Source organism: Triticum urartu, chromosome 6A (assembly GCF_056163025.1).
Source record: "Triticum urartu cultivar PI428250 chromosome 6A, HENAU_Tu73, whole genome shotgun sequence".
In the NCBI taxonomy this organism is placed as follows: domain Eukaryota; kingdom Viridiplantae; phylum Streptophyta; class Magnoliopsida; order Poales; family Poaceae; genus Triticum; species Triticum urartu.
Window position 1 is genome coordinate 375818301 of NC_141878.1, and position 72089 is coordinate 375890389.

A 72089-nucleotide genomic window follows, 5' to 3' on the forward strand; every position below is an offset into this window, starting at 1 on the left:
ATGTGGAAGAAATAAAAGCTACGGACTGCATAAAAAAGGTCCATATCACAAGTGGCAATATAAAGTGATGTTCTTTTGCATTAAGATTTCGTGCATCCAACCATAAAAGCACATGACAACCTCTGCTTCCCTCCGCGAAGGGCCTATCTTTTATTTTTGTTTTATACTTCATACAAGAGTCATGGTGATCTTCACCTTTCCTTTTTACATTTTATCATTTGGCAAGCACAATGTGTTGGAAAGATCCTGATATATATAGGTAATTGGATGTGAGTTTTCATGAACTATTATTGTTGACATTACCCTTGAGGTAAAAGGTTGGGAGGCAAAACTATAAGCCCCTATCTTTCTCTGTGTCCGACTAAAACTTCATACCAATAAATATTGCGTGAGTGTTAGCAATTGTGAAAGACTAAATGATAGTTGAGTATGTGGACTTGCTGAAAAGCTCTTATATTGACTCTTTCTGATGTTATGATAAATTGCAATTGCTTCAATGACTGAGATTATAGTTTGTTAGTTTTCAATGAAGTTTCTGATTCATACTTGAAATTGTGAATGAATTGTTACTTTAGCATAAGAAAACATATGACAATATATATGTGTTATATATACACACATATATATGTATATATGTTGTTGTTATAAGAATGATCATGATGCCCTCATGTCCGTATTTTATTTTATCGAGACCTCTATCTCTAAACATGTGGACATATTTTTCGATATCGGCTTCCGCTTGAGGACAAGCGAGGTCTAAGCTTGGGGGAGTTGATACGTCCATTTTACCTCATGCTTTTATATCGATATTTATTGCATTATGGGTTGTTATTACACATTATGTCACAATACTTATGCCTATTCTCTCTTATTTTACAAGGTTTACATGAAGAGGGAGAATGCCGGCAGCTGGATTCTGGGTTGGAAAAGAAGCAAATATTAGAGACCTACTATGCACAGCTCCAAAAGTCCTGAAACTCCACGGGGGTCATTTTCAGAATATATAAAAAATATTGGGCGAAGGAAGCACCAGAGGGGGGCCACCCACCATCCATGAGGGTGGGGGCGCGCCCTACCCCCCTGGGCGCGCCCCCCTGCCTCGTGGGCCCCCTGGCATCCCTGTGGTGCCCATATTCTTCTATATGAGGTCTTTCGTCTGGGAAAAAAATCATAAGCAAGCTCACGGGACGAAACTCCGCCGCCATGAGGCGGAACCAATCTAGGGCTCCGGCGGAGCTGTTCTGCCGGGGAAACATCCCTCCGGGAGGGGGAAATCATCACCATCGATCCTCTCATCGGGAAGGGGTCAATCTCCATCAACATCTTCACCAGCACCAACTCATCTCAAACTCTAGTTCATCTCTTGTATCCAATCTTTGTCCCAAAGCCTCAAATTGGTACCTGTGGGTTGCTAGTAGTGTTGATTACTCCTTGCAGTTGACGCTAGTTGGTTTATTTGGTGGAAGATCATATGTTCAGATCCTTTATGCATATTAATACCCCTCTGATTATGAACATGAATATGATTTGTGAGTAGTTACGTTTGTTCCTGAGGAAATGGGAGAAGTCTCTCTATAAGTAGTCATGTGAATTTGGTATTCGTTTGATATTTTGATGAGATGTATGTTGTCTCACCTCTAGTTGTGTCATGTGAACGTCGACTACATGAAACTTCACCATTGTTTGGGCCTAGAGGAAGGCATTGGGAAGTAATAAGTAGATGATGGGTTGCTAGAGTGACAGAAGCTTAAACCCTAGTTTATGAGTTGCTTCGTAAGGGGCTGATTTGGATCCATATGTTTCGTGCTATCGTTAGGTTTACCTTAATACTTCTTTTGTAGTTGCGGATGCTTGCAAGAGGGGTTAATCATAAGTGAGATGCTTGTCCAAGGAAGGGTAGTACCCAAGCAATGGTCCACCCACATATCAAATTATCAAAGTACCGAACGCGAATCATATGAGCATGATGAAAACTAGCTTGACGATAATTCCCATGTGTCCTTGGGAGCGCTTTCGTTTATATAAGAGTTTGTCTAGGCTTGTCCTTTGCTACAAAAAGAATTGGGCCATCTTGCTACACCTTATTTACTTTTGTTACTTGTTACCCGTTATGAATTACCTTATCATAAAACTATCTGTTACTGATAATTTCAGTGCTTGCAGAGAATACCTTACTAAAAACTGCTTATCATTTCCTTCTGCTCCTCGCTGGGTTCGACACTCTTACTTATCGAAAGGACTACTATAGATCCCCTATACTTGTGGGTCATCACTCGCGGCCGCACCCGCCACCATAGTCCGCCTCGCCCGTGCGCACAGCTCCCGCAGCCGCTGACCGTGCCCGGCCACCCTCTACTCGCCCTTCCATCGCTGCCACGCCCCGTGCGTGCCCCACCGTGGCTTGACCGTGCCGGGGCATGCCGGCCCGCGCCGGCGCTCCGTCGCCGCCGCGACCCGCTGTTGCATCCTACTGCTGCAGCCGACGCCGCCCCTTCGTGTCCGCTCCTGCCGCGCCCTATCGATCCCCGGTGTACTCGCCCGCTGCCGTCGCTTTTTGATGGCTGGGAGCCGAGGCCGCCGGCACGCTTTGGTGCCTCTACTCCCCGGTCGCGCCCCTCGGGCACGGGTGCCCACACGTGCCACCCCATTAGCCCGCGCCCACTATGGCCTCTGGCCTAATGCCAAGTGGGCCACAGCCCTGTAAAAAAAGAAAAATGATATTATAAATAAATATTAATTAGTTAATGAGTTTAATTAAGTTAACTTAATTTAATTAACTTGTTAATTACCTATTTACCTAGTCAGTTAATCAGATAGTTAATGACAAGGGGCCCACCCCCTGTTGACCAGTCAAACATTGATTGGTCAATTGGAACCCCCTGGCCCACCTGTCAGCCCCTGGATACACTTTTGTGTACCTTATGGTGGGTGCATCTAGCATTTTAGCTTTTTTCGAATTAAATTAAATTCCAGAATATTGTTAAAACTTTGAAAAATCATAGAAAATTATCCGTAGCTCGGATGAAAATACTTTGTACAGGAAAGTTGCTCGGAATGACGAGAAAAATCCGAATACGTGGTTCGTTCGTCCGCCACACGTCCCTAGCATAGTGAACATCGAACCTTTCCCCTCTGGTTCATCTGTCTGAAAATGCCAAACTTCGAGAAAGCATTCCCGGATGTTTTCCCCCTTCGCCAGTATCGTGTAGCCCTGCGTTAGAACACCCCTAGCGCTTCTTATTGCCTTGTCATGCTTAGTATTGCACTTGTTTGCTCTATATTTATTGTTTCTTCCCCCTCTTCTCTCTGGAAGACCCCGAGACCGCTGTTGATGCCCCTATGATCGACTACATCACCGACGACACTTCTTCCCTTTCAGCGGAGCTTCCAGGCAAGGCCCCCTTTGATCATCCCGATATCGCGCATTTCATGCTCTCATGCTTGCATTAGATTTTGCTACTGTAATTGATTGCTCCTATTCTGATGCATAGCCTACTTTTGTACCTATTGTTGTACCTTGCCCGCTTATCCTAAACTGCTTAGTATAGGTTAGTTAGTGATCCATAAGTGACCCCAGCTTGTCCCTATTGCCCCTGCTTCATCATCAACGACTCGATCAATGTGATCGACGACCAGAGCCCGACACCTCACATCACATCACGCCCCTATTTGTTGCTCGACTCTGCAGAGATACTATCGAGTGCCGAGGGTGATACCTCGTAATGCAATCCTTATGATAACTCTCAATGAGGGTGATTCCTCCTTCACCATTCCCGATACGACTCTGTCGTGCAACACTTCAAGTGTGAACCTCGAGGGTGATTCCTCCTAAGTTCAGCTTGATGATTACATCGAGTGGAATCCATCGAGGGTGATTCCTCGAGGTTTCCCCCTTGATGTTTGGACACACGGTTACCTTGACTTTACTTGAGACCTTTGTGAAAGTTGGGCGGGCCCAGAAAGCACCCGCAAGATAATTACATGGCACGACCAGGCATTATGGGCCCTTGCCGTAAGTCCACGAGACGGGGCGGCGGGGTCACATCGATCGTGAGTCCCTGCTCGTCTCCGCAAGCTACTAATGCACTAATGGTTTGGGTATTTGTTCTGACTTGTCCTTTCGCCTTTTCACACTAACCACCATGCGAGAATAGTTATGGGCCTCGACGACGTAGAATCAGCCTAAGCTTTATCAGACGTCCAGTTCAGCATTGCGTGGGCCGACACCATCCTGTAGTGGTGGAGCCTAGACCCGCTCTGCTCGCAACGACCTGGAGTGCAATGGGAGATGGGTCCAAGACCCCGGAGTGCTTAGGATGTAGACCGGAGGGGACATCTCTGCTGGGCCTAGGTAGGGCTATGACGTGTTGAATTTCTGAAGCTGGGCATTGACTCAGAAAAGTGTGTCCAACCAGAGTAATCAAGCGTGTTGGAAAACGTGGTGCATCCCTGCAGGAAAGATTATCTATTAATAGTCGTGTCCACGGTAATGGACGTTCAGACTTATATCCCGATCTATTACAACTAGAAATGGATACTTGAGATATATGGCCCCGGGATTACTTTCTCGCAGGGAGTCGAGGAAGGATCTCTGGGCATTAATGCTACAACATGCTTGTTAATTATAAATTGCTATTATTTACTCTTCTACTTGCTGCAAGATGCTTGGAGCTGCTTGAAGATGCTAGTCTTCGATAGGCTAGGCCTTTCCCTCTATTCTGGCATTCTGCAGTTTAGTCCATAGACACATACCTTCCTTTGATACCTATGCATACTTAGTATAGATCTGATACTTGCGAGTACTTTGGATGAGTACTCACAGTTGCTTTGCTACCCCTTTTCCCCTCTCTTCCTTCTTTCCGGTTGTTGCAACCAATTGGTAGATCCCTGGAGTTAGATGCCACCGCCAACAGATACTAGTACATGGATGTCGCCGAAGACCAGGAGTAGTTAGGAGGTCCCAAGCAGGAGGCCTTGCCTCTTTGATCGTTGTTGCTTTTGTGTTTGCCTTCTTAAGGCAGTGCCGTTTAACTTATGTCTGTACTTAGATATTGTTGCTTCTGCTGACGCTTGTGTATCGAGCTATGTATTCGAGCCCTCGAGGCCCCTGGCTTGTAATATAAAGCTTGCATTATTTTATTTGTGTCTAGAGTTGTGTTGTGATATCTTCCCGTGAGTCCCTGATCTTGATCGTACGTGTTTGCATGTATGATTAGTGTACGATTGAATCGGGGGCGTCACAATAGCACACAAGGCGTTCCTCCGGTATCCGGGAGTTGCATAATCTCATAGTCGAAGGAATATGTATTTGACATGAAGAAAGCAATAGCAATGAAACTGAACGATCATTATGCTAAGCTAACGGATGAGTCTTGGCCATCACATCACTCTCTTAATGATGTGACCCCTTCATCAAATGACAACTCATGTCCATGGTTAGGAAACCTTAACCATCTTTGATCAACGAGCTAGTCAAGTAGAGGCTCGCTAGGGACATAGTGTTTGTCTACGTATTCACACGTGTATTTAGGTTTCCGATCAATACAATTCTAGCATAAATAATAAACATTTATCATGAATAAGGAAATATAAAATAACAACTTTATTATTGCCTCTAGGGCATATTTCCTTCAATTCCCCCTTCCTCCCCCCCTTCCTTCCCCTTCGATAGATATGGCAGGGGGGCGCGCGACTAGGAAGGAGCCCAAGTAGGATTCGGTCCTACTTGGGGCGCCTCCTCGCCTCTCCCCTCCCCTCCCACCTATATATATGTGTGGGGGCGCCTAGCACATCCCAGACAATTGTTTAGCCGTATGCGGCGCCCCCCTCCACCGTTTACACACCCCGTCATATTTTCGTAGTGCTTACGCGAAGCCCTGCGAGGATCACTTCACCATCCCCGTCGCCATGCCGTCATGCTGACGGAACTCATCTACTACCTCGACGTCTTGCTGGATCAAGAAGGCGAGGGACGTCACCGAGCTGAATGTGTGCAGAACACGGAGGTGACGTGCATTTGGTACTTGATCGGTTGAAGCATGAAGAAGTTTGACTACATCAACCACCTTGAGAAACACTTCCGCTTACGGTCTACGAGGGTACGTAGACACACTCTCTCCCTCGTTGCTATGCGTCTCCATGGATAGATCATTGCGTGTGCGTAGATTGTTTTTGTTTTTCATGCAACGATTCCTAACAGTGGCATCAAGAGCCAGGTCTATGCATATATGATATGCACGGGTAGAACACACAGAGTTGTGGGTAGTGATAGTCATACTGCTTACCACCAACATCTTATTTTGATTCGGCGGTATGTGGGATGAAGCGGTCCAGACCAACCTTACATGTCCACGAACATGAGACCGGTTCCACCGACAGACATACAACTAGTTTTGTATAAAGGTGGCTGGCGGGTGTCTGTTTCTCCTACTTTAGTTGAATCGAATTTGACTGCGGCCGGTCCTTGAAGAAGGTTAAAACAACAAACTTGATGAAACACCGTTGCGGTTATATGCGTAGGTAAGGATGTTTCTTGCTAGAAGCCCGTAGCAGCCACGTAAAACTTGCAACAACAAAGTAGAGGACGTCTAACTTATTTTTGCAGGGTATGTTGTGATGTGATATGGTCAAGACATGATGTGATAAACGTTATTGTATGAGATGATCATGTTTTGTAAGATATCTGGCAACCGACAGGAGCCTTATGGTTGTCTCTTTATTGTATGAAATGCAAACACCATGTAATTGCTTTACATACATAATATTCGCGTGCAATTAATATATTGCCTAAATATTAATGTGCGTTGCACGTACACATTTACTAGTGGTAAATAAATCTTCTGTAAGTTCTCTTAGATAAATAAATCTTTGGTTAGCTTTTTTTAATTGTTTAGATTGCTTACACATGTGTCACGTGATGATTCTCCACGTCCAATTTTTGCTCACCTGACACGGAGGGCCAAAATATTCTCCACTATCGCGTCAGGCCCACCTATCAGCATAAAAGACGTCCTCCAGGCCCACCTATCAGCGTAAAAGACGTCCTCCTGGCCCACCTGGCAGCTGCTAAACACCGAAATTTGAGTACATGCCCACTGTTGTGGCTGTAAGTAGTACTCCCTCTCTAAACTAATAAGAGAGTTTAGATCACTAAAATACTGTTCTAAATGCTCTTGTATTAGTTTATGGAGGGAGTACCAGAGATTGAGGTGGCGGTGTCGCAATCATCCTGCACGCCCCCGTGCCACGCCACGCCACACTGTCACCGCACCAACCCGAGAAAGAAAACAGTGGAGGACACCGGCAGCATCAGCAACACGCTCGCTCTCCACTCCGACAAAACAAATAAATGAAAAGGAAAAAAGAAATAGAAAGAAACGAAATAGTCTGAAAAAGACCGATTCGCTACAGTAAACCGGTCGATGTGATCAATTTTGGAAAGAAAGTTCAAGAATTTTGAAAAAATATTGTGAAAACTAAAAGTAGTTCATGGATTCGAAAAAATCACGGATTTGAAAAGTTCATCAGTTTTATAAAAACTTTATGAATTTTAATAAAAGGAAAGTAAAATGAAAAAGAGAAAGAGAAAGAGAACATAAGTAAAACCAGCCGAACAAAACTAGAAAAAATAAATAAAAATGAATGTAAACCTGTGATCTCCTCAGCTAAACGAAACCACAAAAAAATTGTGGCCTCCTCATTCAGTGGGACACGAACAGAAGAAATAAGAAAACAAGAAAAAGGATGTAAGTATTCCCATCAGGTTAGTTGTTTTGTTGGCTACTATAGCGCACAATTAATGAGGTGGTCACGCATTCAAGTCATGTTCCGACCAATGAGGAGGGGGGTTTGAGTATGGCGTATATGTTCGGATGGACAACGTATTTTTGAAAAGACCACCCTCCCTATATTATGAGGGTTTTGGACTATGGCTTCATTGACGCGATCAACCGAAGCATAAGTGAAAAAAATAATAAAGCAACATAATTCAGAGTTTCAGTGTTGATTTCCTATGAAACCAAAACAAATAGAAAACAAGAACTTGCACTGGATACTAAGTTAAGGCCTCTTTTGGTTCATAGGATAGGATTATCATAGGAATAGGAATCTTGTAGGAAATGAGATGACATGTATCTCAAATCCTATGAGTAGGAATAGGAAACAAGATGTCATTTGGTTGACACCAAAGGAATTTTTCCATTGAATCTAGGCTCTTTTTTATTTTCCTATGAAATGTGGAGGATAGGAACCAATCCTATGTAGGAATAGGAATCCATTCCTATGAACCAAAGGGCTCTAAAGGAAAAAATCCTATAAAAATCCTATCCTCTAGAATTCCTATGAAATTCCTCTAAACCAAAGGAGGCCTAATAGGTTAGTCCAGAAAAATAATATAAAATGGTGTAAATTGGTAATAAATAAATATATAAATGATAATATAGTAGCATGAAACAATAAAAAAAATATGTTTCACACGTATTGTTGGGGAACGCAGTAATTTTTTTTAAAATCCTACGCACACGCAAGATCCATCTAGGTGATGCATAGGAACGAGAGGGGAGAGTGTTGTCCACGTACCCTCGTAGACCGTAAGCGGAAGTGTTATGACAACGCGGTTGATGTAGTCGTACGTCTTCACGATCCGACCAATCCTAGTACCGAAGGTACGACACCTTCGTGATCTGCACACATTCAGCTCGGTGACTTCCCACGAACTCTAGATCCAACTGAGGTCGAGGGAGAGTTTCGTCAGCACGATGGAATGATGACGGTTATGATAAGCTACCGGTGTAGGGCTTCGCCTAAGCACTGCAACGATATGACCGATGTGGAAATCTGTGGAGGGGGACACCGCACACGGCTAAACAATCAACTTGTGTGTTCTAGGGTGCCCCCTGCCCCCGTATATAAAGGAGCAAGGGGAGGGGCCGGCGGCCTCATAGGATGCGCCCCAAGGGGGGAATCCTACTCCTACTAGAAGTAGGTTCCCCCTTTCCTAGTCCAACTAGGAGGGGAAGGAAAGAGGAGGGGAGAAGGAAAGAGGGGGTCGGCCCCCCAAGCCCTAAACTAATTCGGTTTGGGCCTAGGGGGCGCGCCCCACAGCTCCCTTGCTTCCCTCTATTTTCACCAAGGCCCATGAAGGCCCATTGACCCCCTGGGGGTTCCGGTAACTCCCCAATACTCCGGTATTTATCTGGTGACCCCCAGAACCTTTCCGATGTCCGAATATAACCTTCCAATATATCAATCTTTATGTCTCGACCATTTCGAGACTCCTCGTCATGTCCATGCTCTCATCCGGGACTCCAAACAACCTTTGGTACATCAAAACACATAAACTCATAATACCGATTGTCATCGAACATTAAGCGTGCGGGCCCTACAGGTTCGAGAACTATGTAGACATGACCGAGACTCATCTCCGGTCAATAACCAATAGCGGAACCTGGATGCTCATATTGGTTCCTACATATTATACGAAGATCTTTATCGGTCAAACCGCATAACAACATACGTTGCTCCCTTTGTCATCAATATGTTACTTGCCCGAGATTCGATCGTCGGTATCTCAATACATAGTTCAATCTCATTACCAGCAAGTCTCTTTACTCGTTCTGTAATGCATCATACCGCAAGTAACTCATTAGTCACATTGCTTGCAAGGCTTATAGTGATGTGTATTACCGAGAGGGCCCAGAGATACCTCTCCGACAATCGGAGTGACAAATCCTAATCTCGATCTATGCCAACTCAACAAACACCATCGGAGACACCTGTAGAGCATCTTTATAATCACCTAGTTATGTTGTGATGTTTGATAGCACACTAAGTGTTCCTCTGGTATTCGGGAGTTGCATAATCTCATAGTCATAGGAACATGTATAAGTCATGAAGAAAGTAATAGCAACAAACTAAACGATCATCGTGCTAAGCTAACGGATGGGTCATGTCAATCACATCATTCTCTAATGATGTGATCCTGTTAATCAAATGAAAACTCATGTCTATGGCTAGGAAACTTAACCATCTTTGATCAACGAGCTAGTCAAGTAGAGGCATACTAGTGACACTCTGTTTGTCTATGTATTCACACATGTATGAAGTTTCCGATTAATACAATTCTAGCATGAATAATAAACATTTATCATGATATAAGAAAATATAAATAACAACTTTATTATTGCCTCTAGGGCATATTTCCTTCAGTCTCCCACTTGCACTGGAGTCAATAATCTAGTTCACATCGCCATGTGATTTAACACCAATAGTTCACATCACCATGTGATTAGCTCACATCGCCATGTGACTAGTACCCAAAAGGTTTACTAGAGTCAATAATCTAGTTCACATCGCTATGTGATTAACACCCAAAGAGTGATCATGTTTTGCTTGTGAGAGAAGTTTAGTCTACGGGTCTGCAACATTCAGAGCCGTATGTATTTTGCAAATTTCTATGTCTACAATACTCTGCATGGATCTACTCTAGCTAATTGCTCCCACTTTCAATATGTATCTAGATCGAGACTTAGAGTCATCTAGATCGGTGTCAAAAGCTTGCATCAACGTAACTCTTTACGGCGAACTCTTTTATCACCTCCATAACCGAGAAATATTTCCTTAGTCCCCTAAGGATAATTCTGACCATTGTCCAGTGATCTATTCCTAGATCACTATTGTACTCCCTTGCCAAAATCATGCTAAGGTATACAATAGGTCTGGTACACAGCATAGCATACTTTATAGAACCTATGACTGAGGCATAGGGAATGACTTTTCATTCTCTTTCTATTTTCTGCCGTGGTCGAGTTTTGAGTCTTTACTCAACTTCACACCTTGCAACACAGACAAGAACTCCTTCTTTGACTGATCCATTTTGAACTCCTTCAAAATCTTGTCAAGGTATGTACTCATTGAAAAAAACTTATCAAGCGTCTTGATCTATATCTATAGATTTTGATGCTTATTATGTAAGCAGCTTTACCGAGGTCTTTCTTTGAAAAACTCCTTTCAAACACTCCTTTATGCTTTCTAGAAAATTCTACATCATTTCTGATCAACAATATGTCATTCACATATACTTATCAGAAAGGTTGTAGTGCTCCCACTCACCTTCTTGTAAATACATGCTTCACCTCAAGTCTGTATAAAACCATATGCTTTGATCACTTTATCAAAGCATATATTCCAACTCCGAGATGGTTGCACCAGTCCATAGATGGATCGCTGGAGCTTGCACACTTTGTTAGCATCTTTAGGATTAACAAAACCTTCTGGTTGCATCATATACAACTCTTCTTTAATAAATCCATTAAGGAATGTAGTTTTGATATCCATTTGCCATATTTCATGAAATGCGGCAACTACTAACATGATTCGGACAGACTTAAGCATCGCTACGAGTGAGAATATCTCATCGTAGTCAACACCTTGAACTTGTCGAAAACTTTTTGCGATAATTCGAGCTTTGTAGATAGTAATACTACTATCATTGTCTGTCTTCCTCTTGAAGATCCATTTATTCTCTATGGCTTGCGATCATCGGGCAAGTCAACCAAAGTTCACACTTTGTTCTCATACATGGATCCCATCTCAGATTTCATGGCCTCAAGCCATTTTGCGGAATCTGGGCTCATCATTGCTTCCTCATAGTTCGTAGGTTCGTCATGGTCAAGTAACATGACCTCCAGAATAGGATTACTGCACCACTCTGGTGTGGATCTTACTCTGGTTGACCTATGAGGCTCGGTAGTAACCTGATTAGAAGTTTCATGATCATCATCATTAGCTTCCTCACTAGTTGGTGTAGGAATCACTGGAACTGACTTCTGTGATGTACTACTTTCCAACATGGGAGAAGGTACAATTACCTCATCAATTTCTACTTTCCTCCCACTCACTTCTTTCGAGAGAAACTCCTTCTCTATAAAGGATCCACTCTTAGCAACAAAGATCTTGCCTTCGGATCTGTGATAGAAGGTGTACCCAACAGTTTCCTTTGGGTATCCTATGAAGACGCTTCTCCGATTTGGGTTTGAGCTTATCAGGCTGAAACTTTTTCACATAAGCATGGCAACCCCAAATTTTATGAAACGACAGCTTAGGTTTTCTTGCTAAACCACAGTTCATACGGTGTCGTCTCAACGGATTTTTAGACGGTGCCCTATTTAACGTGAATGCGGCTGTCTCTAATGCATAACCCCAAAACGATAGCGATAAATCGGTAAGAGACATCATAGATCGTACCATATCTAATAAACTATGATTACAACGTTTGGACACACCATTACGCTATGGTGTTCCGGGTGGCGTGAGTTGCGAAACTATTCCGCATTGTTTCAAATGAAGACCAAACTCGTAACTCAAATATTCTCCTCCATGATCAGATCGTAGAAACTTTATTTTCTTGTTATGATGATTTTCCACTTTCACTCTGAATTTTTTTGAACTTTTCAAATGTTTCAAACTTATGTTTCATCAAGTAGATATACCCATATCTACTCAAATCATCTGTGAAGGTCAGAAAATAACGATACCCGCCGCGAGCCTCAACACTCATCGGATCGCACACATCAGTATGTATTATTTCCAATAAGTCAGTTGCTCGCTCCATTGTTCTGGCGAACGGAGTCTTAGTCATCTTGCCCACGAGGCATGGCTCGCAAGCATCAAGTGATTCCAAAAGCCCATCAACATGGAGTTTCTTCATGCGATTTACACCAATATGACCTAAACGGCAGTGCCAGCAATATGTTGCACTATCATTATCAACTTTGCATCTTTTGGCATCAATATTATGAATATGTGTATCACTATGATCGAGATTCAGTAAACCATTCACCTTGGGTGTATGACCTTAGAAGGTATTATTCATGTAAACAGAATAACGATTATTCTTTAGATGAATAACTGTATTGCAATAAACATGATCCAATCATATTATGCTCAACGCAAACACCAAATAACATTTATTTTTGGTTCAACACTAATCCCGAAGGTAAAGGGAGTGTGTGATGGTGATCTTATCAACCTTGGAATCACTTCCAACACACAACGTCACCTTGCCCTCAACTAGTCTTTGTTCATTTTGTAACTCATGTTTCGAGTTACTAATCTTAGCAACTGAACCGATATCAAATACCCTGGGGTTACTATGAACACTAGTAAAGTACACATCAATAACATGTATATCAAATATATTTTTGTTTACTTTGCCATCCTTCTTATCCGCCGAGTATTTGGGGTTGTTCCGCTTCTAGTGACCATTCCCTTTGCAGTAGAAGCACTCAGTTTCAGGCCTAGGTCTAGCTTTGGGCTTCTTCACGGGAGTGGCAACTTGCTTGTCATTCTTCTTAAAGTTCCCTTTCTTTCCCATGCCCTTTTACTTGAAACTAGTGCTCTTTTCAACCATCAACATTTGATGCTTTTCTTGATTTCTATCTTCGTCGATTTCAGCATCACGAAGAGCTCGGGAATCATTTTCATCATCCCTTGCATATTATAGTTCATCACGAAGTTCCAGTAACTTGGTGATAGTGACTAGAGAACTCTATCAATCACTATCTTATCTGGAAGATTAACTCCCACTTGATTCAAGCGATTGTAGTACTCAGACATTCTGAGCACATGCTCGCTTGTTGAGCTATTCTCCTCCATCTTGTAGGCAAAGTACTTGTCAGGGGTCTCATACCTCTCGACTCGGGCATGAGCCTGAAATACCAATTTCAGCTCTTGGAACATATTATATGCTCCGTGCCGTTCAAAAAGTTTTTGAATTCCCGGTTCTAAGCTGTAAAGCATGGCGCACTAAACTATCAAGTAGTCATCATATTGAGCTTGCCAAACGTTCATAACGTCTGCATCTGCTCCTGCAATAGGTCCGTCACCTAGCGGTGCATCAAGGACATAATTCTTCTGTGCAACAATGAGGATAATCCTCAGATCACGGAGCTAGTACGCATCATTGCTACCAACATCTTTCAACATAGTTTTCTCTAGGAACATATCATAAATAAAGCGGGGAAGCTATACGCGAGCAATTGATCTACAACATAGATATGCAAAATACTATCAGGTACTAAGTTCATGATAAATTAAAGTTCAATTAATCATATTACTTAAGAACTCCCACTTATATAGACATCCCTCTAGTCATCTAAATGGTTATGTGATCCATATCAACTAAACCATGTCCGATCATCACGTGAGATGGAGTAGTTTTCAATGGTGAACATCACTATGTTGATCATATCTACTATATGATTCACGCTCGACCATTCGGTCTTGGTGTTCCGAGGCCATATCTGCATATGCTAGGCTCGTCAAGTTTAACCCGAGTATTCTGCATGTGCAAAACTGGCTTGCACCCGTTATATGTGAACGTAGAGCTTATCACACCCGATCATCACGTGGTGTCTCAGCATGAAGAACTGTCACAACGGTGCATACTCAGGGAGAACACTTATACCTTGAAATTTTAGTAAGGGGTCATCTCGTAATGCTACCGTCGTACTAAGCAAAATAAGATGCATAACAGATAAACATCACATGCAATCAAAATATGTGACATGATATGGCCATTATCATCTTGTGCCTTTGATCTTCATCTCCAAAGTACCGTCGTGATCTCCATCGTCACCGGCATGACATCATGATCTCCATCATCTTGATCTTTATCAACGTGTCTTCACATGGTCGTCTCGCCAACTATTGCTTTTGCAACTATTGCTATCGCATAGCGATAAAGTAAACCAATTATATGGCGCTTGCATCTTATGCAATAAAGAGACAACCATAAGGCTCCTTCCAGCTGCCGATAACTTTAACAAAACATGATCACCTCATACAAAAAAATATATATTATCATGTCTTGACCATATCACATCACAACATGCCCTGCAAAAACAAGTTAGACGTCATCTACTTTGTTGTTGCAAGTTTTACGTGGCTGCTATGAGCTTAGCAAGAACCGTTCTTACCTACACATCAAATACCACAACGCGATATAGTGATTGCCTTTTGATCTTCATAAAGAACGTTGTTCATTGAATCCGATTCAACTAAAGTTGGAGAAACAGACACCCACTAGCCACCTGTTGGAAATATGCCCTAGAGGCAATAATAAAAGCATTATTATTATATTTCCTTGTTCATGATAATTGTCTTTATTCATGCTATAATTGTGTTATCCGGAAATCGTAATACATGAGTGAATAACAGACACCAACATGTCCCTAGTAAGCCTCTAGTTGACTAGCTCGTTGATCAACAGATAGTCATGGTTTCCTGACTATGGACATTGGATGTCATTGATAACGAGATCACATCATTAGGAGAATGATGTGATGGACAAGACCCAATCCTAAACATAGCACAAGATCGTATAGTTCGTTTGCTAGAGTTTTCCAATGTCAAAGTATCTTTTCCTTAGACCATGAGATCGTGTAACTCCCGGATACCGTAGGAGTGCTTTGGGTATACCAAACGTCACAACGTAACTGGGTGACTATAAAGGTAGACTACGGGTATCTCCGAAAGTGTCTGTTGGGTTGACATGGATCAAGACTGGGATTTGTCACTCCGTATGACGGAGAGGTATCGCTGGGCCCACTCGGTAATGCATCATCATAATGAGCTCAAAGTGACCAAGTTTCTGGTCACGGGATCATGCATTGCGGTACGAGTAAAGTGACTTGCCGGTAACGAGATTGAACAAGGTATTGGGATACCGACGATCGAGTCTCGGGCAAGTAACATATCGATTGACAAAGGGAATTGCATACGGGGTTGATTGAATCCTCGACATCGTGGTTCATCCGATGAGATCATCGTGGAGCATGTGGGAGCCAACATGGGTATCCAGATCCCGCTGTTGGTTATTGACTGGAGAGTCGTCTCGGTCATGTCTGCTTGTCTCCCGAACCCGTAGGGTCTACACACTTAAGGTTCGGTGACGCTAGGGTTGTGAAGATGTGTATATGCAGTAACCCGAATGTTGTTCGGAGTCCCGGATGAGATCCCGGACGTCACGAGGAGTTCCGGAATGGTCCGGAGGTAAAGAATTATATATAGGAAGTGTTGTTTCGGGCATCGGGACAAGTTTCGGGGTTATCGGTATTGTACCGGGACCACCGGAAGGGTCCCGGGGGTCCACCGGGTGGGGCCACCTATCCCGGAGGGCCCCATGGGCTGAAATAGGAGGGAACCCAGCCCATAGTGGGCTGGGGCGCCAGCCCCTATAGGCCCATGCGCCTAGGGTTTCCACCATGGAAGAGTCCATGTGGTGGAAGGCACCCCTAGGTGCCTTGGGGGGGAGGGAAACCTCCCCTTGGCCGCCGCCCCCCTAGTAGATCTCATCTACTAGGGCCGGCGCCCCCCCCCATGGCACCCCTATATATAGTGGGGGGGAGAGGAGGGATTTCACACCAGCCCCTGGCGCCTCCATCTCCCCCCGTTACGTCTCTCCCTCGTAGTCTTGGCGAAGCCCTGCTTCTGTGACGCCCTGCATCCACCACCACGCCGTCGTGCTGCTGGATCTTCATCAACCTCTCCTCCCCCCTTGCTGGATCAAGAAGGAGGAGACGTCTCCCGTCCCGTACGTGTGTTGAACGCGGAGGTGCCGTCCGTTCGGCGCTGGTCATCGGTGATTTGGATCACGTCGAGTACGACTACATCATCACCGTTCTTTTGAACGCTTCCGTGCGCCATCTACAAAGGTATGTAGATGCATCCGATGACTCGTTGCTAGATGAACTCCTAGATGATCTTGGTGAAACGAGTAGGAAAATTTTTGTTTTCTGCAACGTTCCCCAACAGTGGCATCATGAGCTAGGTCTATGCGTAGTTCTTCTTGCGCGAGTAGAACACAATTAGTTGTGGGCGTAGATTTGTCAACTTTCTTGCCGTTACTAGTCTTTTCTTGCTTCAGCGGTATTGTGGGATGAAGCAGCCCGGACCAACCTTACACGTACGCTTACGTGAGACCGGTTCCACCGACTAACATGCACTAGTTGCATAAGGTGGCTGGCGGGTGTCTGTCTCTCCCACTTTAGTTGGAGCGGATTCGATGAACAGGGTCCTTATGAAGGGTAAATAGAAGTTGACAAATCACGTTGTGGCTTTAACGTAGGTAAGAAGACGTTCTTGCTAGAACCCTAATTCAGCCACGTAAAACTTGCAACAACAATTAGAGGACGTCTAACTTGTTTTTGCAGCAAGTGGGTTGTGATATGATATGGCCAAAGTTGTGGTGAATGATGAATGATCTATATGTGATGTATGAGATGTTCATGCTATTGTAATAGAAATCACGACTTGCATGTCGATGAGTATGACAACCGGCAGGAGCCATAGGAGTTGTCTTTATTCTTTTATATGACCTGCGTGTCATCGAGAATCGCCATGTAAATTACTTTACTTTATTGCTAAACGCGTTAGCCATAGTAGTAGAAGTAATAGTTGGCGAGCAACTTCACGGAGACATGATGATGGAGATCATGATGATGGAGATCATGGTGTCAAGCCGGTGACAAGATGATCATGGAGCCCCAAGATGGAGATCAAAGGAGCTATGTGATATTGTCCATATCATGTCACATTTATTATTTGATTGCATGAGATGTTTATCATGTTTTGCATCTTGTTTACTTAGAATGACGGTAGTAAATAAGATGATCCCTCATAATAATTTCAAGAAGTGTTCCCCCTAACTGTGCGCCGTTGCGACAGTTCACTGTTTCAAAACACCACGTGATGATCGGGTGTTTTATTCAGACGTTCACATACAACGGGTGTAAGACAGATTTACACATGCAAACACTTAGGTTGACTTGACGAGCCTAGCATGTACAGACATGGCCTCGGAACACAGGAGACCGAAAGGTCGAGCATGAGTCATATAGAAGATACGATCAACATGAAGATGTTCACCGACGTTGACTAGTCCGTCTCACGTGATGATCGGACACGGTCTAGTTAACTCGGATCATGTAATACTTAGAAGACTAGAGGGATGTCTAATCTAAGTGGGAGTTCATTAATAATTTGATTAGATGAACTTAATTATCATGAACTTAGTCTAAAATCTTTGCAATATGTCTTGTAGATCAAATGGCCAACGTAGTCCTCAACTTCAACGCGTTCCTAGAGAAAACCAAGCTGAAAGACGATGGCAGCAACTATACGGACTGGGTCCGGAACCTGAGGATCATCCTCATAGCTGCCAAGAAAGATTATGTCCTACAAGCACCGCTAGGTGAAGCTCCCGTCCCACAGAACCAAGACGTTATGAACGCTTGGCTGACACGTGTTGACGACTACTCCCTCGTTCAGTGCGGCATGCTTTACAGCTTAGAGCCGGGGCTCCAAAAACGTTTTGAGAGACATGGAGCATACGAGATGTTCGAAGAGCTGAAAATGGTTTTTCAAGCTCATGCCCGGATCAAGAGATATGAAGTCTCCGATAAGTTCTTCAGCTGTAAAATGGAGGAAAATAGTTCTGTCAGTGAGCACATACTCACTATGTCTGGGTTACATAACCGCTTGTCTCAGCTGGGAGTTAATCTCCCGGATGATGCGGTCATTGACAGAATCCTCCAGTCGCTTCCACCAAGCTACAAGAGCTTTGTGATGAACTTCAACATGTAGGGGATGCAAAAGACCATTCCTGAGTTGTTCTCTATGCTGAAATCAGCGGAGGTAGAAGTCAAGAAGGAACATCAAGTGTTGATGGTCAATAAAACCACTAAGTTCAAGAAAGGCAAGGGTAAAAAGAACTTCAAGAAGGACGGCAAGGAGGTTGCCGCGCCTGGCAAGCAAGCTGCCGGGAAGAAGCCAAAGAATGGACCCAAGCCCGAGACTGAGTGCTTTTATTGCAAGGGAAGCGGTCACTGGAAGCGAAACTGCCCTAAGTACTTAGCGGATAAGAAGGCCGGCAAAACAAAAGGTATATGTGATATACATGTAATTGATGTGTACTTTACTAGTGCCCGTAGTAGCTCCTGGGTATTTGATACCGGTGCAGTTGCTCACATTTGTAACTCAAAGCAGGGGCTGCGGAATAAGCGGAAACTGGCAAAGGACGAGGTGACGATGCGCGTCGGGAATGGTTCCAAGGTCAATGTGATCGCCGTCGGCACGCTGCCTCTGCATCTCCCTTCGGGATTAGTTTTAAACCTTAATAATTGTTATTTAGTGCCAGCTTTGAGCATGAACATTGTATCGGGATCTCGTTTAATTCGAGATGGCTACTCTTTTAAATCTGAGAATAATGGTTGTTCCATTTTTATGAGAGATATGTTTTATGGTCATGCTCCTATGGTGAATGGTTTATTCTTTATGAATCTCGAACGTGATGCTACACATGTTCATAATGTGAGTACCAAAAGAAGTAAGGTTGATAATGATAGTCCCACATACTTGTGGCACTGCCGCCTTGGTCACATAGGTGTCAAACGCATGAAGAAGCTCCATGCAGATGGACTTTTAGAGTCTCTTGATTATGAATCATTTGACACATGCGAACCATGCCTTATGGGTAAAATGACCAAGACTCCATTCTCAGGAACAATGGAGTGAGCAACCGACTTATTGGAAATCATACATACTGATGTGTGCGGTCCAATGAGTGTTGAGGCTCGCGGTGGCTATCGTTATGTTCTCACCCTCACTGATGATTTAAGTAGGTATGGGTATATCTACTTAATGAAACACAAGTCTGAAACCTTTGAAAAGTTCAAGGAATTTCAGAGTGAGGTTGAAAATCAACGTGACAGGAAAATCAAGTTTCTACGATCAGATCGTGGAGGAGAATACTTGAGTCACGAATTTGGCACGCACTTAAGAAAATGTGGAATAGTTTCACAACTCACGCCGCCTGGAACACCTCAACGTAACGGTGTGTCCGAACGTCGTAATCGCGCTCTATTGGATATGGTGCGGTCTATGATGTCTCTTACTGATTTACCGCTATCTTTTTGGGGCTATGCTTTAGAGACTGCCGCATTCACTTTAAATAGGGCTCCGTCAAAATCCGTTGAGACGACACCGTATGAATTATGGTTTGGGAAGAAACCTAAGCTGTCGTTTCTAAAAGTTTGGGGATGCGATGCTTATGTCAAGAAACTACAACCTGAGAAGCTCGAACCCAAGTCAGAGAAATGCGTCTTCATAGGATACCCAAAAGAAACTATAGGGTATACCTTCTACCTCAGATCCGAAGGCAAGATCTTTGTTGCCAAGAATGGGTCCTTTCTAGAGAAAGAGTTTCTCTCGAAAGAAGTAAGTGGGAGGAAAGTAGAGCTTGATGAAGTATTACCTCTTGAACCGGTAAATGGCACAACTCAAGAAAATGTTCCTGAGGTGCCTGCACCGACTAGAGAGGAAGTTAATGATAATGATCGAGATACTTCTAATCAAGCTCCTACTGAAATTCGAAGGTCCACGAGGACACGTTCCGCACCAGAGTGGTACGGCAACCCTGTCTTGGAAATCATGTTGTTAGACAACGGTGAACCTTCGAACTATGAAGAAGCGATGGCGGGCCCGGATTCCGAAAAATGGCTGGAAGCCATGAAATCCGAGATAGGATCCATGTATGAAAACGAAGTATGGACTTTGACTGACTTGCCCGTTGAATGGCGAGCCATAGAAAATAAATGGATCTTTAAGAAGAAGACAGACGCAGATGGTAATGTGACCATCTATAAAGCTCGACTTGTCGCTAAGGGTTATCGACAAGTTCAAGGGGTTGACTACGATGAGACTTTCTCACCGGTAGCGAAGCTGAAGTCCGTCCGAATCATGTTAGCAATTGCCGCATTCTACGATTATGAGATATGGCAAATGGACGTCAAAACGGCATTCCTTAATGGTTTCCTTAAGGAAGAATTGTATATGATGCAGCCGGAAGGTTTTGTCGATCCTAAGAATGCTGACAAGGTGTGCAAGCTCCAACGCTCGATTTATGGGCTGGTGCAAGCATCTCGGAGTTGGAACATTCTCTTTGATGAGATGATCAAAGTGTTTGGGTTCACGCAGACTTATGGAGAAGCCTGCGTTTACAAGAAAGTGAGTGGGAGCTCTGTAGCATTTCTCATACTATATGTAGATGACATACTTTTGATGGGAAATGATATAGAACTCTTGGACAGCATCAAGGCCTACTTGAATAAAAGTTTTTCAATGAAGGACCTTGGAGAAGCTGCTTATATATTAGGCATCAAAATCTATAGAGATAGATCAAGACGCCTCATAGGTCTTTCACAAAGCACATACCTTGATAAGATATTGAAGAAGTTCAATATGGATCAGTCTAAGAAGGGGTTCTTGCCTGTGTTGCAAGGTATGAAATTGAGCTCAGCTCAATGTCCGACCACGGCAGAAGAAATAGAAGAGATGAGTGTCATCCCCTATGCCTCAGCCATAGGTTCTATTATGTATGCCATGCTGTGTACCAGACCTAATGTAAACCTTGCCGTAAGTTTGGTAGGAAGGTACCAAAGTAATCCCGGCAAGGAACACTGGACAGCGGTCAAGAATATCCTGAAGTACCTGAAAAGGACTAAGGAAATGTTTCTCGTTTATGGAGGTAACGAAGAGCTCGTCGTAAAGGGTTACGTCGACGCTAGCTTCGACACAGATCTGGATGACTCTAAGTCACAAACCGGATACGTGTATATTTTGAATGGTGGGGCAGTGAGCTGGTGCAGTTGTAAGCAAAGCGTCGTGGCGGGATCTACATGTGAAGCGGAATACATGGCAGCCTCGGAGGCAGCACATGAAGCAATATGGGTGAAGGAGTTCATCACCGACCTAGGAGTCATACCCAATGCGTCGGGGCCGATCAAGCTCTTCTGTGACAACACTGGAGCTATTGCTCTTGCCAAGGAGCCCAGGTTTCACAAGAAGACAAGGCACATCAAGCGTCGCTTCAACTCCATTCGTGAAAATGTTCAAGATGGAGACATAGAAATTTGTAAAGTGCACACGGACCTGAATGTAGCAGATCCGTTGGCTAAACCTCTCCCTAGAGCAAAACATGATCAACACCAGAATTCCATGGGTGTTCGATTCATCACAATGTAACTAGATTATTGACTCTAGTGCAAGTGGGAGACTGTTGGAAATATGCCCTAGAGGCAATAATAAAAGCATTATTATTATATTTCCTTGTTCATGATAATTGTCTTTATTCATGCTATAATTGTGTTATCCGGAAATCGTAATACATGAGTGAATAACAGACACCAACATGTCCCTAGTAAGCCTCTAGTTGACTAGCTCGTTGATCAACAGATAGTCATGGTTTCCTGACTATGGACATTGGATGTCATTGATAACGAGATCACATCATTAGGAGAATGATGTGATGGACAAGACCCAATCCTAAACATAGCACAAGATCGTATAGTTCGTTTGCTAGAGTTTTCCAATGTCAAAGTATCTTTTCCTTAGACCATGAGATCGTGTAACTCCCGGATACCGTAGGAGTGCTTTGGGTATACCAAACGTCACAACGTAACTGGGTGACTATAAAGGTAGACTACGGGTATCTCCGAAAGTGTCTGTTGGGTTGACATGGATCAAGACTGGGATTTGTCACTCCGTATGACGGAGAGGTATCGCTGGGCCCACTCGGTAATGCATCATCATAATGAGCTCAAAGTGACCAAGTTTCTGGTCACGGGATCATGCATTGCGGTACGAGTAAAGTGACTTGCCGGTAACGAGATTGAACAAGGTATTGGGATACCGACGATCGAGTCTCGGGCAAGTAACATATCGATTGACAAAGGGAATTGCATACGGGGTTGATTGAATCCTCGACATCGTGGTTCATCCGATGAGATCATCGTGGAGCATGTGGGAGCCAACATGGGTATCCAGATCCCGCTGTTGGTTATTGACTGGAGAGTCGTCTCGGTCATGTCTGCTTGTCTCCCGAACCCGTAGGGTCTACACACTTAAGGTTCGGTGACGCTAGGGTTGTGAAGATGTGTATATGCAGTAACCCGAATGTTGTTCGGAGTCCCGGATGAGATCCCGGACGTCACGAGGAGTTCCGGAATGGTCCGGAGGTAAAGAATTATATATAGGAAGTGCTGTTTCGGGCATCGGGACAAGTTTCGGGGTTACCGGTATTGTACCGGGACCACCGGAAGGGTCCCAGGGGTCCACCGGGTGGGGCCACCTATCCCGGAGGGCCCCATGGGCTGAAATAGGAGGGAACCCAGCCCATAGTGGGCTGGGGCGCCAGCCCCTATAGGCCCATGCGCCTAGGGTTTCCACCATGGAAGAGTCCATGTGGTGGAAGGCACCCCTAGGTGCCTTGGGGGGGAGGGAAACCTCCCCTTGGCCGCCGCCCCCCCTAGTAGATCTCATCTACTAGGGCCAGCGCCCCCCCATGGCACCCCTATATATAGTGGGGGGGAGAGGAGGGATTTCACACCAGCCCCTGGCGCCTCCATCTCCCCCCGTTACGTCTCTCCCTCGTAGTCTTGGCGAAGCCCTGCTTCTGTGACGCCCTGCATCCACCACCACGCCGTCGTGCTGCTGGATCTTCATCAACCTCTCCTCCCCCCCTTGCTGGATCAAGAAGGAGGAGACGTCTCCCGTCCCGTACGTGTGTTGAACGCGGAGGTGCCGTCCGTTCGGCGCTGTTCATCGGTGATTTGGATTACGTCGAGTACGACTACATCATCACCGTTCTTTTGAACGCTTCCGTGCGCCATCTACAAAGGTATGTAGATGCATCCGATGACTCGTTGCTAGATGAACTCCTAGATGATCTTGGTGAAACGAGTAGGAAAATTTTTGTTTTCTGCAACGTTCCCCAACACCACCTGTGTGCGAAGCAGGTCGGTAGAGCTAGTCTCGCGTAAGCGTACGCGTAATGTCAGTCTGAGTCGCTTCATCCAACAATACCACTGAATCAAGAATCAACTAGTGATAGCAAGCAATATGTATATACCCACGCCCACAACTCCTTTGTGTTCTACTCGTGGATATAACATCTACGCATAGACCTGGCTCGGATGCCACTGTTGGGGAACGCAGTAATTTCAAAAAAAATCCTACGCACACGCAAGATCCATCTAGGTGATGCATAGCAACGAGAGGGAAGAGTGTTGTCCACGTACCCTCGTAGACCGTAAGCGGAAGCGTTATGACAACGTGGTTGATGTAGTTGTACGTCTTCACGATCCAACCGATCCTAGTACCGAAGGTACGACACCTTCGTGATCTGCACACATTCAGCTCGGTGACTTCCCACGAACTCTAGATCCAACTGAGGTCAAGGGAGAGTTTCGTCAGCACGACAGCATGGTGACGGTGATGATGAAGCTACCGGCGCAGGGCTTCGCCTAAGCACTGCAACGATATGACAGAGGTGGAAATCTGTGGAGGGGGCACCGCACATGGCTAAACAATCAACTTGTGTGTTCTAGGGTGCCCCCTGCCCCCGTATATAAAGGAGCAAGGGGAGGGCCCGACGGCCTCATAGGGTGCGCCCCAAGGGGGGAATCCTACTCCTACTAGGAGTAGGTTCCCCCTTCCCTAGTCCAACTAGGAGGGGAAGGAAAGAGGAGGAGGGGAGAAGGAAAGAGGGGGTCGGCCCCCCAAGCCCTAAACCAATTCGGTTTGGGCCTAGGGGGCGCACCCCACAGCTCCCTTGCTGCCCTCTACTTCCACTAAGGCCCATGAAGGCCCATTGACCCCCCCCCTAGGGGGGGTCTGGTAACTCCCCGGTACTCCGGTATTTTCCGGTGACCCCCGAACCTTTCCGGTGTCCGAATATAACCTTCCAATATATCAATCTTTATGTCTCGACCATTTCTAGACTCCTCGTCATGTCCATGATCTCATCCGGGACTCCGAACAATCTTTGGTACATCAAAACACATAAACTCATAATACCGATCGTCGTCTAAGGTTAAGCGTGCGGACCCTACGGGTTCAAGAACTATGTAGACATGACCGAGGCTCATCTCCGGTTAATAACCAATAGCGGAACCTGGATGCTCATATTGGTTCCTACATATTCTACGAAGATCTTTATCGGTCAAACCGCAAAACAACATACGTTGTTCCCTTTGTCATCGATATGTTACTTGCCCGAGATTCGATCGTCCGTATCTCAATACCTAGTTCAATCTCATTACCGGCAAGTCTCTTTACTCATTTTGTAATGCATCATCCCGCAACTAACTCATTATCACATTTCTTGCAAGGATTATTGTGATGTGCATTACCGAGAGGGCCCAGAGACACCTCTCCGACACTTAGAGTGACAAATCCTAATCTTGATCTATGCCAACTCAACAAACACCATCGGAGACACCTGTAGAGCATCTTTATAATCACCCAGTTACGTTGTGACGTTTGATAGCACACTAAGTGTTCCTCCGGTATTCGGGAGTTGCATAATCTCATAGTCATAGGAACATGTTTAAGTCATGAAGAAAGCAATAGCAACAAACTAAACGATCAACGTGCTAAGCTAACACATGGGTCATGTCAATCACATCATTCTCTAATGATGTGATCCCGTTAATCAAATGAAAACTCATCTCTATGGCTAGGAAACTTAACCATCTTTGATCAACGAGCTAGTCAAGTAGAGGCATACTAGTGACACTTTGTTTGTCTATGTATTCACACATGTACTCAGTTTCCGGTTAATACAATTCTAGCATGAATAATAAACATTTATCATGATATAAGGAAATATAAATAACAACTTTATTATTGCCTCTAGGGCATATTTCCTTCACGTATCACCATGCAACTTGTGCCCAAACTCGGATCCAGTTGAAAGCCTATCCTCTTCATGTAACTTGTCTTCGCCTCCTGACCTAGTTGTTAGAAATTTAGGGTATGTGGTCTACCTCCTATTCCACTGCGTTTTTTCGTGGTGTAGCTCACAATTTGCATATCCGAGGCTCAAGGTAGGGACCTTCTTATACTGTTTTTTTCCAAAGAGTCCACCTCTTATAGAGATAAGATTCCTAGTCTTTTCAACTATTTTATAGGATAGAGTCCAGATCAAATTACCAACCATGATCAAATTTGTCTGTTAATAGATTCTACCCGTTATGTCTCCGGAGCACGCGGTTGTGAGCAACACGCCATAATAGAGTGTTAAATTCCTCTAGTTATGTAGATCAATATTATGACTAATCTAACTATATGATTTAACTCCTTCCGATTATCATGTACCCGAGCAGTCCTTCCAATATACATATTATATTGTATTTGACTGATAGTCAACCAACTTCCTTAAGCATGTATTACTTAAGTATGTTCCAACAAGTAATAATTCCATGCTAAATATGTAAAGCAATTCCATGTATCAAAACACATTTATAATTCCATACTAAGGTATTCTAAATATTAATAATTCCAAGTAATTTTTAATATTTTTGGAGTGACCTTTTGTAACAGTTGCAAGTCCACTTCAACATGCACCCTGCCCCCGGATCTTATCCCGGTTGTAGTTCCATTCTTGACACACAACTAGCCTCTCGACCCTTTGTGTCAATTGCAAATTCACCTTCGACACACGACTTGTCCCCGGACCTTGTCCTAGTTGCAGATCCACCCTCAACACATAACTTATCCCCAACCCTTTGTCTTAGTTGCCAATCCACCATCGACATGCAACTTTGCCCTGACCGACCTAGTTTCATACAACCGATGGCATGCAACCTGCCGTCCTCAATCCTTGTCCGGGTTGAAAATCCACCATCAACATGCAACTCGCCATCCTCACCCCCATTTTTTGTCCTTGTAGTTGGGAGTGTGCCCTAGACACACAACTTGCCCTAAATCCTGACCCAGTTGTAAGTGTGCCCTCGACATGCAACTTGCCCCGAACCACGACCCAGTTGCAAGTTCACCCTTAAAACGCAACTAACTTCAACCCCCGACTTAGTTGCAAGTCAACCCCCGATACACAACTTGTCTCAACCTTGTCTTAGTTGCAACTCCACCCTTGACACACAATTCGACCCCGACTCTTTGTCCTAGTTGCAAGTTTACCCCCGACACACAAATTTGCCCCTCACCCTTGTCCGAGTTGCAAGTCCACCCTGACATGCAACTTTCCCCCGACCTTCACCTAGTTGCATACAACCAACGACGTGCAACTTGTCACCCTTGACCCTTGCCCTAGTTGCAAGTCCACCCTCAACATGCCTATCCTTTGTTAGTCTAAGTTTTTTTTAAACACTCGAACTTAAACCGAACAAATATTTTTCATTTTGCCTAAGTTTTTTTGAAAACAACTTTAACACTTTTTAACCGACCATATTGTGTATCCGTTTCTGTAAAAGCAACTTAACAATTTTAATGAATAGAAACTATGTAACCCATTTTCTTTCTAGCTCCCAAAATGTGAGAGCAGCGATTCGGTGCCCAGGCTCATCTGCACCCACGTTGAAGAACAAATTCAAAACAAATACTAGAAAAATTCAAAAAATTCTAATTTTTTTGTATGGTAGATAATTTGGTGGTGCGCTCCAAATTTCAGACCATTTGGACATTTGAGTAGCTCTTAACAAAAAAGACAAATTTAGGGTCTATAAATTTTTTTACTGTTCTGACTCAATTTTTTTTTTTGCTAAGAGCTACTCATAAGTCCAAATGATCTGAAATTTGGAGCGCACCCGCGCACCAAATTATCTACCGTGATAAAAAAAATTGGATTTGTTTGAATTTTTTGTATTTGTTTTGAATTTTTTCTTGACCGGGTGCAGATGAGTCTGGGCTCATAAATGAATATTCACCAAAATGTTTTCTATTTTGAGAGCTTCTTTGCAAATAGAATTGACTATAACAAATCGTTTCTTTTCCTTTTTTCCTTTCCATTCCTTATCTGGCGTCTGAAGGCTGGGGGGTTTGTATGATGGGCCAAGTTGTGGTGGGCTGAAGGGGGTAGCCGCATAAAAACACACACACGCGTGAAAACACATTTACGAATCAATCTGTAGCTGGATGGTTAGGAGGACAGTGGTATCTCCAAGCCATCAGTGTTCAAGTCCTGGTGCTCGCATTTATTCTGGATTTACTTCAAAATTTCCGGCGATGCTTGTTCAGTGAAAGAAGACGTTTCCCTTGTCGACGAGGCACCTATGACGATTTTGTAAAATTTCAAGATGACATATCGGCTCAGTTTTTCGAAGGTGCTCATAGGAATATTTGTGTGTGTATATGTTCATAGGGGTGAGTGTATGCACGTATATATGAGCGCTTACGTATATACCGTGTTAAAAAAAATTGAAAACACATTTGCCTAAAAAATAGCAGAAACGATTAACAAAGGAGACCACAATTAGTTGCTGACGTCAACTTAGTAATGTCACATCAGAAAGATGCTTTGCTCACTTTACTTAGATTTCTTGGAAGAATTGTGTTTTTTGAAAAAAAAAGATGCTTAAATCTTTTTTTAAATACAGTACAGGCGTAAGCGCTCATACTTATGCGCATATACTCACCCCTATGAATGCAAACACGCACACCTTGTCGACGACGGAAACATCTTCTCCCATTGAAAGCACGTCGCCGGAAATCCTAAAATAAATCCAGAAATATTGCGAGCACTAGGACTTGAATCTTGGTGGGATGGAGATACCACAGTCCCTCTAGCCATCCAACCACAGGTTGGTTCGCTGCTTGTCCCTTTGGACGTCCACCGCGCGACCCCAAATGGACGTCCGGTTTGGCCGGATTTTGTCCCTTTGGGTAGGGAGATGGGGTCGTGTCCGGGCCTATCCTGAGATGCGGTGGCCGTGCGCCCAGCGCGCGGTCGCATCCTTTTGCCCCATCCTGTCCGCCAGGACCAAAAATGCCCATATTTTCATATCAAAACTAGTTTGCACGTTCAAATATTTGTCTCAAAATAAAAAATTGTTTTACAACCCAATTGAAATTGTCTCTAATAAAATAGTTTTACAACCAAATTGAAAATATCTTCACTAAATATAAAATAAACCAATACATCTATTGGTTGCCAATGTGATCCCACACGTGCTCAACCAAGTCATTTTGAAGATTCAAATGAGTGTGCCAATCACACAGCTCACGGTGGAATTGAACAAACTGTTCAAATGTGGCCAGTTCTTGGTGCAGGGGCTCAACATTTTCACCTTGATAATAAAATCCTTGGTCGAAGATACTCTCATCACGCTCGTCCTCGACGATCATGTTGTGCATGATCATACAAGCAGTCATCACCTCCCAAAGCTTCGTTTCATCCCATGACAGTGCAGGGTTTCGAACGATACCCCACCGGGATTGAAGCACACCAAAAGCATGTTCCACATTCTTTCTAGCACTCTCTTGCATTTGGGAAAATCTATTTCTCTTCTTACCTTGGGGTTTCGAGATTGTCCTCACAAAAGTTGACCACTGATGATATATACCATCAGCTAGATAGTATCCATTGTTGTACTGGTGGCCGTTGATCTCAAATTTGACAGGTGGGGAGTGGTCTTCTGGAAGCCTTGCGAAGACTGGAGAACGCTGCAGCACGTTGATATCATTATGAGAACCTGCCATGCCGAAGAAAGAATGCCACATCCAAAGATCCTGCGAAGCCACCGCTTCTAATATGACAGTGCATGCCTTGACATGCCCTTTGTATCGGCCCTGCCAAGCAAATGGACAATTCTTCCACTCCCAATGCATACAATCTATGTTGCCAAGCATGCCTGGAAAGCCTCTAGCTGTGTTGGTCGCCAACAATCTCTCTGTATCAGCGGCAGTTGGCTGCCTCAAGTACTCAAGGCCAAACACCTCCATCACAGCATTGACATCAGACATGTTGTCTCACTCATACGCACATAGTCATCCACCAGATCGCCTGGAATTCCATATGCAAACATGCGAATGGTCGCGGTGCATTTCTGATAAGAGAAGAATCCAAGCTTGCCAAGAGCATCCGTCTTGCACTCGAAGTATGTGTCATGAGCAACCACTCCCTCTCGGATACGATTGAACACATGCCATGCCATTCGAAAACGGCGACGGGATTTATCCTGCTTGAAGAGCGGGGTGTTGGAAAAGTAATCGGCATAGAGTAGGGCGTGGCCTCTCTCCCTGTTGCGGTTCAGATTGGGGACACAGCCAGTGACTGATCCCTTATACCGAGGAAGCTGCCGTTGAATGTGGTTGTGAACGACCAGTGCAACCGCTACAAGATCTTCATCATCCGACGACGAATCGTCCTATGAACAAATAAAGTGGTGGAAGAAAAACTCATCTTCACTGTCCATACCTTTGTGGGCAAAGTGTCGAACACCTTGCGATCGTGGTGGCAAAGAGGCCGCGATGATCACCTCGACGCAGTAGGGGTGGTTGCCAGCCGGCTACTGGTCGCTCTGGAGCTCCCGTCGGAAGCTGCCGCGGCCGTCGTGGTACGTCGCCGGTGGTCGTATCCCCTCTGCCAGCGGTAACGACGGCGACGACCAAAACTACGGCGAACGCGCGGGCATGGTGGCGGCCATGTGGGCGTGGTTTAGTATGGACGGCCAACGGCTGCACGGTGAGGAGGCGGTCGGAGAATAACGGCGGCGCCGAAGGCGGGGCGGGGCGGGAAGAGGGGGTGGAGGCGTTGGAAGCGAAGGGACTGCTAGTGTCCCCGACAGACGGGTCATGGGAGGACAAGGGCGTGCGGCGAGGCCGTCCGCGTGATGTCCATGTCCGTTTCGCACCAAACTCGGTGCAAGTTTGGCTCGGGAATGGGCCGAAAACGGACGGAATCCGGATATTTGTACGTTTGGGGCCACGCGTTGGGCCGCGCTATTCGTCCGTTCTACCCCAAACAGACGCATCCGGACAAGATGAGGTCGCGCGGTGGAGTTGGCCTTAAATCTTGCATCCACCCCACTATTGTCTTTTCTTTCTCTAGTCAATAATTTTGATTCTACATTACTTCTACTGAAAAAGCTACGACAGCATAATGGTAAATAAATCTTCTGTAAGTTTTCTTAGATAAATTGTTTAGATTGCTTATTACGCATGTGTCACGTGGTGATTCTTCTGTTAGTTTAATGGCAAATCCACGTCCAATTTTTGCTCACCTGACACGGAGGGCCAAAATATTCTCCACTGTCGCGTCAGGCCCACCTATCAGCGTAAAAGACGTCCTCCAGGCCCACCTGTCAGCTGCTAAACGCCGAAATTCGAGTACGTGCCCACTGCTGTGGCTGTAAGTAGTACTCATCCTGCACGCCCCCACGCCACGCCACACCGTCACCGCACCAACCCGAGAAAGAACAACACCGGAGGACACCAGCAGCATCAGCATTCAGCAACACGCTCGCTCTCTACCCCGACAAACCCAGGCAAAGCAACCCCAAACCCAAAGCCAGGCACAAGCGCGAGCTAATCTCGCTCCAGATTCCTCGATTATCTCCCTTCTTCTCCAAGCTTCTAGTCCCCTCTCGCGCTCTCGACCCCGCACCAACCAGCCCAAGCTCGGCCCCCTTGGTGGTGGTTACTACCACTAGTGCCGGTCGGTGGGGCCTGGTGCTGGCATGCTCGCCGCTGCGACGGTGGCCGCCGCCCGCAACCGTTTCCTCCCACCGCCGACTTTCCTCTCGCCAGTCGCAACCTGGTGCTGCCGCCGCTGACATCGTCTGCCTCCGCCCCCGCACCACGATGGACCCCACCTCACGCCCCGCCGTCGTCATCGACAACGGCACCGGGTACGCATCTCTGTCCTTCAGGCTCACCAGATCTGTGCGCGGAAATGCGCGTGGGTTGAACGCACGATGCTGATCCAAGTAACCGTGGCAGCTACACCAAGATGGGGTTCGCCGGGAACGTGGAGCCCTGCTTCATCACCCCCACCGCCGTCGCCGTCAACGAATCCTTCTCCGACCAGACGAGGGCCACCGCCAAGGGGAACTGGCTGGCGCAGCACAGCGCGGGCGTCATGGCCGATCTCGACTTCTTAATAGGGGAGGAGGCTTTAGCCCGGTCCCGTTCCAGCAGCACATACAGCTTGAGCTACCCCATTCGCAACGGTCAGGTGGGTGCCGATTGTAGTACCGCAGTGCCGAATGTTGATTGTTTTGGAACCGTCATCTGCGTGTGTTCATGTGTGATCTTCGTTAATTTGGGCTGAAAATTAACTGTTCAGGTTGACAACTGGGACACCATGGAGAAGTTCTGGCAGCAATGCATTTTCAATTACCTCAGGTGTGACCCAGAAGATCACTATTTCCTGCTGACCGAGAGCCCACTGACTCCTCCAGAAACCCGGGAGTACACTGGGGAGATCATGTTTGAGACGTTCAATGTGCCTGGTCTGTACATAGCGGTTCAACCCGTCCTTGCCCTAGCCGCAGGATACACAACAACCAAGGTTAGTCGTCAGAGTTTTCTCTTGTGGTCATTGAGCTTTGGATTTTCTGAGTCTGAACTCTGAAACTGGCCATTTCAGTATAGTTTTACTGCTGTATTGCACATTTCCGACGAGCAAGATTTATAGTGGTTCCCTTTTCAATTACCTCGTTTGTTCTGTTCTGTCAATGTAGAATACTCTAGGTTATGCTATGTAATCTCTTGTGTTGGACATTCACCATGTATCGTGTCCTGGGGAATACTGCGTACCACTAAGACTTCCTTTCATATTAGATTTCTTACGAGTAACAGCATGGCAAATGCTATTAAGTATTAAGTGGTGCTTCCAGTGTCACTGGTCCCAGATTTTGGCTGCTATAGTTTAGTATTGAGCATCTGAAAACTAATTATCATCTGCTCATCCCTTGTTCGAAGTTACAAATAGATACTTAAACCCGGATATGTACCTTGATGGAATTGTAGGTTATATGCTGTAGAGCCATAAGGTCCGCAATTACAAAATGTACCGTTAAACTCACTAGTTGGGGGATGTGAGCCATTGGATCTTCCCGATTGGACGGCTTGCATTGGAAGGACTTAAATCTGTGACAACATGGCAGTGTACATACCACTTGATCTGGTAATCTGATGGTCCATGCCCCAGGGGTTCCGGTGGGTCTCATCGGTACACTATCCTCCTCCTGCATTGCGTCAGATGGCAGTCTAGAAAGGATTTAAGCAATTCTCACATGATCCGAATCTTCTGTGGCCATGGGCTACTGCTGCAGAGAGCCGTAGCGGCCACATGAATCAACGCTAGCATGCAGCCTTCCCCTCTAGAAATTTAGGAAATGTTTCAAAAATATCTCCTAGATATCAGGAAGGAATTTTAACAAATTCAACAAGGTATCGCCACATGAGATAGAGCACATGTTTTCTCTACTAAGAAAGAGACGGAGAAATAGCAAGTACCTCTGTAAACTAATATAAGACCGTTTATAGATCACTAAAGTAGTGATCTAAATGGTCTTATATTAGTTTACAGAGGGAGTAGTATCCAACCAATATAAAAAATTCGGTACTACACACTGTTACAAACTTGAAATATGAGGCAATTAAACACCCTGCATGTGCAATAAACAAGAGTGCTGTGTTTTTGCATGGATTTTTTATTTTTTGGTGGCCTAAAAAATCATTATTTCTTAGTCAGCCACCTTGCACGCTAAGCCTGGTGTTGCACAAAAATGTGTACATCCGCTTATTTTGCATATAATTTCTAAAATGTGCATCTAGGAGGGGTTGCAATCCTAGCTTTCCAGGCTTGCTCCACAATGAGCCGCCTCACCTGGGACTAGGCCGCCGCCCATTGACCCCCGCCAGCGGTGCCCAGGAGCATTGCGACGATCTCTGTCCGCTGATTCTGCTCCTCCCCTGGATCCACCCCTCTGCTTGTGCTCCTCTCTTGCTGTTCTCCTATGCTGCTGTGATCCTCCTATGGATCAACTCAATTTTTATTGTATATTGTACTGTAATATATAGTATATACTACATACTAGGTATTATTAGTTGAGTACTGTAAGCTGAGTACTGCAATACCATGTCGACTAGTCCAGCAGTAGTGTAGACTAGTCACGATCGATTAGTCTATGAGTCTCAACCTCGGCTCGACTCCTCGACTCGTAATTCTTGATGCTTTTGTGTTGGTGCATATTATAAACGCGTGAAGGAAATATATTTACGAAAACCAAGTGAGAACTCCGTAGGAAAATTTCACCACTATAATTTAAGAAGTCGATACATACAACGTGAAAAATCGACCAAATTAGAGGTCTGCTATGCAGCCAGATATGGTATCCTCCATTCTTTTCACGCGCATTCTGCGTGTTATTGATATAGGAAGGGACTATAACATTTGAAAAAGCAAAATGGATCCCAGGTTACATGGAGCCCTTTCTTGAAAAAATCAAAAATATTATTTTGAGACTACAAAAAAACCCTGAAATCTTTTGTACATGTACTTATAGATATGCAGTATTTGTGTACATATGTTCATCAATGTATCTTTCATCTGTGGTGTCATAAATAAGATAAATATGTTGATCAAAATGAAGTTAACTTTTGCTGTTTTTGGAGACACATTATTCTGTGTACCCTATAAATCAACATATAATTTTACATGATATGTTGAAAACATCTATATGTAATGTTAGAAAAAAAATTGGAAATTTTTGAGACTTATAAACATCTTTTTAGATTTAAAAAAAAATACCGAGTACCATGGTGCTCGATAGCCTAACTATCGCTCCTTTGTCTTATTACACCAAGTTAGTCGGTGGGTTTCCTTCGGAGTAAGATGTTATTGATGTTCACTGTACCGTCATTAATAAACATTGAGAACCCGGCAGATTAACTCATTGATGCCCTCCTGGTTCTGCACTACTCCTTGCGGTAGAAGATGTCCATCTGTGGAGTTGACTGCTAGGCTAGCTGCTACTTGAGCAATTAAGTTCGAGTTGGAATCAGAAGAGGATCGAATGGACTGATCTAGTTGGACGGGGTTACTTAAGGCATTAAAGACGATTTGTTAGTGTTCTGCTAGTCATGCACCTCGATTTGGATTTAGGATCGAGAAATATTGGGAGTCTTTGCTTTATAGTAAGTAATAACAGTCTCACAACAGCAGTCCTTCATGCAGCTTTGTTTTTATCATATTTTCCGTCAACATATGTTATCCGTTTTGTTATCATATACACCTATCCCCAACTAAACCTGCATCCATATTATGTCTGTATAAACCTGGTCCAGTGCATGCTTTCGCCGAAATGACAGTGCTTGCTACCATTTCTACTACCCTATTTTCCTTGGGTCTGGCATGTTGAGTGCGCTAGAATCCAACACAATTTGGTTGTTGAGCTTGCCAACATTGACTTGAAATGTTAAACATGATGTACTCGTATTTGCTCCACATGGTCATCTATTAGCTGCGTGTACTGACATTAGCTTACTAGATGTTTGCAGATCCCCTCCCTCTCCCTTCCATCCAGTGTGGTGTAATCTAACACATAGGAATCATGCATTCTCGATTCACATAATATTTGCATATTTTGTTGCTCCATCCACTTTTGCAGTTTGTGCTACATTCTTGAATCTTTACTATTGATTTCTTACTTCCCCTGTTAAGCTATCATCAGACTGGATATTTATTGTGGAACTTCATGCTGTGCTTTCAGTGTGAAATGACAGGTGTTGTGGTTGATGTGGGTGATGGAGCTACCCACATTGTTCCTGTTGCTGATGGGTATGTCATTGGGAACAGTATCAGTTCTATCCCACTTACAGGCAAGGATGTTACCCAGTTTATTCAGCAACTTATGAAGGTAGTTTCCACAGTCAGAAGATAGTACTTAACCTTTTATTTTATTATCATCAGCAGGAAGTGATAAAATAGTTCTGAATAATGTTCTCAGTCATGCGCATTGAAACAAGGGTTAATTTGATAAATGCCACTCGAATCCTGGCAATTCCGAGAAACGCCACTGCAATTTCCAAACTTTGAAAAATGCCATTTCCAGTGGCATTTTTCAAAGTCTGCATGGCGTTTTTCAAAGTTTGCAAAATTTGCAGTGGCATTTTTCAAAGTTTGGAAATTGTGTTTCTCTAAATCGCCAGAATTCGAGTGGCATTTTATCCAAGACAGACTGAAACTCATCTTTATCCTCATCTTGTGACTAAGGAAACCAGATCACCTATAGGAAGGACATACATAATTTTTATTTAGCTTCAAATAGTCATATAGAGTACTCCCTCCGTTCCTAAATATAAGTCTTTTTAGAGATTTCAATATGGACTACAGACGGAGCAAAATGAGTGAATCTACACTCTAAACTATGTCTATATACATTCATATGTAGTCCATATTAAATTCTCTTAAAAGACTTGTATTTAGGAACGGAGGGAGTAACATACTGAATGACCACACTGTACTGAGTTATCGAATTTCCAATCTTGAATGCAGGAAAGAGGTGAACACATTCCACCCGAAGAATCTTTTGATGTAGCAAGGAGGGCGAAGGAAATGTACTGCTATACATGTTCGGACATTGTGAAGGTATTAAGTACATTAGGCGTTTATTATGCTGCTTGTAGCTGTTGAACATCGATAGACTATCTGTTATTCCATTTTCCAGAAAATTTTAGGTCTTTGTAGAAAAAAAGTTTCCTCTTTTGTTCTCAGCTGAAGGTTTTTGTAAGCAACACAGTTAGCAACCTGTGCTAGTACAGCAGATAGCACTCAAGCTTATGTATTGGCATATTAATACCTTGCTGGCGCAGACTTAACTGTGTACACTCCTGCTCTTAAGATGTTTTGTTGAATATTTTTCCTCTTTAACATTTTCTGCCACTGTTGATTCTTAAATTGTTATTATCTTTTTTCTAGTCTGCTCTAAATCATTTTTTGGGCAAGAAGCAATCCAAAAAGAACAATAATCATATTACATCTTCGTGTTTGTTTCAGGAATTTAATAAGCATGACAGGGAGCCCTCAAAGTACATAAAACGCCTGACTGGCATCAAACCAAAAACGGGTGCTCCGTACACCTGTGACATTGGATACGAGCGCTTCCTGGGCCCTGAGGTTAGTACACTGATGTGTTCTGTAGTTACTTCTGTGGTGTCATGTCTTATTTAGGCTTGTCTTTTACCATATCTATAAAACTGGCGTCACTTGGACGCCTCATCAGCAAAAACCACTTTGAAGTAAATGAGCCTGTTTCATAAGTTCAGGGTTTGTTTTGAATCGCTTGAAAGTTTTAGCACCATTAGTGAACATGAGGCAAAGTTCAGGGTATTTTACACTTATAACAATAGTAAAATGGTAAACTTGACATCATGGATAGAAAAATGCAGTTTTATTTGATTTGAAGTCCTTTCTAGTTTCAATGTAACTGTTGCAGACAATATATTTGGGAGCATTTTGAAACTTATTTGTGACATGTTTCAATTTCAATGCTTGTTTTAGATCAATTTTAATATCTGTAGATTCAGGAGGATCTTGAAACTTCTTTGTGATTTGTTTCAATTTCAAAGCTCGTTTTAGTTCAATCTTCTCAGAGCGCTGCATAATATCTGTAGATATTCTTCCACCCTGAGATTTACAACAATGACTTCACCACTCCTTTGCAAGATGTTATAGACAAGTGCATCCAATCATCCCCAATTGACACAAGGAGGGCACTTTATAAGGTTTGTACATCAAAACCTTGTTTTCTCTGACATTACAGTATTTTGAGTGTGCTTTCAATGTCACAGAATATTGTCTTGTCTGGGGGTTCAACTATGTTTAAGGATTTCCACAGAAGATTACAGCGGGACCTGAAAAAGATTGTGGATGTACGGGTCCGTGCATCTAATGCTCGACTTGGTGGAGATGCGAAGGTATAAACTTTCCTTGTTTGCTCTTTTTTCTCTTTCTGGCAGCAGAAAGCAATGGCTTTCTTGTAGGTTTGGAACTTGAAAATTCAGCTAAATTTGTTGGTTTCAGGCTCAACCCGTGGAAGTAAACGTGGTTAGCCATCCAATTCAAAGATATGCGGTTTGGTTTGGCGGATCGGTGCTTGCTTCTACAGCAGAATTCTATGAGGTATTCAAACTTTGTCTCCGTACAGCAGTAAGAAAACTCATATCACCTGAAATTTGTTAGTGTGGTTCGAGTTTTGCTTCAGTCCCTGTAAAAAAAAAGATCACTTCAAAATCGTGCTGAAGTGATTATGCGATTAGATACAACAACAACAACAACAACAACAACAACAACAACAACAACAAAGCCTTTAGTCCCAAACAAGTTGGGTAGGCTAGAGCTGAAAGCCATAAGATCGCGCAACCAACTCATGGTTCTGGTACATGAATAGCTAGCTTCCACGCACCCCTGTCCATGGCTAGTTCTTTGGTGATACTCCAAACCTCCAGTCCTTCAGATCTCTCTTTACGGACTCCTCCCATGTCAAGTTCGGTCTACCCCAACCTCCCTCTCGACATTTTTAGCACGCCTTAGCCGTCCGCTATGCACTGGAGCCTCCTGTGCTGAATATGCCCCAACCATCTCAGACGATGTTGGACAAGCTTCTCTTCAATCGTTGATAGAAAATCAAGTCAATTGCATTGGGAGCTAGGTCCATAGTAGAAACTCCAGTATCCAACAGCAAACACCTGTGACCTGTCTCCATCTATGTCCTCCGAAAATACTTCCTCCATCAGTTTCGTAGGATAGCATTGTTTGAGGAAGTGACAACTCCTGGAGGCACTGTGAAACTGATCCATGATATTGTGCCATCCCCCATCTGTAACGGAATTAAGGCAAATCTGTGCAAATCAAACACATACATGAACTCCCCAGTAAATCCAAACCAAATCTGCAACCTGTAGCAGCCCCAAATCGTGCCTAGACACATGAATTACGTATCGTTCTGCGTGCACCCACTGATGTCTACTCGATGTGGCCAGCATGTATGCACTGGCAGCAAGAGAACCACTGGCAATTGGCATTTGAGAGGGCTGGCCACAATTAAATAGGTTATACTACCCTTGCAGTTAAAAAGGGGTAAATTTTAATCTCGACCAACGATCTGAGCTATGCATCAAAAGTTGTAACTTGTCTAAGGGTTATAGGTTGGAGCAAGTAGTTTTGAAAATGGACTCCAAAGCCTAAGGCCCTGTTTGGTTCAGCTTTCATCAACGGATTCCGCTGCCGCGCAGCAGAATCTGAACCAAAGGGCGAACCCAGCAGAATCTGATTCCAGAAATCCGCTGCCAAAATCTGAATCGAAAGCCGAAGCAGCCCAGGACGTGCTTTCCAAAATCTGATTCCGCTGCGGGCCAAAATCTAAAAAAGCTGTATCAGCTGGTTTGCCAAATGACCTACATCTTTTTCACATCAGATTTTCCACAGCTGTTTTTCCACAGCAGATTTTTCACAGCTGCTTTTAGAAATCCACAGTCGAACCAAACAGGGCCTAAGTATTATAGCGAAGCATCTTTACTATGATTTGTTTTAACTTGCATTTTCAGTATCTGATCTAAGCCAACTGTCATATTTCTATCTCCAACAGGCTTGCCACACAAAAGCAGAGTATGAAGAGTACGGTGCAAGCATCTGCCGATCAAATCCTGTTTTCAAAGGGATGTATTGAAATTTTCGTATGAAGACTAGGAGGCATCACAGATAGCATCTCCATGCAATCAGCCTGAGCCTAGCTAGCAGTAGCAGGCTGGCAGCATGGTAAATGGTAAAACTGACACCGGAGGCAAGCTCTCTGTAGCGTTTGTTTGTACACAACCAGCATGCACATAGAGATAAACGAAACATTTCGTTAATACATCTTCTGTATACTACTAGTACATCTGTAGAATGGGGCCGGTAGTGCAGCAAACAGGAGAACTTGTGACCGGATGGCGCGCTGGCGGCACCTGAGCGGCACATGCTTAGCTGTTGTATATCTGTAGTACTGTACTGCTCAGTGTGGCCGTAAACGGAACAGTTTTGTTTGTGGGTGAGCTGGTATGGCTCCTCGTATTTTCCCGTGAAGTCGTTGCCACCGATTTTCTGGATAGTGGAAGATTTCAGTTGACATCGTAATCATGCTGCATTTATTATTACCTACTCTATCTATAAAAGAAAGATGGTAATCATGATGATTCTCCCTCACAACAACATAGCCAGTCTGCGTACACCCGTGGATCGATCTTAATTAGCTGCGTGCCGTCACCAAGATGGGCATCTTCACCGTTTAGTTAGATAGAACTCAGATGGGCATCTTCACCGTTTAGTTAGATAGAACTCAGATGGGCATCTTCACCGTTTAGTTAGATAGAGTCGCTGAGTGCGGATGCAAATCAGTTAACGCGGACCCGTAAATTTGCTGCGGTCCGTGAACAAGGGATCATTCCGTGGAAACTTTGCTCCAACATCCGCGAAATCATTAATTAAGGAGTACTCGTTGCAAAGAACACTTCACTTTCCTAGGTCGCGACAAGCACATGCAGCGCGTCACTTGTCGCAACCTGTGAGTTTTCCCCTTTTTCGTAGATCCATTTATTCAAAACGTTTTATCTCTTAAACCGTGCGTCCAAATCTCGAACCATTTTCACCATTGAATTTCTCGCGTCGAGATCTTCAAAACTAGATCCCATGTTGATAGGTTTTGACGAACTTTTTTTTTCATGAAAAAAACGGACGAAAAAACCGAACCGGAAGCATGGTTTTTCCCTTTTCAAAAGAGGCACTCGCAAAATCACAATCGTGCCTCTCGTGAAAGCAAAACCGTGACTCTTGTGTAAGGAAAAAAAAACAAAAAATGTGTTTTTTTTCGTTTCCGAGAGGCACGACCATGACTCTCATGAAAGAACAACCGTGCCTCTCGCGAAAGCAAAACCGTGACTCGCGAAAGAAAAAAAAACAGAAAACGTGTACTTTTTCCCTTTCCGAGAGGCACGGCCGTGACTTTCGCGTAAGCACAACCGTGCCTCTCGCGGAAGCAAAACCGTGACTCTCACGAACGAAAAAAATAGAAAACGCGTTTTGTTTTTCCCTTTTCGAGAGGCACGGCCGTAACTCTCGCGAAAGCACAACCGTGCCTCTCGCGAAAGCAAAACCGTGACTCTCGCGAAAGAAAAAAAAACAGAAAACGCGTTTTTTTGTTTCCAAGAGGCACGGCCGTGACTCTCGCTAAAGCACAACCATGCCTCTCGCGGAAGAAAACCCGTGACTTTCATGAAAGGAAAAAAAAAGAAAACGCGTTTTTTCGTGAAAAAATAATATTTTTTCAAATTTTTTTGATCGAAAAGCTAAGAAAGACCGGGGGAAAACCAAAACGTCGAAAAACCTCCGGAAAAAAATCGTTTAAAAAGCCGAAAACGCGTGCTGAACAATAAAAGAAAATCCAAAGGGAGCGTCCAGAGCGCGATACGTGGCGAATGGCTGAGAGCGCGCCAAGTGGCGCTGATCGTTGCAAGGCTCCCGAAGGAGCGCTCGTTAACTAGTTGCTCCCCAACATCCGTCCGTGAATAGGAGGTCAGTCTGGATGTGGGACCGGCCATACAAACGCTATCATGTCAGTAGTATATGTCCGTAAGTAAATGCAATTTAAAATCATGGTACTCCCGCTGTTACTTTTGTAAGTAGTTTTAGATAGCTGAAATTGAACTGTTTTAGGTATTGTCTTAAATATTTAAAACATTTTATAAAAATGAACGGAGGGAGTATATGTCTGTCAGTAAAGACAATTTAAAATTTAAATAAAAATTTGATCCATAGATCGCCGGAACACAAGCCTGATCATAATCAACAAGATGCAAGTATGCTTAAGTTTTTACGTGCTTGATCACAAAAAAATTCAGTCCGACCAAAAATTGAGATTTTCTGCCTTGCCGGACCGGCAATCCGAACCTCTTCCACGCTCAAGGTGCCATCGCCGCCGCGTATGCAGCCTTCTCCTCCGCCGTCTCATGCTCCCCGCCCCTCTTCTCCAACTCATCTTTCTGCCTTCAAGGACAACATGTCGGCGTCCTCCGCATCGGCTGCGATCTTCACCTTCTTTTCTTCGTGTATTGTCTTCTTCTCCTCAAGCATGGCCTTCTTCTCTTCGATCAAGGCCCTCTTCTCTTCGAGCGCTAGCTTCTTCTCGGTCATCTCCATCAACAGTTTGAACCTCTCCACCCTTTTTTCATCCTTAATGTCCAAGCACTTGATGTATGCCTCCTTCTCCTTGGACAAGATGTCATCGAACCTCTCCGTCATCTTGACCGCCACACCTTCTCGCTTCGCCCTCTCCTCCTCCCACTTATTTTCCCGAAACCCTCTTCTAACCTTCTTGGGTGGTTCTTTTGTTGGGTCAGTTGGGTCACCAGTTTCTTCCCCGGTGACTTGGGTGGCGGTCCTGGCTATGAATAGGTTCCACTTCGGTTGCCCATTCAACTTCAACCAGCAATGCATGATAGTGAAGTTTTTCTTCTCCAACTTCTTGAAGAAGGCTACAAAATAAAACATTGTCAACAAAATCATGCATATCCGGCTAGTGATAAACAAAACCATGAATATCCGGCTAGTGATGAACCAAACTATGCATATCCGGCCAATGGTCAACAAAACTATGCATATTCATCCAATGATCAACAAAACCATGCATATCCGGCCAATGATCAACAAAACCATGCATATCCGGCTACAAAACTATGCATTTTCGGCCAGTGATCAACAAAACTATGCATACCCGGCTACAAAATTGTGCATATCCGCCTACAAAACTATGCATTTCAGGCCAATGATCAACAAAACTGTGCATATCCGGCTACAAAACTGTGCATATTCGACAAATGATCAGCAAAACTATGCATATCCGGCCAATGATCAAGAAAACTATGCATATCCAGCCAACGATCAACAAAACTATGCATATCTGGCTACAAAACTATGCATGTCTGGTCAAATGAACTTACTTGCTCGGTAATTTGGGCACCACTAGGCCACCGTGCGATGAGATGCACCAGGTGGCCGCAATACTTCATCACGGCCTCTACCATCGATGATTGAGGGACTTTAGTTCACGGTTGCGGATGATCCCATCGGAGTAGGGTGCAAAATGCTTGTGTTCATGGAACCATGTGTGAATGTTAGCCCAAAAAGTTGAGCCCTTTTGATCCGTGCCATGGATCAGACCGAGGCTAGTGGCCAACCATGCATTGCACAACAGCTCGTCCTTCCGCATGTTGAAGCTTTCTCCTCCATCCTTCTCCGGATCACCGCCAAAATCATCCAGATCATCGTCCTTGCCATCCTCATTCTCCTCCACCTCCTCCTCCTGTTGGGGAACACGGTAATTTCAAAAAAATTCCTACGCACATGCAAGATCATGGTGATGCATAGCAACGAGAGGGAAGAGTATCGTCTACGTACCTTCGTAGACCGTAAGCGGAAGCGTTATGACAACGCGGTTGATGTAGTCGTACGTCTTCACGATCAACCGATCTAGTACCGAAAATACGGCACCTCCGCGATCTGCACACGTTCGGCTCGGTGACGTCCGGCGAACTCACGATCCAGTAGAGCTTCGAGGGAGAGCTTCGTCAGCACGACGGCGTGATGACGGTGATGATGTTTCTACCGGAACAGGGCTTCGCCTAAGCACCGCTATGATATTACCGAGGTTGATTATGGTGGAGGGGGGCACTGCACACGGCTAAAGATCAATGATCAACTTGTGTGTCTATGGGGTGCCCCTCCCCCGTATATAAAGGAGTGGAGGAGGGGGAGGGCTGGCCCTCCTATGGCGCGCCCCATGGGGAGTCCTACTCCCACCGGGAGTAGGATTCCCCCACTTTCCATGTAGTAGGAGTAGAAGGAAGGAGGAAAGAGGGAGAAGGAAAGGGGGGCGCCGCCCCCCTTCCTAGTCCAATTCTGACCAGAGGGGGAGGGGCGCGCGGCCTGCCCTGGCAGCCCCTCCTCTCTTTCCACTAAGGCCCATAAGGCCCATTAAACTCCCCGGGGGGTTCCGGTAACCCCCCGGTACTCCGGTATATGTCTGAACTTCACTCGGAACCCTTCCGATGTCCAAACATAGTCATCCAATATATCGATCTTTATGTATCGACCATTTCGAGACTCCTCGGCATGTCCGTGATCAAATCCGGGACTCTGAACTACCTTCGGTACATCAAAACACATAAACTCATAATACCGATCGTCACCGAACATTAAACATGCGGACCCTATGGGTTCAAGAATTATGTAGACATGACCGAGACATGTCTCCGGTCAATAACCAATAGCGGAACCTGGATGCTCATATTGGTTCCTACATATTCTACGAAGATCTTTATCGGCCAAACCGCATAACGATATACGTTGTTCCCTTTGTCATCGGTATGTTACTTGCCCGAGATTCGATCATCGGTATCTCAATACTTAGTTCAATCTCAGTTACTGGCAAGTCTCTTTACTCGTTCCGTAATGCTACATCCCGTAACTAACTCATTAGCTACATTGCTTGCAAGGCTTATAGTGATGTACATTACCGAGAGGGCCCAGAGATACCTCTCTGACAATCAGAGTGACAAATCCCAATCTTGATTCATGCCAACTCAACAAACACCATCGGAGACACTTGTAGAGCACCTTTATAATCACCCAGTTACGTTGTGACGTTTGGTAGCACAGAAAGTGTTCCTCCGATATTCGGAAGTTGCATGATCTCATAGTCATAGGAACATGTATAGTTATGGAGAAAGCAATAGCAACAAACTAAACGATCATCGTGCTAAGCTAATGGATGGGTCAAGTCAATCACATCATTCTCTAATGATGTGATCCCGCAAATGACAACTCATGTCTATGGTTAGGAAACATAACCATCATTAATTCAACAAGCTAGTCAAGTAGAGGCAAACTAGTGACACTCTGTTTGTCTATGTGTTCACACATGTACTAAGTTTCCGGTTAATACAATTCTAGCATGAATAATAAACATTTATCATGATGTAAGGAAATATAAATAACAACTTTATTATTGCCTCTAGGGCATATTTCCTTCACCTCCTTCGCCTGTCCGGCGGCCCAATCCTGCTGTTGTGTGCCCATGCCGGTATGGGTGTAGCCCTGCTGCATGTGGGTGTAGTTTCCGTACTAGGTGGAATCCGAGTCTTCCACCTGTCTGTCCTCATCATCGGGGAGGATGTCAAACATCTCATTGTCCGTGTTTTCATAGGCTTCTCCCCCACCCCACCCCGCTTTACACATAGGATTGAATAGCGTGCAGGAATCCAACGGTCAAAAGGGCGTTCAGCCCCAAATGCCAAAAATCTGACATTCGAGATTTATCTTTTTCTATAGTCTATACTATGTTAGCCCATGATTTCTTCCATAATAATGTGATTATCTAAATAATTATTTATCAATTCATGCCTGTGATTAACCTACCTAAATAAATTTTAGAATTTTATTTGATAATCGGTTATTTGGTAAAAGCTTATTGTCTTGCCAAAGAAACGTAACTTTATTTAGCAGGTCAATAAAAGACAAGAGGAAAGGAGATGCTGGACGAAGGATAAGGTGGAAGTTATCTAAATAATCAGTTATTTGGTAAGAAGTTACTGCCTTGCCAAAGAAAATATAATTTTATTTGGCAGGTTAATAAAAGATGAGAGAGAAGAAAGACCTTGGATGAAAGATAAGGTGGGCGATAGAACCTTATGTTCTTTTTAAGTAGGAGAAATACGGGTATCCTAGATCTATCTTGGAATCCGTTTCTGAACTGCACCGGTGGTCACTTTGTCCACAGCCAGACGGCATAAATAGGGCGCGGCGCTCACAATCTTTTCCACACCAAAACCTGCCTATCCATCGCTACCAATACACGACCGACCACCTAGCAGTAGCCAGCGTGCTGCAACTTTGTGTGACAGTCAAGATCAGATGGCCTCGCCGGCTCTTCTCCGCTACCTGGTTGTGCTACTCCTCCTAGTAGGCTGCCTCGGGTGGCCCGTCCCATCTTCTCCAGCGCCATCGTCGGCGCCGCCGAAGACGGTCGATGGCATCACGGCCATATACAACTTCGGGGACTCCATATCGGACACCGGGAACTTCATCCGGGAAGGGGCCGTCGGGCTGATGGAGCACACCGGGAAGCTCCCCTACGGCTCCGCCATCGGCGGCCCCACCGGCCGATGCTCCGACGGCTACCTCATGATCGACTTCCTCGCCCAGGATCTTGGGCTGCCGTTGCTGAGCCCGTTCCTCGACAAGGGCGCCGACTTCACGCACGGCGTCAACTTCGCCGTCACGGGCGCCACCGCCCTCGACACGGCGGCCCTCGCCAGGATAGGGGTCAACATGACCCACACCAACACCTCCCTCGCTGTCCAGCTCCAACGCTTCAAGGATTTCATGGCCAGCACCGCCAAAACACCCTCGGAGGCGCGCGAGAAGCTGGCTAGCTCACTGGTCATGGTCGGGGAGATCGGCGGGAACGACTACAACTACGCCTTCGCCATGAACAGCCCTCAGCCCAACGGCGGCCTCAACAACATCGGGCGCATGATAACCGGCGCGGTGGAGTCGCTGGCCCTCGTCCCGCTGGTCGTCAAGTCCATCACGGGCGCGGCCAAGGAGCTGCTCGACATGGGCGCCACGCGGATGGTGATCCCGGGCAACTTCCCGCTCGGCTGCGTGCCGAGCTACCTCGAGGCCGTGAACGAGACGGACCGGGCGGCGTACGACGGCAACGGCTGCCTCGTGGTGCTCAACCTCTTCGCGCAGATGCACAACGTGCTGCTGCTGCAGGGCATCCGGGAGCTGCGCCAGCTCTACCCGTCCGCGACCATCGCCTACGCCGACTACTTCTCGGCCTACGTGCAGATGCTCAGGGGGGCGTCCAAGATGGGATTCGACGCGGCGGCCGCGACCAAGGCGTGCTGCGGCGCGGGCGGCGGCGCGTACAACTTCGACATGGACAGGATCTGCGGCGCGCCGGGGACGGCGGTGTGCGCGAGGCCCGAAGAGTACCTTAGCTGGGACGGCGTCCACCTGACGCAGCATGCCTACAAGGTCATGACCGAGCTGCTCTACCACCGAGGCCTCGCGTCTCCTGCGCCGGTGAATTTCCCGCGCATGTAGATCGCCTCTGGTTGGTTTCGACTTTCGACACTTTCAAAGTGTTCGCCCCGCCGTTTGTATTTTATTTTCCTTTTCGAGTCTTGTGGAGTGTGGACGGTAGTTTGGTGTTGATGTATGTATGAACTTTTGTGGCGGCACATGAATGGAAGAAATAACATGTGATTTTGCATATGGGAACCCGAATTCGTAAGTTTCCGAGGCCATTGTGTATCTGAGAGCATCTCCGGCCGTTGGCCTCTCAGGAGGTGCTAAAAGTCGCCTCCTGGAGGCGTACTGGCGCAAAACGAACGCTGGGGACGTGATGCCACCCAGTCACGGTGCCCACGGAATTTTTTAAACGGCACAAACATGGCGTAAATTGAACCATTTTCGGCGAGTTCATACATATTTCGGCGACTTCAAACCAAATTCAACCAAACACGACACAAACACGCCCACTCATACATATTTAAAATATTTTACAAAAAGAAAAAAACACACTACTAGGCCCGCCCACCGTCTCGCTTGCCTCGCCGCTCCTCGCCGGCCGCCGCCCTTGCAGTTTTACATGCCGAGGAGGCTGTAGAACCGCGTGTAGTCGCCGCCGCCGCCGTTGTCGTCGTTGTCGAGGATCACGACGCCGTGCTCGTCCTCGCGCCCATGCTTGCGGACGGCGATCTCCTCCAGGGCCCGGGTCTGCCGGGCCATCTCAGTCCGGAGGTAGTTGTCGCGCGCCCACCGTAGGGCGTCCGTGTCGGAGAAGCCGCGCCGGGCTATCTCCTCGTACTCCGGGGGGAGGCTGGGCTCCGGTTTGGGCGTGACGAGGACGAGGCGCCCAGAAGCGGGGGTGGAGTCGGCGATGCGGACACCGGAGCTGCGGGTGCGCCGGCTGACAGGCGTGTCCTGGGGCTCCGGCTTGACGGGCGTGTCCTGGGGCTCCGGCTTGACGGGGGGAGGCAGGGAGAGCCGGTCGACCGACCGGACGAGGAGGAGGACGCCCCGGGGTCCATGCGCCTCGGCGTCCACGAGCTCCCACGACGGCGAGAGAAGGACGGGGGGGGGGGGGGGGTACTCGAGCCTCGGCGTGTTGCCGCCCTCGATGTACTCGAGGACGGCGTCCAGCGTGCGGCAGGGCACGCCCACCATCGGCGCCGCCCCTCGGAGTTGAGCCTACCGGAGGGCACGACGCCGTTGGTGGCCTCGAGCTGCTCGGCGTGACGGCGGCGGAAGTACGACTCCCAGAGCGGGCTGTCGGGGACGTAGCGCGGCCCCTCCCTCGCCGCCCGCAGCTGAGAGGCGCGGATACGCGCGATCTCCGCACGCCGCGCCGCCCCGGTGGACGGTGGTGGCACCGGGACCCCGCCGGCGCTGATTCTCCATGCCCCGGGCACCTGCATGTCCGGCGGGACCGGGTACTCGGCCTCGAAGAGGAGCCGAGCTTCGTCCTCGTGAAGGTGGCGGCGGCCGAAGCCGTTCGCCGTCGCGTCGCCTGGGAATCGTTTCGCCATTTCTTTGAACTGGGACGGCGAGGGGAGAGGGAGGAAGGGGAGAGAGGGCGTGTCGGTGGTGGAGACTCTGTGCATGCCACCGGCGCGCTGGGGTTGGCTTATATAGGCGGAGGCGGCGCGAGCACGTGTGGCCGTCTCGTCTACGTGTGGCATGCGCGGGGACGCACGTCGTCACGCCTTCACTGCGTCGCCCGTGAGGCATCAATGGCGGAGGCTGACCGGCGCGGCAGCGCCGGCAGCTTTGGCATTGATTCGCCGCGGGAAACAAGGCGATGAGGACGACGAAGCGGCGAGAAGCGAGACGAGTCGCTGGCAAGGAGGACCCGCGGCTCTTTCACGTCAAAAACGATTCGCTCGGCGCCCCCGACCGCCCCCAGCACGCCGGGTTCGGGTTGGGTCTGCCGGCGCCAATTTTGGCCCGAGCCAGCGAAAATTGGGCCCTTGGGGGCCCGACTGGGCCGATTTTTTGGCACTGGCGGCCGAAAAGTCGCCTGGGGGGCCTTGTTGGGGGCGCGGCTGGAGATGCTCTGAGTCCATCAAAGGGAATAGGTGTTAGTTTCATTGTGTATGTGAGGACGTACACTACATGAAAAACATATGTTGCCTTATATTTCTTCACAAGTCGGGTGTAATTCATCGGTCACCCGGCTTATAGCTGAAGGAAATATGCCCTAGAGGCAATAATAAAGTTATTATTTATTTCCTTATATCATGATAAATGTTTATTATTCATGCTAGAATTGTATTAACCGGAAACATAATACATGTGTGAATACAGAGTGTCACTAGTATGCCTCTACTTGACTAGCTCGTTGATCAAAGATGGTTAAGTTTCCTAGCCATAGACATGAGTTTTCATTTGATTAACGGGATCACATCATTAGAGAATGATGTGATTGACATGACCCATCCGTTAGCTTAGCACGATGATCGTATAGTTTGTTGCTATTGCTTTCTTCATGACTTATACATGTTCCTATGACTATGAGATTATGAAACTCCCGAATACCGGAGGAACATTTAGTGTGCTATCAAACGTCACAACGTAACTGGGTGATTATAAAGATGCTCTACAGGTGTCTCCGATGGTGTTTGTTGAGTTGGCATAGATCGAGATTAGGATTTGTCACTCCGATTGTCGGAGAGGTATCTCTGGGCCCTCTCGGTAATGCACATCACAATAATCCTTGCAAGAAATGTGACTAATGAGTTATTTGCGGGATGATGCATTACGAAACGAGTAAAGAGACTTGCCGGTAATGAGATTGAACTAGGTATTGAGATACCGACGATCGAATCTCGGGCAAGTAACATACCGATGACAAAGGGAACAACGTATGTTGTTATGCGGTCTGACCGATAAAGATCTTCGTAGAATATGTGGGAACCAATATGAGCATCCAGGTTCCGCTATTGGTTATTGACCGGAGACGTGTCTCGGTCATGTCTACATAGTTCTCGAACCCGTAGGGTCCGCACGCTTAACGTTTCGATGACAGTTATATTATGAGTTTATATGTTTTGATGTACCGAAGGTTGTTCGGAGTCCCGGATGTGATCACGGACATGACGAGGAGTCTCGAAATGGTCGAGACATGAAGATTGATATATTGGAAGCCTATGTTTGGATATCAGAAGTGTTCCGAGTGAAATCGGGATTTTATCGGAGTATCGAGAGGTTACCGGAACCCCCCGGGAAGTTAATGGGCCATAGTGGGCTTTAGTGGAAGAGAGGAGAGGCGGCCAGGACAAGGGCCGCACGCCCCTCCCCCCTAGTCCGAATAGGACAAGGAGAGGGGGGCGGCGCCCCCCCTTTCCTTCTTCTCCTCCACCTCTTTCCCCCAAGTCCTAATCCAACTAGGAAAAGGGAGGGAGTCCTACTCCCGGTGGGAGTAGGACTCCTCCTGGCGCACCCCCTCTCCTGGCCGGCCGCACCCCCCTTGCTCCTTTATATACAGGGGCAGGGGGGCACCCTAGAGACACAACAATTGATCGTTTGATCTTTTAGCCGTGTGCCGTGCCCCCCTCCACCATAGTCCACCTCGATAATACTGTAGCAGTGCTTAGGCGAAGCCCTGCGTCGGTAGAACATCATCGTCGTCACCACGCCATCGTGCTGACGAAACTCTCCCTCAACACTCGGCTGGATCGGAGTTCGAGGAACGTCATCGGGCTGAACGTGTGCTGAACTCGGGGGTGCCGTGCGTTCGGTACTTGATCGGTCGAATCGTCAAGACGTACGACTACATCAACCGCGTTGTGCTAACGCTTTCGCTTTCGGTCTACGAGGGTACGTGGACAACACTCTCCCCTCTCGTTGCTATGCATCACCATGATCTTGCGTGTGCGTAGGAATTTTTTTAAAATTACTACGTTCCCCAATAGTGGTATCAGAGCCAAGTTTTATTCATAGATGTCATATGCACGAGTAGAACACAAGTGAGTTATGGGCGATATAAGTCATACTGCTTACCAGCATGTCATACTTTGGTTCGGCGATATTGTTGGATGAAGCAGCCCGGACCGACATTACGCATATGCTTACGCGAGACTGGTTCTACCGACGTGCTTTGCACACAGGTGGCTGGCAGGTGTCAGTTTCTCCAACTTTAGTTGAACTGAGTGTGGCTACGCCCAGTCCTTGTGAAGGTTAAAACAACACCAACTTGACAAACTATCGTTGTGGTTTTGATGTGTAGGTAAGAACGGTTCTTGCTAAGCCCGTAGCAGCCATGTAAAATTTGCAACAACAAAGTAGAGGACGTCTAACTTGTTTTTGCAGGGCATGTTGTGATGTGATATGGTCAAGACATGATGCTAAATTTTATTGTATGAGATGATCATGTTTTGTAACCAAGTTATCAACAACTAGCAGGAGCCATATGGTTGTCGCTTTATTGTATGCAATGCAATCGCCATGTGATGCTTTACTTTATCACTAAGCGGTAGCGATAGTTGTAGAAGCATAAGATTAGCGAGACGACAATGATGCTACGATGGAGATCAAGGTGTCACGCCGGTGATGATGGTGATCATGACGGTGCTTCGGAGATGGAGATCACAAGCACAAGATGATGATGGCCATATCATATCACTTATATTGATTGCATGTGATGTTTATCTTTTATGCATCTTATCTTGCTTTGATTGACGGTAGCATTATAAGATGATCCCTCACTAAATTATCAAAGTATAAGTGTTCTCCCTGAGTATGCACCGTTGTGAAAGTTCTTCGTGCTGAGACACCACGTGATGATCGGGTGTGATAGGCTCTACGTTCAAATACAACGGGTGCAAAACAGTTGCACACGCAGAATACTCAGGTTAAACTTGACGAGCCTAGCATATAACAGATATGTCCTCGGAACACGGAGATCAAAAGGTCGAGCGTGAATCATATAGTAGATATGATCAACATAGTGATGTTCACCATTGAAACTACTCTATCTCACGTGATGATCGGACATGGTTTAGTTGATATGGATCACGTGATCACTTAGAGGATTAGAGGGATGTCTATCTTAGTGGGAGTTCTTAAGTAATATGATTAATTGAACTTAAATTTATCATGAACTTAGTCCTGGTAGTATTAGCATATCTATGTTGTAGATTAATAGCTCGCGTTTAGCTCCCCTGTTTTATTTTTGATATGTTCCTAGAGAAAACTAAGTTGAAATATGTTAGTAGCAATGATGCGGATTGGATCCATGATCTGAGGTTTATCCTCATTGCTGCACAGAAGAATTATGTCCTTGATGCACCGCTAGGTGACAAACCTATTGCAGGAGCAGATGCAGATGTTATGAACGTTTGGCTAGCTCAATATGATGACTACTTGATAGTTTAGTGCACCATGCTTAAACGACTTAGAATCGGGACTTCAAAGACGTTTTGAACATCATGGACCATATGAGATGTTCCAGGAGTTAAAGTTAATATTTCAAGCAAATACCCGAGTTGAGAGATATGAAGTCTCCAACAAGTTCTATAGCTAAAAGATGGAGGAGAATAGCTCAAGAAGTGAGCATGTGCTCAGGTTGTATGGGTACTACAATCGTTTGAATCAAGTGGGAGTTAATCTTCCAGATAAAATAGTGATTGACAGAATTCTCTAGTCACCATCACCAAGTTAGTAGAACTTCGTGATGAACTATAATATGCAAGGGATAACAGAAACGATTCCCAAGCTCTTCGTAATGCTGAAATCGACGAAGGTAGAAATCAAGAAAAGCATCAAGTGTTGATGGTAAACAAAACCACTAGTTTCAAGTAAAGGGACAAAGGGAATAAAGGGGAACTTCAAGGAGAACAGCAAGCAAGTTGCTGCTAGTGAAAAAACCCAAGTCTGGACCTAAGCCTGAAACTGAGTGCTTCTACTGCAAAGGGACTGGTCACTGGAAGCGGAACTACCCCAAGTAATTGGCGGATAAGAAGGATGGCAAAGTGAATATAGGTATATTTGATATACTGTTATTGATGTGTACTTTACTAGTGTTTATAGCAACCCCTCAGTATTTGATACTAGTTCAGTTGCTAAGAATAGTAACTCGAAACGGGAGTTGCAGAATGAACAAAGACTAGTTAAGGGTGAAGTGACGATGTGTATTGGAAATGGTTCCAAGATTGATATGATCATCATCGCACACTCCCTATACTTTCGGGATTAGTGTTAAACCTAAAATAAATGTTATTTAGTGTTTGCGTTGAGCATGAATATGATTGGATCATGTTTATTGCAATACGGTTATTCATGTAAGTTAGAAACTAATTGTTGTTTTGTTTACATGAAGAAAACCTTCTATGGTCATACACCCAATGAAAATGGTTTGTTGGATCTCGGTCGTGGTGATACACATTTTCAAAATATTGAAGCCAAAAGATGCAAAGTTAATAATGATAGTGCAACTTATTTGTGGCACTGCCGTTTAGGTTATATTGGTGTAAAGCGCATGAAGAAAATCCATACTGATGGGCTTTTGGAATCACTTGATTATGAATCAGTTGATGCTTGCGAACCATGCCTCATGGGCAAGATGACTAAGACTCCATTCTCCGGAACAATGGAGCGAGCAACAGATTTGTTGGAAATCATACACACTGATGTATGTGGTCCGATGAATATTGAGGCTCGCGGCAGGTATCATTATTTTCTGATCTTCACAGATGATTTGAGCAGATATGAGTATATCTACTTGATGAAACACAAGTCTGAAACATTTTAAAAGTTCAAAAAAATTCAGAGTGAAGTGGAGAATCATCATAACAAAAATAAAAGTTTCTACGATATAATCGCAGAAGTAAAATATTTGAGTTACGAGTTTGGCCTTCAGTTAAAACAATGTGAAATAGTTTCACTACTCACGCCACCTGGAACACCACAGTGTAATGGTGTGTCCGAACGTCGTAACCGTACTTTATTAGATATGGTGCGATCTATGATGTCTCTTACCAATTTACCACTATCATTTTGGGGTTATGCATTAGAGACAGCTGCATTCACATTAAAAAAGGGCACCATCTAAATTCGTTGAGACGACACCGTATGAACTGTGGTTTAGCAAGAAACCTAAGCTGTCGTTTCTTAAAGTTTGGGGTTGCAATGCTTATGAGAAAAAGTTTCATCTTGATAAGCTCAAACCCAAGTCGGAGAAGTGCATCTTCATAGGATACCCAAAAGTAACTTTTGGGTACACCTTCTATCACAGATTCGAAGGCAAGATATTTGTTGCTGAGAATGGATCCTTTCTAGAGAAGGAGTTTCTCTCGAAAGAAGTGAGTGGGAGGAAAGTAGAACTTGATGAGGTAACTGTACCTGCTCCATTATTGGAAAGTAGTTCATCACAAAAATCTGTTTTTGTGACTCCTACACCAATTAGTGAGGAATCTAATGATGATGATCATGTAACTTCAGATCAAGTTACTACCGAACCTCGTAGGTCAACCAGAGTGAGATCTGCACCAGAGTGGTACGGTAATCCTGTTCTGGAGGTCATGTTAATTGACCATGACGAACCTATGAACTATGAGGAAGCGACGATGAGCCCAGATTCCACGAAATGGCTTGAGGCCATGAAATCTGAGATGAGATCCATGTATAAGAACAAAGTATGGACTTTGATTGACCTGCCCAAAGATCGGCGAGCCATTGAGATTAAATAGATCTTCAAGAGGAAAACGGACGCTGATAGTAGTGTTACTATCTACAAAGATAGAATTGTTGCAAAAGGTTTTCGACAAGTTCAAGGTGTTGACTACGATGAGAGTTTCTCACTCGTATCTATGCTTAAGTCTGTCCGAATCATGTTAGCAATTGCCACATTTTATGAAATCTGGCAAATGGATAAACAAAACTACATTCCTTAATGGATTTATTAAAGAAGAGTTGTATATGATTCAACAAGAAAGTTTTGTCAATCCTAAAGGTGCTAACAAAATATGCAAGCTCTAGCGATCCATCTATGGACTGCTGCAAGCATCTCGGAGTTGGAATATATGCTTTGATAAGTTGATCAAAGCATATAGTTTTATACAGACTTGCGGTGAAGCCTGTATTTACAAGAAAGTGAGTGGGAGCACTACAACATTTCTGATAAGTATATGTGAATGACATATTGTTGATCGGAGATAATGTAGAATTATTCTGCAAAGCATAAAGGAGTGTTTGAAAGGAGTTTTTCAAAGAAAGACCTCGGTGAAGCTGCTTAGATATTGAGCATCAAGATCTATAGAGATAGATCAAGACGCTTGATAAGTTTTTCAATGAGTACATACCTTGATAAGATTTTGAAGTAGTTCAAAATGGAACAGTCAAAGAAAGAGTTCTTGCCTGTGTTACAAGGTGTGAAACTGAGTAAGACTTAAAGCCCGACCACGGCAGAAGATAGAAAGAGAACGAAAGTCATTCCCTATGCCTTGGCCATAGGTTCTATAAAATATGCCATGCTGTGTACCAGATCTATTGTATACCCTACACTGATTTTGGCAAGGGGGTACAATAGTGATCTAGGAGTAGATCACTGGACAACGGTCAAAATCATCCTTAGTGGAATAAGGATATGTTTCTCGGTTATGGAGGTGACAAAAGGTTCATCGTAAAGGGTTACGTCGATGCAAATTTTGACACTGATCTAGATGACTCTAAGTCTCAATCTGGATACATTTTTGAAAGTGGGAGCAATTAGCTAGATTAGCTCCATGCAGAGCATTGTTGACATAGAAATTTGCAAAATACATACGGATCTGAATGTGGCAGATCCGCCGACTAAACTTCTCTCACAAGCAAAACATGATCACACCTTAGTACTATTTGGGTGTTAATCACATGAGCGATGTGAACTAGATTGTTGACTCTAGTAAACCCTTTGGGTGTTGGTCACATGACGATGTGAACTATGGGTGTTAATCACATGGTGATGTGAACTATTGGTGTTAAATCACATGGCGATGTGAACTAGATTATTGACTCTAGTGCAAGTGGGAGACTGAAGGAAATATGCCCTAGAGGCAATAATAAAGTTATTATTTATTTCCTTATATCATGATAAATGTTTATTATTCATGCTAGAATTATATTAACCGGAAACATAATACATGTGTGAATATAGACAAACAGAGTGTCACTAGTATGCCTCTACTTGACTAGCTCGTTGATCAAAGATGGTTAGATTTCCTAGCCATTGACATGGGTTGTCATTTGATTAACGGGATCACATCATTAGATGTGATTGACTTGACCCATTCCGTTAGCTTAGCACCCGATCGTTTAGTATGTTGCTATTGCTTTCTTCATGACTTATACATGTTCCTATGACTATGAGATTATGCAACTCACGTTTATCGGAGGAACACTTTGTGTGCTACCAAACGTCACAACGTAACTGGGTGATTATAAAGGTGCTCTACAGGTGTCTCTGAAGGTACTTGTTGGGTTGGCGTATTTCGAGATTAGGATTTGTCACTCCGATTGTCGGAGAGGTATCTCTGGGCCCTCTCGGTAATGCACATCACAATAATCCTTGCAAGAAATGTGACTAATGAGTTATTTGCAGGATGATGCATTACGAAACGAGTAAAGAGACTTGCCGGTAATGAGATTGAACTAGGTATTGAGATACCGATGATCGAATCTCGGGCAAGTAACATACCGATGACAAAGGGAACAACGTATGTTGTTATGCGGTCTGACCGATAAAGATCTTCGTAGAATATGTGGGAGCCAATATGAGCATCCAGGTTCCGCTATTGGTTATTGACCGGAGACGTGTCTCGGTCATGTCTACATAGTTCTCGAACCCGTAGGGTCCGCACGCTTAACGTTTCGATGACAGTTATATTATGAGTTTATATGTTTTGATGTACCGAAGGTTGTTCGGAGTCCCGGATGTGATCACGGACATGACGAGGAGTCTCGAAATGGTCGAGACATGAAGATTGATATATTGGAAGCCTATGTTTGGATATCAGAAGTGTTCCGAGTGAAATCGGGATTTTATCGGAGTATCGAGAGGTTACCGGAACCCCCCGGGAAGTTAATGGGCCATAGTGGGCTTTAGTGGAAGAGAGGAGAGGCGGCCAGGACAAGGGCCGCACGCCCCTCCCCCCTAGTCCGAATAGGACAAGGAGAGGGGGGCGGCGCCCCCCCTTTCCTTCTTCTCCTCCACCTCTTTCCCCCAAGTCCTAATCCAACTAGGAAAAGGGAGGGAGTCCTACTCCCGGTGGGAGTAGGACTCCTCCTGGCGCACCCCCTCTCCTGGCCGGCCGCACCCCCCTTGCTCCTTTATATACAGGGGCAGGGGGGCACCCTAGAGACACAACAATTGATCGTTTGATCTTTTAGCCGTGTGCCGTGCCCCCCTCCACCATAGTCCACCTCGATAATACTGTAGCAGTGCTTAGGCGAAGCCCTGCGTCGGTAGAACATCATCGTCGTCACCACGCCATCGTGCTGACGAAACTCTCCCTCAACACTCGGCTGGATCGGAGTTCGAGGAACGTCATCGGGCTGAACGTGTGCTGAACTCGGAGGTGCCATGCATTCGGTACTTGATCGGTCAGATCATGAAGACGTATGACTACATCAACCGTGTTGTGCTAACGCTTCCGCTTTTGGTCTACGAGGGTACGTGGACAACACTCTCCCCTCTCGTTGCTATGCATCACCATGATCTTATGTGTGCGTAGGATTTTTTTTGAAATTACTACGTTCCCCAACAATAGCAGGCTAAGCCAAGTATTTACGTCAAGTCACACGGCGAAGAAAGTGCCCTTGTGATGCGGAGCATCCCACGATCATCCCCATGGACACATCTACACCTCCAACGACACCACTTGGACCAATGACAAGAGCCCGAGCCAAGGCTATCGAAGATAAGGTGAACTCACTCCTCTCTGAACTTCCACTTTCTATGCATGAGAGATGGCTACTACCTAAGTCCGAGACGTTGTGCATGATTAGGTATCAAAAGGATCCTCCCGAAGATGCACGTGAAGATGTACAAGCCCCCAAGTTCACGGATGAAGAAAACCAACTGAAGGAGTCCAGGACACCTCCCAGGCCCCGGACATCCGGCCATGACCTAGGACGTCCGGCCCCTGGAGCTTCACCCACCACAGCCGCTCAGCCGCCAGGACACTACAGGCCCCGGACATCCGGCCCTTCCCAAGCCCCCGGAAATCCGGCTGCCAGCCCGGATATCCGGACACCCCCGAACCCGAGAGCAACATGGCCAGCTTCACCAGCCCGGACATCCGGCCCGACGCCCGGACGTCCGGCCTCCCCTGTCCGCGCATAGTGTAAGGGACGAGGCCCGTGTACCCCTTCGCCCCCCTAGACTATATATACTCCACCTTGTCCTACTTTCTAGGGTTAGCGTTGTGTTAGCTCATTTGTGAGATAGAGCTTCGCTCATCCATATCGGTTCTACTCCTTGAGAGAGACCGCGGCCCCTCTTCGGAGAAGATCCACCTTGGATTCAAGAGCCCTTTACGGGAAGATCCCCTCGCGGATTCAAGACCTCCTCATGGAGAAGAACCGGTTACCTCTTGTATCGTCCCATGTTGATCGTGGATCTTGTATCTCTCTTTGTGTTTCGAGGATCTAACATATGTGTGACTATTTCTTGTTGGTTTTAGTGATTCTCTCGTGTTTTCCCTCGTGATTTCCCTCATTTTCCCCCTCGTGTTCTTCGTGTTCTTCGCGGGATCCGCTCCTTTCGTGAAAGATCGGCCGTATAGGGTTCCACCCTACATCATCTTGGTATCAAGAGCCACGTTGATCACGATTTCGGAGCCTCCCCGTTGTATTGCTAGCCTAGTTTTGTTGATTTTGTCCCTAATTCGAAAATTCCCCACAAAAATAGCCCCAATTTTTTTGTGTGATTTGTTGGTGTGTTGAAATTTTGTTGGATTTGATCCGTGGATTTGCTTTGCCTTGAGTGGATCTACCTTTTCCCCCTTGTCTCCACCCTTTCCATCCACAAATTTCTTCGAATTTTGCCCGGATTTGACCTCTCCTCGCGAAGATCTTCGAATTCATCCCCGGATCCAGAGCCCGGACATCCAGCCCGACAAGCCCGGTCATCTGGCACCCCGGACATCTGGCCATCAGGCCCGGACATTCGGCCCCTGGCGGCACCGCTTCCTCTCCATCGTCTGTTTTTCGTCCATATTTCGCCAAATTTTGTTCCGGGGCCCACATATACTTCCGCATACCTCCATCACTTCCGCATAGCACCACCTTATACCACATACACAACCACCACTTACCAACACCAACTCCAACAATTTTGGTCCAATTTTGCTTTGAGAATTTGAGTTGCGGTTCCGTGTCCTACTTGTGTTTCGGCTATCTAGGTACGGTTCGACATCAACATCACCACCGCTCATCTTCGCCACGGACGCGTCATCAACAATGACCACCTCGACTACATCTTGGTATCCGTCATACTCATTGGATCACCGTCATCCATTCTTGCTTACGGACGAGGAACCGAAGGAACGGTAACCTCACCTTGGTACTGGACATATCACTCTTGCAATTACATTGATAGCCATCATAGCCTTACTCCTTTGCATCGCTTACCCATCGAGACTAGCCTTTGAGTATTGTCGGCAACGAGACTTGTGCACATTAGTGATCATACTTCCCATAGCATACATACATCATTGTTGCATATCTTGGTATCATCTCTTGTGTCACAAGGTTGTCATCGCATACACAATTGCTATCTTGGTTCGTCAAGAATTGCATGAGAAAAAAGCTCAAACAACAAAGAGCCAAACAAGCTTTTAAGCAAAAGGAAAAGATAAGCAAAGAGCTTTTAAGCAAGCACCATAGCATCATACAACATTAAGATTGTCATATTAGATCATCTTGGATCGTATCATCGAAACACCTTGCATAGAACATACTTGGGATAGAAGTTGTTGCAATTTTGCTTAGTAGGTTGTGCACAAGTCTTGTATCTGCCTATTGTGCAATCGTGCTAGCGCCTCTCTAGTGTTGTGCAGTAAGAGAATTTTTGTGGATTCCACATTTTGGCTCATCCTTGGTTACCCAACCCCACTTATCTCTTTGCGTGTGTGTTTCCGTGTACATTATATGGCTTGGTCTACTTGTTGCATTGCAATCTTGCGAATCTTTTCCAACATTATTGAAGCTCACTTACAATTGCATCAAATTTTGTGCCACCATCCTAATCAAGCTCCACCATAAGCTTTTACTTGTGTAGGTGTGAGAAACCGACAAGAATTGGTACCAATTGTGCTATTTCCTTGTCCACATTGGAGTGATCATTGATCCACTTTCAACTTCAGTCAAGGTACATTTGGTATTCGTTCTTCTCTTTCTACGACTCACATTTTTCTCTTGGAATGATGGATAGGTCAAGTACTTCTACCAACCCACTCTTCATTGAGCACGACGACGATATGAACTCCTACGTCACCAAGAGCCACCTCTTTGGTGCACAACGTGCTTTGCATCAAGAGCAACAAGCAATGAGTGAACGCATCGATAACCTCGTCGCCGACTTGCGACTCTCCGAGCAATGTACAAGGGACTACTTCAACCACAAGCAAGAGAATGACGCAAGAATGGACGAGATTCGCGCTTTGTTGCTCAACCCCTCTTCTTCCACTTCGTCTTCATCAAGAAGGCGCCACTCAAGTCGACACTCCGACTTCACCCTCTCCGGCTCAAGTACACCGACATCGAACACACTTCGCCGTGCCGCGCGCAACGACCGTCAAGCAAGCCTCAATCCCCTACGCGACACCAACTCTCAAGAGCACCGACAACGTCAAACTCAAGCGGCTTTTGCGCTAGCACGAGAACGACAATGACAATGCCTACATGAAGAGGAAGAGCACGCGCGTCTACACCAAGATGCACAAGATGCCGAGGCACAACGCCAAGAACAACAACTCTGTGAAGCTCAAGCACTTGAGGCGCAACGTGCCCTTCAAGATTCAAGTCACGCCGTCGCCACACGCAACCGCCATCGGCGTGAACAAGAGGAATAACTTCACGAAGAAGCTCATGAACGAATATTTCAAGCTCGCGTGCATCGTCAAGTTCCTCAAGTTCCTCCTCGAGATCTACAAGCTCCTCCACAAGCTCGCCAAGAACATCAAGTTCATCAAGAGCATGAAGACAATGGAAATCTTCCACGACAAGGGTAACATGAGGTTGACAACCCTCCTCACCAAGAGCAACACAAGCTTGACAATCATCAACAACACGGGCGTCATCATCCCCGACCCCAACACAATGAAGAGCAACGCTACAGAAAACTCAAGTTCACCATGCCCAAGTTCAATGGAAGCAACGATCCCGAAGAGTATCTTTCATGGGCATTGAAGGTCGACAAAATCTTCCGCTTGCACAACTACGATGAAGAGAAGAATATCGCGATGGCATCCCTTGAGTTCCAAGACTATGTCCTCATTTGGTGGGAACAAGTCATCGAGCACTGTGAGGCAAGAGGTGAACCACCCATCACTACTTGGGCACAAATGAAGGATGTAGTGAGAGCACGCTTCGTGCCTACCTACTACAACCGCGACCTCTTCAAGAAACTCCAACTACTAAAGCAAGGAACCAAGAGCGTTGAAGAGTACAACAAGGAGATGGAGATTGCTATGATAAGAGCCAATGTCACGGAAGATGATGAGCAAACTATGGCACGTTTCTTGAATGGACTCTACCATCCTATCAAGAAGATCACCGACTTCCAACCATACTCGACCTTCATCGAGCTAGTGCATCAAGCTACCAAGGCGGAACGTCAAGTGCAAGATGACTTCAATTATGCTAAGTTCTCATCCAATTCCTATGGCTTCTCCAACAATCAAGCTTCAATGACTCCAACATCTTCGACTACCCCTAGTCATCCTCCTTCTACAAGGAACTTCAAGCCGAGAGCTTCATCATCATCTACCCCAACCGATGAGACCGACAAGACAAGTTCCTTCAAATGCTTCACATGCGGCGGTCGAGGCCACAAGTCCTTTGAGTGTACAAACAAGCACACCGTGATCCTCAACAACGACGGAACCCATGACTCCATGAGTGAATAGGAGATGAAAGCCCTTGAGCAAGTGTGTGATGCCCCCGATTCAATCGTACACTAATCATACACGCAAACGTGTACGATCAAGATCAGGGACTCACGGGAAGATATCACAACACAACTCTACAAATAAAATAAGTCATACAAGCATCATATTACAAGCTAGAGGCCTCGAGGGCTTGAATACAAGAGCTCGATCATAGACGAGTCAGCGGAAGCAACAATATCTGAGTACAGAAATAAGTTAAACAAGTTTTCCTTAAGAAGGCTAGCACAAACTCGGATACAGATCGAAAGAGGCGCAGGCCTCCTGCCTGGGATCCTCCTAAACTACTCCTGGTCGTCGTCAGTGGGCTGCACGTAGTAGTAGGCACCTCCCGAGTAGTATCAGTCGTCATCGACCATGGCGTATGGCTCCTGGGCTCCATCGTTCGGTCCCAGCAATCGAGTATAGAAAGGGGGGAAATGGGGAGCAAAGAAACCGTGAGTACTCATCCAAAGTACTCGCAAGCAAGGAGATACACTACATACGCATGCATTGGTATCAAATGGAAAAGGGGTAGCATATGTGGACTGAACTACAGAATGCCGGAATAAGAGGGGGATAGCTAGTCCTATCGAAGACTACGCTTCTGGCAACCTCCATCTTGCAGCAGAAGAAGAGAGTAGATGGTAAGTTCACCAAGTAACATCGCATAACATAATCCTAACCGATGATCCTCCCCTCGTCGCCTTGTGAGAGAGTGATTGCCGGTTGTATCTGGCACTTGGAAGGATGTGTTTTATAAAGTATCCGGTTCTAGTTGTCATAAGGTCAAGGTACAACTCCAAGTCGTCCTGTTACCGAAGATCACGGCTATTCGAATAGATTAACTTCCCTGCAGGGGTGCACCACATTTCCCAACATGCTCGACCCCCTTTGTCCGGACACACTTTCCTGGGTCATGCCCGGCCTCGGAAGATCAACACGTCGCAGCCCTACCTACGCACAACAGAGAGGTCAGCACGCCGGTCTAAATCCTATGGGGCAGGGGTCTGGGCCCATCGCCCATTGCACACCTACACATTGCGAACGCGGCCGTCGAGCAGACCTAGCCTCCCTTATACAAGAGCAGGTGAAAGCACAAGTGCTCCCTAGGTGGTTTTGATAATTGATGACAACATATCTCTTGTTGGACTAACATTTCTATCCAGCATGTTTCAGGTAAGTTCAACAATGGAGTGGCATGGACTAAAGGTTGTGGGAACTCCTTCAAAATGCCAAGGACAAAGGATTGGCTAAAGCTTCAAGCTCAAGACTCTTCATTTTATATTTTAGTGATCCAAGATCACATTGAGTCTTTAGGAAAAGCCAATACTATCAAGGAGGGATGAGGTGTTGCTTAATGAGCCTCTTGCTTCATGTGCTTAATGATATGCTCCAAAATCCTCAGCTACTTTCCCACTTCCACACATGACCTAAACCCTAAGCCAAACTCGGTCCTACCGATTCTTCCTATCCGGCGCCACCGAGTTTCACTTGTCATTAGCCACTGCCAAACCCTAATCAGTTCGGTCTTACCGATGGGATCTCGGTCTCACCAAGATGGGCTTGCAAACTCTCTGTTACCCATTGCAATATTCTCTGTCCCACCAAGATATGCAATCGGTGCCACTGAGTTTGCTTGATCAAATCTCAGTTTCACTTATTACCCAAATCGGTCCCACTGAGTTTGAGTAATCGGTCAAACCAAGTTTTGGATTTACTCTAACCCTAGCACATCGGTCCCACCGAGTTGATCCAGTCGGTCCCACCGAAATCTCTAACGGTCACTAGGTTTACATTTTCGGTCCGACCGAGTTTATTGATTCGGTCCCATCGAGATTGGAAAACTGTGTAACGGTTGGATTTTGTGTGAAGGCTATATATACCCCTCCACCTTCTTCTCATTCCAAGAGAGAGCCATTAGAACACACACATCATTCCAACTCATATGTTCTGAGAGAGAACCACCTACTCATGTGTTGAGACCAAGACATTCCATTCCTACCATATGAATCTTGATCTCTAGCCTTCCCAAGTTGCTTTCCACTCAAACCCTCTTTCCACCACATCCAAATCCTATGAGAGAGAGTTGAGTGTTGGGGAGATTATCATTTGAAGCACAAGAGCAAGGAGTTCATTACCTACACACCATTTGTTACTTCTTGGAGAGTGGTGTCTCCTAGATTGGCTAGGTGTCACTTGGGAGCCTCCGACAAGATTGTGGAGTTGAACCAAGGAGTTTGTAAGGGCAAGGAGATCGCCTACTTCGTGAAGATATACCGCTAGTGAGGCAAGTCCTGTGTGGGCGATGGCCATGGTGGGATAGACAAGGTTGCTTCTTCGTGGACCCTTTGTGGGTGGTTGCTTCTTCGTGGACCCTTCGTGGGTGGAGCCCTGTGTGGACTCGCGCAACCGTTACCCTTGGGTGGAGCCCTGTGTGGACTCGCGCAACCGTTACCCTTCATGGGTTGAAGTCTCCATCAACGTGGATGTAGGATAGCACCACCTATCCGAACCATGGGAAAAACATCCGTGTCTCAAATTGCGTTTGAATTCTCCAAACCCTTCCCTTTACATTCTTGCAAGTTGCATGCTTTACTTTCCGCTGCCTATATACTCTTTGCATGCTTGCTTGATATGTATTGTGTGTGTTGAAATTGTGCCTAAACTCCACTTAAACCTAAAAGGCTTAAAAATTGCAACTTTAGCATGAAGTGTCTAATCACCCCCCTCTAGACACATCTACTTCTAGATCCTACAAGTGGTATCAGAGCTTTGGTCTCCATTGCCTTGGTTTAATCACCATTGGAGGAAGATGGATGTGTCTACATTAGGGAGTCTTAGGCATAGAGTGCCTATTCTTGATGGAGAGTACTTTCATGAGTGGAAAAATGAGATGCTTGTAATCTTCAATCAATATCATTTGAACAAGTACATTGCTAGCCCTTGTGCACCCCATATTGATCCCTTGCATCCTACCCTAGATGAAGATGCTGACATGATTCGCAATCTTAGAACTATTGAGCTCATCATTAGAGGATTGCCCAAAAATTTGATTGCTAGTTTGCCTACTCAAAATTGCGCCTATACTATATGGAAATTTCTTGAGGAACGGTTTCCCAATCATTCCTTGAAAACTTTGGATGAAATTCTCCATAAATCTATTGTCTTGAGTAAGATGAACTCTAGTGATCCTAGTTTTGGTAAATGTCTTCTTGAACTTGCCAATCTTAAGCATGCTAAAGGAGATGTTGGAATCATTAATGATATCATATTCAAAGCTATAAGAATTCATAAAAGTAACCACTTTGATCATTTATCTAATGAATTACCCTCTCTAGGAAATGATGAATCACAAGATCATGATGAACATGAATATTACGATGAGGATGAAAGTGACTTCGATCTTGATGATGCAATGAGACATTTTGGTCTTATGGCAAATCTTCGGGAATATGAATCAGGAGGAAAGGAATGGGTTCTTGATAGTGGATGTACTGATCATATGACCGGAGATGAAGAGATGTTTCGTGAGCTTGCTGAAAATGACGGCCCTCGAAAATATGTCACCTTTGGTGATAATTCAAAGGGTAAAGTGGTTGGCCTTGGTAAGGTGGCCATCTCACATGATAGTTCCATTCAAAATGTCATGCTTGTTGAATCTCTTGGCTACAACTTACTTTCAGTATCTAGACTTGCTGATTTCGGTTTGAATGTCCTATTTACTGAGGTAGATTGCCAAGTATTTCGTCGAGACAATCATAAAATGGTCTTTACGGGTATGCGTAGAGGTGATCTTTACATTGTCGATTTCTCTAAAAAGGCACAACCTAAAACTTGCTTTGTTGCTAAATCCTCAAAAGGTTGGTTATGGCATAGACGACTAGGTCACGTTGGCATGAGAAACCTTGACAAGCTTATTAAAGGAAATCATATCCTTGGAGTTAACGATGTCATATTTGATAAGGATAGACTTTGCAGTGCTTGTCAAGCAGGTAAACAGGTTGGAGGAAGACATCCCGTGAAGAACATCATGACCACAAGGAGGCCACTCGAGCTACTTCACATGGATCTTTTTGGTCCCAACGCCTACAAGAGTCTCGGTGGAAATTCTTTTGGTCTAGTTATAGTTGATGATTTTTCAAGATTTACGTGGGTGTTCTTTCTTAATGACAAGTCGCAGGTCCAGAAGATCTTCAGAAACTTCGCTAGGAAAGCCCAAAATCAGTTTGATGTGAAGATCAAGAAGGTTCGGAGTGACAATGGAACGGAGTTCAAGAACGCAAATGTGGACACCTTTCTTGACGAAGAAGGGATTTCACACGAGTTCTCGGCTACGTACACACCTCAACAAAATGGAGTTGTTGAGAGGAAGAATCTGACGCTCATCGAAATGGCAAGAACGATGCTTGATGAATACAAGACGCCAAAGCACTTTTGGGCAGAAGCGGTTGAGACAGCTTGTCACGCAACAAATCGCTTATATCTTCACAAGCTACTCGGCAAGACGGCATACGAGCTCCTCACCGGTAACAAGCCTCAAGTTGGATACTTTCGAGTATTCGGCTCAAAGTGCTACATTCTTGATAAGCATCGTCGATCAAAGTTTGCTCCTAAATCTCATGAAGGTTTTCTACTTGGTTATGGATCAAACTCTCACACTTACCGTGTCTACAACAATTTCACCCAAAAGGTTGAAGAGACGGTAGATGTGAAGTTTGATGAATCTAATGGCTCGCAAGTAGAGCAATTGCCAATTGATGTAGGAGACAAAGACCCTTCAGAAGCAATTCAAGACTTGTCCATTGGCAAAATTCGTCCAACGGAGGTGAAGGAGAGTACTTCATCCGTCCAAGTGGAAGCTTCTAATTCACGACAAGGTGAACCAAGAATCGACACGGAAGCATCCACAAGTGGGACACATCAAGATGAAGAAAACGAGGAAATACGTCAAGACGAACATCAACAACCTCCTTCTCCACCACGACAAGAGAACGACGTCGTCAACAATGAAGAAGGCCAAGAAGAAGAACAAGATGAAGAAGATGTTCAACGAAGACCCAAGCAAAAGCTCTCACAAGTTCGAGCGAGAATTGCCAAAGATCATCCCGTCGAGCAAATTCTAAATGATATACAAACCGGGAGAATCACTCGCTCAAAAACTCGTTTAGCTAACTTTTGTGAAAACTATTCATTCATCTCTAGCATTGAACCAATGAAGGTTGAAGAAGCATTGGAAGATCCAGATTGGATAAACGCTATGCATGAAGAGCTACATAATTTTGAGAGAAACCAAGTTTGGACATTGGTCGAGAAGCCCGACAACAACCACAACATCATTGGTACCAAATGGGTGTTTCTCAACAAGCAAGATGAAGATGGACAAGTGGTTCGCAACAAAGCACGTCTCATCGCCCAAGGGTACACACAAGTCGAAGGTATGGACTATGGTGAGGCATATGCTCCCGTTGCTAGACTTGAGTCCATTCGCATCTTACTTGCCTATGCTAATCACCATAATATCACCTTGTACCAAATGGACATTAAAAGTGCTTTTCTAAATGGTCAAATAGAGGAGGAAGTTTATGTTAAACAACCTCCCGGCTTTATCAATCCCAAGAAACCAAATCATGTTTACAAACTTCACAAAGCTCTTTATGGTCTTAAACAAGCTCCTAGAGCATGGTATAAATGCTTGACCAAGTTCCTTACTACAAGTGGTTTTGAAATTGGTAAAATTGATTCTACTCTTTTTACAAAAAGGGTTAATGGAGAACTATTTGTATGCCAAATTTATGTTGATGATATCATATTTGGTTCAACTAACTCTCTCTTCAGTGAAAAGTTTGGAAAGCTAATGTCAGAGAAGTTTGAGATGTCTATGATGAGTGAACTCAAATTCTTTCTCGGGTTGCAAATCAAGCAAACTAAGGAAGGTACATTTGTATCTCAAACAAAGTACACCAAGGACTTATTCAAGAAGTTCAATATGTAAGAATGCAAAGGTATGTCTACACCCATGCCTACTAGTGGACATAATGATTTGACCAAAGATGGTGAACCTGTTGATCAAAAGGTTTATCGCTCTATGATTGGTTCACTGTTATACCTATGTGCTTCATGTCCCGATATTATGCTAAGTGTGTGCATGTGTGCACGATATCAAGCTGCTCCTAAAGATTGTCATCTTAAGGCTGTGAAAAGGATAGTGAGATACTTAATCCATACACCAAATTTTGGCATTTGGTATCCTAAGAGGTCTTCTTTTGATCTTGTTGGCTATTCCGACTCGGATTATACCGGAGACAAGGTTGATAGAAAGTCCACTTCGGGTACTTGTCAATTTCTTGGTAGATCTCTTGTGTCTTGGTCTTCCAAGAAACAAAACTCGGTATCCTTATCCACTGCCGAAGCTGAATACATTGCCGCTGGTTCATGTTGTGCTCAATTACTTTGGATGACCCAAACTCTTAAAGATTATGGGATTTATGTGAAACATGTTCCACTGCTTTGTGACAATGAAAGTGCTATCAAAATTGGTCATAATCCTGTACCACATTCTCGGACTAAGCATATTGAAGTTTGTCATCATTTCATTCGAGATCATGTTGCTAAGGGTGACATCAATCTTAAGCATGTTCGCACCGATAAGCAATTGGCGGATATATTTACTAAACCACTTGATGAGAAAGTGTTTTGCAGGTTGAGAGGAGAATTGAACATCATTGATGCTTCGAACTTGGAGTAGAAACTCCATTGGATACATGCAAGACATGAGCTTATGACTAATCCATGATATATCTCTTATGATAACTATCTTATGTCTTGGATATATTTGCACCTTGCATATTGTCTAACCCATGTAGGTGCTTGGTTGAATCTAATTCCATGAGATTGCGACTCACTCATATCCTGAGCGATCTCTACATCACCAAGACTCTACACAATAGTGGTTGAAGACAAGGAAGCACAAAACCATGAAACATATCCTTTGACAAACTCTATGATTAAGCTTCATGATTGTCATTTTTGGATACACAAGTGCTCTTCCTTGCAAGAACTAACCCATGTAGGTAGATGAACTCAAACTCCAAGTGGTGCTCCCAACTCTTGATGAACTACATCAACCTTGAGCACCCACAAGTTCAACTACATGAGCAAGAACCACATCACCACCCAAGGTATGTTATTCCATCTTAGAGAAGCTTTACTCCAAGACATGAGTCAAAGCAACTCAACAAGATGTGAATACATCAAGATGCTTAAACGAAAAATGGTAACCCCATTTTGAGCTTAAACGATGAGTATGACCTATGATCAAGTGTTCTAACTTGACTCCTAAGTCAATATACTCTAACATAGGTGACTATGTCACTGCCCAATTCTAGATGAAGTTCTCTTGTGTTCTCTTCTGAGTTATTGCATTTGTCCCTTGCATATTTGTTTCTTTCTTTTTCAATTGAAAACTTCATCTAGAAACCTTTTACCCTTTTATTTTTGATTTTTGTTCTGCATATTTCTGCATCATATTCCTTGCAAATCTTTCAGCTAATTCATTGCAAATCTTTGTGAGCTCTTACTTGACTAGTGAGCTGAGGTGACAAGTGTTTTTCTATGTGATGAACTCGGTTTCACCGAATAGCCATTTTCGGTCCAACCGAATCCCTTCGGTACTACCGAAACATGCCACTCGGTGCCACCGATTTCGCAACAGGAAAAACAGTTTGCCACATATTCTATATTTCTTCTGATCCAGCTCCACTCAATGAATCTTGTCCTCTACAAGCATCACAGTTTTATTCCCTGCTTTGTACTACATCCCAAGGACCAAACCCATTCGACGGATTCCAGGAACAACCTTCTTGGAAATTGATGTCAAAGGGGGAGAGAGAGAGAGATCACATCAAAGCTTATCACCTAAGGGGGAGAGAATACTCAAGGATCCCATATATTAAGGGGGAGAAGGAAATCTCCAAGGGGGAGAGAATACTCAAGGATCCCAGATGCTTGATGTTCAAGAGGAGAGATGCCACATGTCTTTTTGGGGGAAAGACATGTTCATATGAACTCATTTGAATTTAGTTCTATTCATATCCTTCAGCTCTGATTTTCTGGTTCCTATCTTCTCCCAATATCCCATGTAAGATTCAGGGGGAGCAAGACATCTAAGGGAAAGAAATCAGTCAAATTCACTGCATATCTTTATTCTTGGGGACATGTTGAATTCTATATGGTACCTTGTACTCACTCTCTACATGTCATCCCAATCTTGGTATTCTTGTGGTTTCTTTTGTTTGCTCTGGCTAGTGGACGTACCTGTGTTATCTAACCTTGTTTGTGCAGGTTCATTCCATCCTAAGCCAACTCAAGACCACAAGGTAAGTATATGCATCAAAATCATGAGTATGAGGAGTTCTTGCTTATGTACATACTGTTTGCAAGAAGGACTCATGAGCATGAAGGTATTCTCCTTAATAATCTTTTGCTCTGATGCATATGGCCAAGATACATGTAACACATTGCCTACTCTGTCATGGTTATGCTCTCACAGGCCTCTATATTTCATATTTACATGAGTGCATACATGTAGGGGGAGTCTATGCTCGTTACATGTCCTTCCAAAGCTTTACTTGCTGTTCTTTATATCTTTATCTAAAGCTTTGATGTATGTTGCCATCAATTACCAAAAAGGGGGAGATTGAAAGCACAAGTGCTCCCTAGGTGGTTTTGATAATTTATGACAACATATCTCTTGTTGGACTAACATTTCTATCCAGCATGTTTCAGGTAAGTTCAACAATGGAGTGGCATGGACTAAAGGTTGTGGGAACTCCTTCAAAATGCCAAGGACAAAGGATTGGCTAAAGCTTCAAGCTCAAGACTCTTCATTTTATATTTTAGTGATCCAAGATCACATTGAGTCTTTAGGAAAAGCCAATACTATCAAGGAGGGATGAGGTGTTGCTTAATGAGCCTCTTGCTTCATGTGCTTAATGATATGCTCCAAAATCCTCAGCTACTTTCCCACTTCCACACATGACCTAAACCCTAAGACAAACTCGGTCCTACCGATTCTTCCTATCCGGCGCCACCGAGTTTCACTTGTCATTAGCCACTGCCAAACCCTAATCAGTTCGGTCTCACCGATGGGATCTCGGTCTCACCGAGATGGGCTTGCAAACTCTCTGTTACCCATTGCAATATTCTCGGTCCCACTGAGATATGCAATCGGTGCCACCGAGTTTGCTTGATCAAATCTCAGTTTCACTTATTACCCAAATCGGTCCCACCGAGTTTGAGTAATCGGTCAAACCGAGTTTTGGATTTACTCTAACCCTAGCACATCGGTCCCACCGAGTTGATCCAGTCGGTCCCACCGAAATCTCTAACGGTCACTAGGTTTACATTTTCGGTCCGACCGAGTTTATTGATTCGGTCCCACCGAGATTGGAAAACTGTGTAACGGTTGGATTTTTTGTGGAGGCTATATATACCCCTCCACCTTCTTCTCATTCCAAGAGAGAGCCATCAGGACACACACATCATTCCAACTCATATGTTCTGAGAGAGAACCACCCACTCATGTGTTGAGACCAAGACATTCCATTCCTACCATATGAATCTTGATCTCTAGCCTTCCCAAGTTGCTTTCCACTCAAACCCTCTTTCCACCACATCCAAATCCTATGAGAGAGAGTTGAGTGTTGGGGAGAGTATCATTTGAAGCACAAGAGCAAGGAGTTCATTACCTACACACCATTTGTTACTTCTTGGAGAGTGGTGTCTCCTAGATTGGCTAGGTGTCACTTGGGAGCCTCCGACAAGATTGTGGAGTTGAACCAAGGAGTTTGTAAGGGCAAGGAGATCGCCTACTTCGTGAAGATCTACCGCTAGTGAGGCAAGTCCTGTGTGGGCGATGGCCATGGTGGGATAGACAAGGTTGCTTCTTCGTGGACCCTTTGTGGGTGGTTGCTTCTTCGTGGACCCTTCGTGGGTGGAGC

General features: G+C 45.1%; 2 protein-coding genes and 1 pseudogene across 2 annotated transcripts; 2 read left to right on the forward strand and 1 right to left on the reverse strand.

The window, feature by feature from the left end:
* Positions 1-28995: 28995 nt before the first annotated feature.
* Positions 28996-29817, reverse strand: LOC147965312 (uncharacterized). Its single transcript, XM_087530404.1, has one exon. The coding sequence runs from the start codon at positions 29815-29817 to the stop codon at positions 28996-28998; it is 822 nt and encodes a 273-aa protein (XP_087386530.1).
* Positions 29818-31243: 1426 nt separating this feature from the next.
* LOC125529062 (actin-related protein 3) lies at positions 31244-39976 on the forward strand. Its single transcript, XM_087528027.1, has 10 exons — positions 31244-31703; positions 31795-32029; positions 32141-32365; positions 35574-35720; positions 36359-36451; positions 36860-36979; positions 37477-37587; positions 37654-37779; positions 37886-37984; positions 39450-39976. Exons 1-10 carry the CDS (start codon positions 31657-31659, stop codon positions 39528-39530), a joined length of 1284 nt encoding a protein of 427 aa, XP_087384153.1. The 5' UTR covers positions 31244-31656; the 3' UTR covers positions 39531-39976.
* A 5693-nt stretch (positions 39977-45669) lies between these two features.
* Positions 45670-47176, forward strand: LOC125529061 (acetylajmalan esterase 2 pseudogene; annotated as a pseudogene).
* The last annotated feature ends 24913 nt before the right edge of the window (positions 47177-72089 follow it).

Bases quoted from the DNA above. Each gene is read 5' to 3' on its own strand.
- LOC147965312 (XM_087530404.1), bottom strand. From the start codon at position 29,817: ATGTCTGATGTCAATGCTGTGATGGAGGTGTTTGGCCTTGAGTACTTG.
- LOC125529062 (XM_087528027.1), top strand. From the start codon at position 31,657: ATGGACCCCACCTCACGCCCCGCCGTCGTCATCGACAACGGCACCGG. The intron at 35,721-36,358 runs GTAGTTTCCACA...TCTTGAATGCAG, and splicing joins TTATTCAGCAACTTATGAAG to GAAAGAGGTGAACACATTCC. The intron at 36,452-36,859 runs GTATTAAGTACA...TGTTTGTTTCAG, and splicing joins CATGTTCGGACATTGTGAAG to GAATTTAATAAGCATGACAG.